The following is a 60948-nucleotide window of genomic DNA, read 5'->3' as shown; positions in this document are numbered from 1 at the left end:
AGATTTGTCCGTCAGACTGCCAGATGGTGAAGCGTGATTCATCACTCCAGAGAACGCGTTTCCACTGCTCCAGAGTCCAATGGCGGCGAGATTTACGCCACTCCAGCCGACGCTTGGCTGGTCACAGATACCTTTAAAGAAATGTGACCACCATTTGCCTCATGCAGCGTGACGCATCTCCTTTGAGTTGATCAGGCTGTTGATTGTGGTCTGTGGAATGTTGTCCCACTCCTCTTCAATGGCTGTGTTGTCCCACTCCTCTTCAAGTTGCTGGATATTGGCGGGAACTGGAACACGCTGTCGTACACGCCGATCCAGAGCATCCCAAACATACTCAATGGGTGACGTGTGGTGAGTATGCAGGCCATGGAAGAACTGGGAAATGTTCAGCTTCCAGGAATTGTGTACAGATCCTTGTGACATGGGGCCATGCATTATCATACTGAAACATGAGGTGATGGTGGCGGATGAATGGCACGACAATGGGCCTCAGGATCTCGTCACGGTATCTCTGTGCATCACATTGCCATCGATAAAATGCAATTGTGTTCATTGCTTATGCTGGCCCATACCATAACCCCACCGCCACCATTGAGCACTCTGTTCACAACTTTGACATCAACAAACCGCTTGCCCACATGACGCCATACACGTGGTCTGCGGTTGTGAGGCCGGTTGGATGTACTGCCAAATTCTTTAAAACAACTTTGGAGGTATCTTATGGTAGAGAAATGAACATTCAATTATCTGGCAACAGTTCTGGTGGACATTCCTGCAGTCAGCATGCCAATTGCACGCTCCCCCAAAACTTGAGACATGTTGTGACAAACTGCACATTTAAGAGTGGCCTTTTATTGTCCCCAGCACAAGGTGCACCTGTGTAATGATCATGCTGTTTAATCAGATTATTGATATGCCACACCTGTCAGGTGGATGGATTATCTTGGCAAAGGAGAAATGCTCACTAACATGGATGTAAACAAATTTGTGCACAAAATTTGAGAAATAAGCTTTTTGTGCGTATGGAGAATGTCTGAGATCTTTTATTTCAGCTCATGAAACATGGGCCCAACACTTCACATGTTGCGTTTATATTTAGAAAGCGTTTGTCATTTCAAGGTTTATTGCCCTACTTTTGTTGAATAGTAAAACATAATTTAATATCTGTACTATGTACACCAGCAATTTATAAAACAATTTACCAGAAAATGGAGTTCCAGACCTAAACCAATGCAGCATTACCAGTTGTTTATGGCCATCTCATGAAAAATTATTACTTTTAGGCATGTCTATTAAGCAGAAATCTACATTTTGCCCTAACATTCAAGAGGTTAAGTCTTTGTGATTACTGGGATTTCCTGTACATCAAAACATAATCCATACTGCCATCTGCAATTGTTATATCAGGCACTACTCTATGCATATGAAATTGCAGTCCAAATAGGCTGTCAGTCATGAAATGGTGAAACAATGCACTCTTGAATAGCTACTAGGGCCACTACCTTAGACCAAACTACATCGTAGGTTGCATTCAGATTCTCTACCAATCTCCAGAAATGTGCACATTTTCACTCCCCCCTCATTCATTTAAAAATCATTGGTTTTTGGTGCATGCATGATTGCATGACATCCTCACAACAGTCCATTCCTTTTGAATTAATGAGGGGAATGTACAGTCGTGGTCAAAAGTTGAGAGAATGACACAAATACTAATTTTCACCAAGTCTGCGGCCTCAGTTTTGATGATGGTAATTTGCATATACTCCAGAATGTCATGAAGAGTGATCAGATGAATTGCAAAGTCCCTCTTTGCCATGAAAATGAACTTAATCCCCCAAAAACATTTCCACTGCATTTCAGCCCTGCCACAAAAGGACCAGCTGCCATCATGTCAATGATTCTCCCGTTAACACAGGTGAGAGTGTTGACGAGGACAAGGTTGGCGATCACTCTGTCATGCTGATTGAGTTAGAATAACAGACTGGAAGCGTTAAAAGGAGGGTAGTGCTTGAAATCATTGTTCTTCCTCTGTTAACCATGGTTACCTGCAAGGAAACACGTGCCGTCATCATTGCTTTGCACAAAAAGGGCTTCACAGGCAAGGATATTGCTGCTAGTAAGATTGCACCTAAATCAACCATTTATCAGATCATCAAGAACTTCAAGGAGAGAGGTTCAATTGTTGTGAAGAAGGCATCAGGGCACCCAAGAAAGTCCAGCAAGTGCCAGGACCGTCTCCTAAAGATTCAGCTGCGGGATCGGGGCACCACCAGTGCAGAGCTTGCTCAGGAATAGCAACAGGCAGGTGTGAGTGCATCTGCACGCACAGTGAGGCGAAGACTTTTGGAGGATGGCCTGGTGTCAAGAAGGGCAGCTAAGATGCCACTTCTCTCCAGGAAAAACATCAGGGACAGACTGATATTCTGCAAAAGGTACAGGGATTGGACTGCTGAGGACTGGGGTAAAGTCATTTTCTCTGATGAATCCCCTTTCCGATTGTTTGGGGCATCCGGAAAACACCTTGTCCGGAGAAGACAACGGGAGTGCTACCATCAGTCCTGTGTCATGCCAACAGTAAAGCATCCTGAGACCATTCATGTGTGGGGTTGCGTCTCAGCCAAGGGAGTGGGCTCACTCACAATTTTGCCTAAGAACACAGCCATGAATAAAGAATGGTACCAACACATCCTCCGAGAGCAACTTCTCCCAACCATCCAAGAACAGTTTGGTGACGACCAATGCCTTTTCCAGCATGATGGAGCACCTTGCCATAAGGCAAAAGTGATAACTAAGTGGCTCGGGGAACGAAACATCAACATTTTGGGTCCATGGCCAGGAAACTCCCCAGACCTTAATCCCATTGAGAACTTGTGGTCGATCCTCAAGAGGTGGGTGGACAAACAAAACCCCACAAATTCTGACAAACTCCAAGCATTGATTATGCAAGAATGGGCTGCCATCAGTCGGGATGTGGCCTAGAATTAATTGACAGCATGCCAGGGTGGATTGCAGAGGTCTTGAAAAAGAAGGGTCAACACTGCAAATAGATCTTTGCATAAACTTAATGTAATTGTCAATAAAAGCCTTTGACACGTATGGAATGCTTGTAATTATACTTCAGTATACCATAGTAACATCTGACAAAAATATCTCAACACTGAAGCAGTGAACTTTGTGAAGACAAAACTTTTGACGACGACTGTACACTTTGGGAGAAAGGTAAAGAATCAGAATGTACCAGAATGAGACATGGTGGTGGTACAGGGAAAGTCAAGCAGTGGGTTTTGAATGACTTGTGGGTCTTCCAATCAAATGAAAGGGTTTTATCTGAAGTGTTTGCAAATTATTTTATTCACGATACAGAGCATTTAGTCCCCTGCACTGTACAAGGCTAGAAAAGGTCACAGCAACGGCACACAAACATACAAAATAGTTTAACAAATTCAGTTTTAAATACATCTTGCCCTACCCTGGTACTATGCCCAACCATAGCAAAAATTGATTCAGTCAAATGTATACAATCTTATTTACAGCAGACCATTTGATCAAAGTGCTTCAGTCTTGATTCTGTTCTTAGGGGAAGAGGGTTTATGTACAATGTTTTACAAATGCTGTAGTAACATCACATTCCTTATAGAACTCATCTTCCCAGCACAGAATCGCACAAAAAAAGCTTTATAAGAATGTGCTTCTGGAGGTAATGTTCATAAGAAACTTGCATCTTTTAAGACAGTACTGCCTAAAATATGCTTTTCATAAATATTCAGAGAAACATGTCAAGTGGGGGACTGAAGGTCAGAACCAGTGTCGCTCCTGCATTGCCTCACTTCACACACAGGAGGACCAGTGTCCTGAACTAAACGCAAGGTTGTACGTAGTAGAATCTTTGAAATGTTTTAGGGCTGAGGGGGAAGGAGTGGGGATATAGAGGCCAAGCCCCAAAACCCATTGCCACTTTGGACACACTTGGTGTGAGTAGGACGCAATTCATACATCATAATCACACATCTAATGACAAAATCCCCCAGAAAACACAACTTATGCACTTCAGAAGGCATCTGGTTGTAGCTCTGTAGCTCTGCTAAAGAAGCAGAGGTCGTTGGCATGGAGACCAAAGGTTGAATAAACCGATGGGGGTCACTTGGCAGGTTGGTTATGACAAGTCATCTTCTGTATTCACCGCTGATATCTGGAAGGAAGACAAACGCACAATGGAAAGTGGTCATTTACAGGCAGAGAATCTAAACGATTTACCGATTAAGGGCTAGAGTGGTCTGGCTCCCAGTAACAATCATGAATGGGATTTCCCCCGCTTAAAATAAGCTGTTTAGTGGACGGTATGCAAGTAAATGTAAGGTGAAGAGTCACAATGCAAAAGGGATTGGAAGTGCACAACTATCATAAGTTCACACAAGCAAGTAGTTATTTACAGAAGTGACCACTCGACGGATTAAGGAGGCTACTTACTGCTGGGTATGTGTGGCCTATATTGGAGGTGTGCCTGCTGATATCAATGTTGAGGTCTTCTTCCGTGGTTTTCAGGTACACTGGATTGTCGAAGTTCATGCTCTTTTTATTCTTCAGCTGCCAGTTACGCCACATCAAGTAACCTCCTGCAGCAGCCATGGCCAGGAACACTGGGGACAGAAGACAGAAGTGGGATCAGCATAAGCAATACTGGAGTAGTTTTAAATGGTTCATATCCAGCTAGCAAGAGCTAAGGTTTCATAGCATCGGTACAATTCAAGGGTTACTTGAATAAATCACAACATTCAATCAATAACTACTACAGCTAGGAAAACCACTGAAGTATTGCTCATCCACCCACTTATCATACAGTTGAGTGTCCTTTAAAGTATGCGTCATAGACAGCTGCAGGAGAGAGGGGGACGGCAGTAACAGTGGTACTTACACACAGGGAGGATAGCCCAGGCAGCTGCAGATCCTCTAGCTGTAGAGTTCGCCTCATGGATGGATGTACTGACGTTGGCTTCTACAATAGAAAATGTTCATCTGAATGAGAGAGTCAGTCCTTTGAGGGACCATGTAATCACAGAAATGTAATATACTGGTTCATGTCTTTCTCTCTGTTAGTCTTTGTATTTAGGGTAAGATCAGTTGTAACCAGTAGTCACATTTTGTACCAAGAATAACCTTGGTACAAATAACTAAAGTACAATAAACTCAACTGGTCATGTGTAAATAATACTTATAGGAAATGGCACATGATGGGTGATATGAGAGTTGGTAGGTACATGACTTGCAAACAAGTGGGTGAATGGAAGGGGGGGAACAAAGAGGACATTAGCTTTTTTTTCCTTCCCTGTCTGTCTGCCAATGGGGTGGCTCTGTGCCCTCTGGCAACCCCCTGGGGGTCAGCTGGGCTCTGGAGCATTATATGGCCACCAGGAGCTGGCAAGGCCAGGCTGACAGACCAGTGTTTTGGCACAATCACAGTCTAAGGAAATCTACCACTTCTTTTCACCAAGGGCTCAATCAGGGAAGGAGAACTGGGGCTTACCAGCAGGGACAGGTTGGGGGACAACTTTTGGCACCGTGGTCACTTTGAACAAAAAAAACACTGGGATCAGCGCAACAAAGGCATCTTGCAAATAATAATTACAAAAAATGCCTAAACAAATTACTTAAAAAGCAGGCTAATCAAATAAATCCACTACAGATAAAATGCAATATTTGTTACTTTAATTATGGTCATTCATTATGCATGCATCCACTGGCTAATTGTAGAAGTCACTTAAAAATCTGCCGTTAAACATTCCTGGGTGGATGGCAATAATAGCTACTTCCAAAATCTACTTAGACATTCCTGTACTGTCAAACACTCCAGGCATCTTTACATGACTGACCAACTTCCCATCACCACACCACCTCACAACCCCCCTAGTAGCAGGCTGCAAGCTTATAGGCTAATCACCATGACGATGGGTAGCACAGGGGAGCCAGACCAGAGTCATTCTAGAGTGAAATTAAATAATTGACATCTGTTAATTAAGAACCCAAAGGCCATGAAACTAGATTACTGGGGTCCTGATTCATGGCTATGGTTGTAGCCAGGACACGCATGCAGCCCCAGCCACACAAGGCAGGCAGGCGGGCGGTTGACATCTTTACCTTGGGGGTCAGTGGGACGTATTAGAGTTTTCCCATCATCCTTTGAGGGAGCTGAAGGTGTCACTGTCATAATAAGAGAACAGAGTATTGTAATGCTTTGGCAAAACTTAAAATCATAGCTTCACATTCTGACTACAGAAATGCTTGTTACCATGCAACATATGGGACTTTTTCATGTTACATGATGTCACAAATTAATTCCTAGCGGAAAAACAGGAAAAGCGAAGCACAGACGCAAAGAAGTGTTTGAAAAAATGTGCAGAAGTGATCCAAAATTACTAGTGGGAAATAACACCTATTTTCTATACTACTGAATAACTAACCAAAAGAGCCTTGTTCAGAGATTCAATGGCCAAAATAATTGGGGAAAAAAGCTGGAAATGTTAGGGCCTATAGTGCTCTATAGTAGTGCCAAAACTGAAGGCGGCTCATGTATGAGTATGAATGGCATGAACAAAATGAAGCAGGAATCATGTGACGCAGGAGAGACCATGATTATATGAGATCAGACAAAATATTAAATCACCATATTTTACTCATAACTGGGCCTAAATCACCCCACAAAAAAAAGTATCTGATTCATGGATAATTTAATACAGATCTTTGAGTAATAAAAGCAGACTACACTCTGCATGACAAGTATAACGGTATTTTAGACGATAGATCTTGCTTAATGTCAGTGGGGTGCACAGCCTGAGAGCCATGCCCCGCTAGTACCCTCACTAAGCAAATTCGGCCCCTTTATCTCACTCAAATGAAAAGCATCAAGCACACTGTCTATAGCCTAGCATTCCATCAATTACCAGGCAAGACAAATTCATTCAGTTAGCTTCTATTTGGTTATAAAACATGTTGCTTTCTGGATGAAACCTAAAAACCTGTATATAAAGCATTCATCAAGTGACAGGGGTCCCTCTTATTGGCCCCTACAATAACCCCCAGTCCCCTCCGCACCCTGGGTGGTTCATTCATTCAAAGGGAGTTTAAAAGCCCGGTGCCATCTCAACTATATTCCCAAACATCAGTGGCTCTGAGGGGGGAAGAAAAGCACATTGGAGACTAAAGCGGAACACAGAGGCTTCAGCAGGGCAGGGGGACGGAGCAGAAAGCAGGCAAACAGAGGCTTCAGCAGGGCAGGGGGAAGGAGCAGAAAGCAGGCAAACAGAGGGACAGACAACCTGGCTACAGCTGTCAGGCTTCACAAGCAACACATCTGAACGTCAACACACACAAAGGGAGGGGAAAGAAATGCTTGGGTGACAGAACGGGAATTAAAGGCCTCTAAAGAGAGAGGGCTCTTAGGAGAAAAAAAAACGCCCACAGCATCAGACAGTTTAACACCTCACTGCCCGATCGGATGTTGTTAACGTTACAGTACTTGCCTGGTCTACAGTAAAGGCCATTTGAAGCGAGCGCCTGGTCTTGCGGACACACGCACGTGTATTTGGGGGAGTATTTGTTGATCTGTGGAGCTGGCAGGCACATGTAAGCACAGCCGCCGTTCTGACCCTTCTCATTGCACCAGTTTGTCCCTGTGTGGAATCAAAATGGAGGGAACCAGTTAGCCACTGCCTGTGCCCCGTACTTCTAGGATACATTACGTAAAGACCTATGATACTTTGCCTCTAAAAAGGCAGATCAACTTAGTCACTCCTACATGACAGCATTTTGATCTCCTAAAATGTCCTAGTCTGTTTTTTAAACAGTGCTCTGGCATTTAGAGGCTAGCCAGTTAGATAGGGAAATGTCAAAAACAAGGATCCTTCCATGCACTGAGGGTTACAGGGGTCAGTGGAGTTGACTTATGAGGGTTACTTAGGAGTGTGGAGCTGTGAATTTCACAGAGGCAGCAAACACAGCCCTCTCTCCCAAGCCACTGTGGTCTAGGCTAACTAATATAGCCCTGTCTCTCCCAAACCCCAGTGATCAGGCTAACATCTGGCAGCCTTACCAGACAGCTGGATTAGCTCGTGGTAAACAATGATGTCCTGTGGCTCGTTTAGATTGCTTGCCAGGGTAATCACGTCAGAGCCTGTGAACTTGTTTGCTCCGTAGATCGCCTCGTTCTCCCCATCTGTCCAAAACACTCGATCCTGAAACAAATCACAGTCACACACTAAACCCCAGAGCAGATGCCAGTAGAAATGGCTTGGGACTAATGCTTCAGAGAAGGAAAGACTTTGAAACTGAACAGCTATTTATTCTAATAGTTTGACAGAATTACTGTCACACGCCACCAGGGGTCAATGCCGTTGATCCCCACACATTTGGAGCAAATCATGGGCTTTACAGTATGCAGAAACCAGTTTTTGTGAAACCAACTGAACAGAGACATAGCAAATTACCAATTATGAATGTCTATAAAAGCATGCGTTTGCTAGGTAGCATTAACAACATGAGAAACAATCAAATTGTAGATGCAAAACAAACTACAAATCAACCATCAATTTACCTGCCAGTATATTAGGCTGGAGTTACACAAAGCAACTTTCACACACTTTTTTATATATATATATATATATACACACTTCACCACCCCTACCGCCCAGCACCTCATCAAGTTCCATAGCCGTACCTCGAACACAGTGACAGCGAAGGGGTGAGCAAGGTAGTCTGGGGACTGCAGCACTTTCCTCCGGTTGTCGCCATTCAGGTCGACGCTAGAGAGCATGTGCAACTTTGAGTCCACCCAGTACAGTCTGCTCTTGATCAGGTCTAAGAGAAGGAAATTAATATACATGTTTATCACACCCTGTAGCCGTGAAAGCAATTGAACCTGTTCAAAGGGTAAATGCACATTAGGTATAATGCAGTGACAGGACAATCAAACCAGCTTTACCCACCCAGGGTGATTCCATTGGGCCACTGAATATCAGTCTCGACCAGGACCTGCCTGTCAACCCCATTCATGCCAGACTTTTCAATCTTTGCTGGTTCACCCCAATCTGACCAGTACAGGAATCTAGAACACCAGCAGAGAGGAGATCCAATCATTATGAGGGTTCAAAAAGGTGGAAGCATTCAGAAACTGTTCAAGAGAAATGTGGACCCCAGAAAACTTTACCCAGAGAGTGGATCCACAGCGATGGACGCAGGCTCTTTCAAACCACTGTCGAAGAGAACTTTTCGCTTGGTGCCGCTGAAGTTGGCCACTGCTATGGTCTTTGTGCCGAGGTCGGACCAGTAGATGTTCTTATAGATCCAGTCTACTGCGATCCCCACTGGTGTCTGGACGTTGTCTATCACCTTCACATGACTTCCTACGTCTCCTCGCTTATCCAACACCGTGCTGGAAAGATATGGGGGTGAGAAACATTTTGGTATTCGGTTTGAGTTGACTCATATTGACCCAAAAACGTAGGTTGTAGGGTTGAATGGTTTATTGCTGGGAAGTATAGCAAACATATGCTCAGTGAACTTTGGCCCTGATTACCATGTACAAATGCTTTCATACGTCTGTCAGAAACCAGTGATAACAGGTCAAGGTTGAGGTGAACACAGACTCCCTCATGATAATAGACCATCTATGGGCTTAGACTTGTGGGTGTGATGGGACATGTTTTGACCGGAAGATGAGACCTGTAGCTACCTGAAGATGGCCCTCTGGCTCAGGTCAGCCCAGAAGAGCCTCTGCTGGGTGAAGTCTGCATCTAGTGCCACTGTGTTCCGCAGCTGCTCCACGATCTGTGTGTACTCCCTCCTCTCCAGACCCAGCTTCCGGATGTCCCTCCGGTTAGTGAAGATCAGACAGGGCTCCGTGCCTTGAGGGGGAGAGGGAGCCACAGACACTCATTCATAATGACAATACAATGGAGCCTTTTAAGTCTGTCCTCGTGTTAGAACAACACTAATCATGAGTCACTGAGTCAGAGACAGCACCAAAACATCCCAGCTGGACTTCTCAGATCAAGGTTGTTGTAAACGATATCATTGCTATTCTATTTGAACTTGGATTCCATTATAGGTGTTTTGTAAAATATATATTTGAAGCAGCTTGAGAATTAAAATGCATTGATCAGGACAGAGCGACATGGAAGAGTACAGAGTCCGTTGGATCGGATACAAAACTGCACCCATTAGTGATGCTGCTTCCCTCTAGCGCGCCAACATCTGCTTACGCATCCCTCTACCGTGTGCTCCTGGTGGTACAGTATGGCGTATACTTGACAGGGTGAGCCAACTTACCCACAGCCTTGCAAACTCCTGTGGTGGGGTCCATCTGGTAACTGTTGTGGCACTCACACTTATACCCTCCCTTCAGGTTGATACAGATCTGACTACAGATCCCAGGATTCATACACTCATTGATGTCTGAAGGAAGGGAAAAACAGGAAGAGTCACCCACAGAGTAGGAGGTCAATTAATTTAGTTGTGAATAGTAAGTCAAATGTAAAAGAGATCAGGGTGGATCTTAAAATGTAGTAAGTCTCAATACCCCATTACAAATATCAACTGAAAATGCCTTTCTTTCGTATGAGAGTTAATATCAAATAGTGTATGGGTTAATCATTGGATATGGCACCTACCCCCACAGGTCTTGCGGTCTATGAGCTGCAGTCCAGGGGTGCAGTCACACTCGTAGCCAATCACCATGTCCCTGCAGATGTGGGAGCAGCCTCCATTGTTCAGCAGACACTCATTCAGGTCTGAAACGTGAACAGAAGAACGGTGGTTACTAATGCCCTTCGTTCACAAACAAAGGCCTGCCTGAAATCAATGACATCAGTGGACTGGCTTTGGCTGGCTGAATGATAGTGAACTAATGGGATTGCTGTAGTGTAGGATGAGTTGGACAAGGATAATATGAGGTAGCCTCCATGGGACAGGTCAAAGATGTATAGTATTTTACACACCAATAGCCAAAATACTTGTATCAATCCCATAATGTTCAGCAGCCTACAACCAGCGCATTATTGCAACTTGCAAGGCAAGCTAACCCACTTTAGTGAATGCACTCATGGTTCTTCATCGTGAATAAACAAAATCACAAGACAACATACTAACTGAACTCAACCGCTCATCACTTCTACTGCTTAATAAAACATGTTTGGTTCCTCTCATCCACTTACTGCACTCTTTGATGGGCTCGTCACTCCAGTCAGGACAGTCCCGGGCCTTGTTGCACACTTTACTCATCTCTATACACTCTCCACTCCGACACTTGAACCTGTCAGGGCCGTTGCACTGCGTCACTGGGTCGTGAAAGAGAAAGTGACATTACAAACTGGTGATACTGGAATGTTACACAAAGAGGTACAGGTGGTATAATGGAAGTGGGTGTAGGAGTTTGAGACTCAACCATCTGCAAATGTTGTGCATGTCCCCCATAGGAACACGGAGGTGTGCTTAATTGCAGGTGCAACCAAAGCAATTAATTTGAGGGTTTAAAGTCAATACTTCGATAACCACATTACTGTAGTCTGAATATAAAATTATAGTATTTATTGAGCATCTTTTAATCCAATTCATACAGGAATAACTGAACACTGAAGCAAAAATTACCTTGTTTAGGAAATGTTCTGTAGTGTAGCAACAATTATTTATTTTTTAAGTACATTCATTTGGAATGACATTACTTCTGGTTGAACACTCACAGTTTTTACAGTTGACTTCATCGGTGCCATCTGCACAATCACGGAAGCCGTTGCACTGTCTGCTGCCGTGGACACAATTGCCGTCCTCACACTTGAACTGGTCTGGCCTGCAGGTACGAACAGCTGGAGAGGAGAGGACACACAGAACTGTTAGTTAGACCATTAACCCTTACTCACTCACATTTCAGCCCATATACGCCAACCACCATCATTACTCTATTTGCACTATCATAATGCCTACACCACAGTCATAACCATGAAAAACAGATAAACTCTTGACAGCTGCTATGAACACTGAGTATAGAGACAAGGATGCATTTTACGACCAGATCCTTTTATTGCAATATAGTATAATTGCAATAGAAGGCTCCATTTATGACTATATGAAACCAGTGCAATCTGACATGTGCAGCAGAAAAACAGAAGTAACCAAAAACAATGTACATCGGCTGGCCTGCTGGAACATGCAGGTGGTCTGATTAAGTCTCTCCACACTTACGACAGTTGGCTTCGTCACTGCCGTCCTTGCAGTCGGGGTCCCCGTCACAACGCCACTTGCGGTGGATGCACTCCCCAGACCCACACTGCATCTCGCTGGGTGAACATTTAGCCGGTGGCGTGGGGTGGCGACCACAGCGCTGAGGGGATTCGTCCGATTGGTCCTGGCAATCCACGTCATCGTCGCACACCCAGCTGCCAGGGATACAGGTGGCGTTGCCACACTGAAACTCGCTGGGGCCGCAGGACGACGGGGCACACTCCTGCTCGTCACTCCCGTCACCACAGTCGTCCTCGCCGTTACACACAAAGTTACGAGAGATGCAGCGGCCGCTTGCACAGGTAAATTCCAGCGAGGCACACGTGATGTTACCTGTGTGAGTGAACGGAGTACTCAGTACTGTGATGCTAATGTAGGAATCAACAACCATGTACTCCTAAATTAACGTGTTGCTTGGATTCATTCCAAAACACAGTAAGGAAATACATCTAGTGGTTTGTGAGGGACACCGCTCTTCCTATGGCTACATGGAAAATCAACTCACCACAGTTAATTTCATCCTCTCCGTTATCGCAGTCCTTCTCTCCATCACACTTCCAGAAGACTGGGATGCATTGGGTGGACCCCGCCCCACAGCTAAACTCATTCACACGGCAGGTCCTGGTGTCTGCAGAGCATGTGGATGGAGAGGGAGTTAATTTATAGACCTTTAGTCCTTTCCCAAGTGCTTTGGATACCCATGTCAATTGATCTCGATATGTTCAACAAGATTAGATTGATGATCAGTGTGTACACTCCATCACTCTTTACAGGGTCTGTACTATATAGATCTGATTACTAATGCTTCCTTAACTAGGCTATTGGAGTCCAGAGCATGTCTTCGAGCCCATTGAAAACATTTACAAGCCTCTATCTAGAGTGGCTATTGACAATGCCTGATGGTTAGGGATCAAACCTGGAGGAATTTAATACTTTAAATCACAGATTTCAATCCATCAGGAACTGATCTACTAATCATACCATTGAAGCAGAGGAGAAACACAACAGACGATTAATACGTAACTTGGACATGGAAAGGTCTGGTAAGAGTGCTTGCTACCAAATCAATGATACTCAATTTCTCTGAGGAATGCACATGAAAGCATGCTGGGCTGTATCAGTCAGCAGAGCTTGTGAAGCATTAGATCCACATCAGAGAAGCCAACCCATACTGCTCCTAATGTAACATCACATACACTGGGCTCAGACAGAGTAATGTATGATGGCAGATGAAAGGACAGACATGCTGCGTCGGAAATATTCTTAACGTCTCATCTAACCTAATGCACTTCTGGGAGGGAATTGCTCAATAGCCAACTGCTTCTAAGAAAACGAAATAAAATTCGGAAGACTTAAGAGTTCCTCTAGTATGGTGTATTTAAGTGTGGTGAGTGGTGACTCACATTCTCACACAAACATTTCCATGCGTACTGACAGACAGCTTTCCAACAGCTGGTCAAACAAACCAGTGATATGACGTCTTGACCTGCACGTACACACGAACCACCCCAAATATGACTGACACCCTGCTCATTGTGTACTTCAGTGGAATACATTGCTGCTGCCTACATCATTGGGAACAATCCCATTTGGAACATTAAATTAAGGTTCTTAATGTGGCCACCTGGTGTCTCTATGCAAGTCGAACTATGTGAAGTGTGAGAGGGTGAATGGAGGACATGCACTTAAAGCAGTATTGTGGAAAGAGCCAGAGTAACCTGATCCAATCTTGATCCAAAGCCATATCCACAAACTGACACAGCTGTTGCATTGGCTGACAGTGGGAAGCACATGGTGAAACTGTGATTAAATGCCTCCGAGTGAGATTGACAACCTGATCCATTTATTATGGAAGAGGCCATTTAACCCAGCTCTTCCTCATACTGCAAGTGAAGGCAAAAAGTTTAAACATTTCTTTTAGACAGGCATACAATTCTCAATATAACAAACTGAATATGACGATCTGAAGGAAAAGGAGCCCCAATCTGGGACTGGCTGGTTCCAGATGACTTACGGCACACTTCTACGCTCTCGTCAGAGCCATCCTCGCAGTCTGGCTCACCGTCGCAGTGCCATCTCTTGGGGACGCATTGGCCATTGCGACAGACAAAGTCCACCTCCGCACAGGTCTTCCGAACTGCAAAGGCATCGAGTGCGTTAGATACAGTATGCTAGCTTCAGAATGGAAAACCAACAGTAAGTGAAACATCTTCGTCTTTCAGTGTGAGGCCAAAATCAGCTCCCAAGTTAGATTCCTGCCAACCATGTACCACAAATAAGAGCCAGAAGATCCAGACTGAACCAATATAAAGGACTGACAATGTGCCCTTTAAATCCTAGTCACTATAGTGTATATTTAGTATAGTGGTCTATTGCAGGGTTTTCCAAACACGGCAGGGTTTTCCAAACACAGTCTGGGCCCCCCCCACCCCCCAGGTGCACGTTTTGGTTTGTGCCCCATCACTACACAGCTGATTCAAATAATCAAAGCTTGATGATGAATTGGTTATTTGAATCAGCCGTGTAGTGCTAGGGCAAAAACCAAAACGTGAACCATGGGGGGCCCAAGGACCAAGTTTGGGAAACCATGGTCTATTGCACTGAGCATAATATTATTTGGCAAACAGACCTCTACAATGGCAAGCCACTCACCCTCCCACTTACCCCACCCTATTTTCAGTCACTTCATGTCCACTGTGTTAAAGGGCCTCCTCACAGGTCATTCCTCCCTGTGATTAGAATGGCAATAAGTGGCAGAGGCCCATCTTACTATTATGGAAGTCACATCAACATTAATGTCACCACGGCTGTGTTGGTAATGTATACAGTCCAAAGAGGGAGCCAGGGCAGAGAGAGACAAAGGAAACAGATGGGCAGGTAATCCATAGTAACCCAAACACTGAGACGGTTATGTCAGCACAGATTTAATTGAGAGACCGCACCACACATCCCTTTCTATGGCAACCTCTTCTTTCCCTCAATCACTCGCAGTCTCATCCACCATGACCCAGATATCACAGAGAATCAAGGAGAAACTCAGTTTGCCCAGATGGGGCTCGTTTGTGCGTCTCCGTCACTGCCATTTTTAGCTCTCCAGAACCGCTGCCACTTAGACCAGGTCATGTTAACCCTGGTGGACTCAGTCACAGCACCAATGGGGCCAAGATAACGAGGGAAGTTTTCTAACACAGTAGGCTATGCCACTGATTTGATGAAATTGTGCGAAATGCGGTTTGTGTGTGTCTCACCACAGGTGTGCTCGTCACTCCCGTCGGAGCAGTCCTCATCCCCGTCACACTGCCAGACAGACGGGATGCAGCGGCCGTTCCCACACTGGAACTGACTGGGCTCACATTCTGTCTTTGATCCTGGAAGGAACAAGGAAACAAGGAAATAAAGATTACACAACAAAACCATCATGTAGAACTAGCGTACACGGCTCCAGGCCTCAAGGACTACAATGTTCCATCTTGTTTGTCACTAAATTGAAAGTCCTCTGACCTGCGTTGTGTTTGTAGGACACAGAAAACAAAATAAGCCATTACTATATGGACACATGGTTAAGCCATGACTGAAATTCTAAATGACTGTCTATGGGTTAATATTGATAGGGAGTTCATTTGACATCACCAATGACCCAATGTGCTGTAGGTACCAGCCAGCTACAGTAAAACATGGTATATGGCTCCTGTATGACAGAGTGGCTGTTGCCAGCTAGCCACGAGCCTGTGCAGAGAGGAGAAAGTACAGCCATACCATGTCTAATAACCCCCTGCTCCTCAGAGTGTGCCTGAGTGATCATTTGCTCAGCATGGGATACTTCTGCAGCAGGGAGCTAACAGACCTGTGTGATGGGAGGCCAATAGCACCAGCACAAAAGTCTGCCTGGGACTGAGTAGTAATTGTCCTGGGCAGTGGCCATAGGATGTGTCCGAAATGGAATCCTATTCCCTAAATAGTGCACCCTCTTTTGAACAGAGGCGCTAGTCAAAGGTAGTGCCCTAAATAAGCAATAGGGTGCCATTTTCAGACACAGCCATTTTCTAAACAAGCCAGCAGATCAGGCTCTTGAAGGGTAGAATGCCAAAGAATGATCAAGAGGGTTATATAAAGCAGAGCGCTTGCAGTGTGGACATTAGCATAAGTCTCAGGGGCACTACCAAACAAGAGACTGATATGGGTCCACATACACTCAGGCCTACACATAGTATAGAGATTACATTAATCAGTGCCACTCATGCCCAAACCTTCCAATGATAGTTCAAGGCTGAAGGCAAGGACTGGTGCACAGCAGCAGTGCTACTGGAGTGGATTACACTACAGCTAAACCCATAACCCCCAAACCGCCACCAGAATAATAAGGCTGGTCCTGAGTGGCAGGGCATCAACAAAATGATGTCCCAAGCCAAAACAAATGGAGACTTGCATAATCACACACTATGGAGGCTTAATCATGTGAATATTAGTCAACTGTATAGGTCCTACTGCTCATCTGTTATATGGAGCAAGGACAGTTCACAGCAGGAGTAAACTCATCAGATGAGTCTCTGCTATTGTACCACATTTTGTGCTGCGGTTGCTTCACTGAAAAGTGAACGTGTCAGCGAGCCTGGGGCAGCGGGTCTGTGCTTACTGAATGTTGATTATTTTTTTTACTATCATGGTGATAGTAGGCAATAACTTGGAGGTATACTGAACAAAAATATAAACGCAACAAGATTTTACTGAGTTACAGTTCATATAAGGAAATCAGTCATTTGAAATAAATTCATAAGCCCCTAATCTATGGATTTCACATGACTGGGAATACAGATATGCATCTGTTGGTCACAGATACCTTTAAAAAAAATGGGCCTCAGGGTCTCGTCACGGTATCGCTGTGCGTTCAAATTGCCATAGATAAAATGCAATTTGCAATGTGTTCGTTGTCTGTATGCCTGCCCATACCATAACCCCACCGCCACACTGGGGCACTCTGTTCACAACGTTAACATCAGTAAACCACTTGCCCACACAGTCTGCGATTGTGAGGCCAGTTGGACACTGCCAAATGTTCTAAAACAACATTGGAGACTGCTTATGGTAGAGAAATTAACATTCAATTCTCTGGCAACAGCTCTGGTGGACATTCCTGCAGTCACCATGCCAATTGCACGCTCCCTAATAATAATAATATAAATAATATGCCATTTAGCAGACGCTTTTATCCAAAGCGACTTACAGTCATGCGTGCATACATTTTTTTTTTTTTTTTTTGTGTATGGGTGGTCCCGGGGATCGAACCCACTACCTTGGCGTTACAAGCGCCGTGCTCTACCAGCTGAGCTACAGAGGACCTCCCTCAAGTTGAGACATTTTTGACGTACCGATTCCATGGCATAGTGTTTATGAACTGATACGCAAAACGACGCCGGATTCAAAACTTTGAATTTATATGGGGGATTCCATCTTCCCAGCTCTGCAGATTTGGCTGCGAAGAGACAGAATCATTAGATCATTTGTTTTGGTACTGTCCATTTGTGGCTTATTTTTGGTCACAGGTCCAAGAATGGCTGAAGGATTGTAATATTTACCCTGCAGATAGCACTACTGGGTGATCTGAAATGTCAGTCAATCGATCAATAACATAATAATACTTTTAGCAAAAATGTTTATTTTCAATTTACAATCTGTAGAAACAATGAGAATAGAAGGTTTCAGAACTTTTGTGAAACATCACAGTACAGTTTAAAAATATATGGCAAATATAAATCCAATATGGATGTGTTAAGAGACAGATGGGAGGTGTTGAATGGAGCTGAAGGATTGGACTAATAACTAAAAACGAATAACAGCCAGATAACTAACGTAGGGCATGCTGTGTCCATAATAAGTATATAGGTTCGTTTTTTAAAAGTAGGCCTACTGACGCCAATTGGCATCTTGCTGATCATCGGTCTCATTCTTCACCAGTTTCAAATGAATTGTAGACTTCTCATCAAGTGTTTGCAATTGTGCAAATCATTAATAGCAGAGAGTCTGAGAAACACTCCATGAAATACGTAATTTGTGTTAGACCAATGTTATTGTGAAATGTATGGTTAATACTCAACTAACCCGTTTCATAATTAAAGCTAGAGCGCAAACATTAACATTAAAACTGGTGTAGGTAGGCCTAGGCTACTTTTATATTTAATTTTAGACCACTTTTAATTGAGTAAGAAAATTGACATTTCAAAAATGTGCATCTCTTTCATTTAGGCCTATTGTCTAATTTGATTGAAAATAAGTTAATTTCCAGTCGCCACTTACTTTGGCCGTCTGTAGTCCCCGTCCCCTGTGGTAGCCTACAGTGACGACAACGCGCCTTTGAGCACTATTGGTCTCAGTATCACAACCAAAATAGAGAATAAAGCCTAGGTCCTAGGATACAGCTCCATTTTAATTAGGTCAACGAGAATCTAAATTTGCGTACAGTCACACTCAATTCACGAAGTAAAACAATCTGTGAGATGCAACAACAAAAGCCCCTCAGCTGACACTAACAAATGTCATTTTCACGCTGTGGCAAAACATTTCCCTTCATGCTCAATGACAAATCTAAACACACTTCATAGATGGCCTACATACCGGTAGGGTAGGCTAATATAGACTAGCGCTTAATCGTCAATGCCATGCACCGCAATCTAGCAGGAGTCCGCAAATAATCACCGTCATCTGTTCTTTATAAATTACACCCCCCACCCCTAGTGGAGAATGCGGTGTTGCTACGTTGTCCCACTGCCTAGTGTTTCACACACACCATATCAATCCATTGAAGGCTCGCCCCAATCTTCAGGAATAAATAAATAAATTATCACCGGTGGAAAATTCTGTAGCCTACAGAGCGCGAATGTTAAAGAGAAGAGTCCAAATAAACAATGTTCCTACATTAATATATCAATTTCAGGTTCATTGTAACCAAACCAATTACCCAAACTGAACATTTTTAAAAGAATATGCTATATTTTTCCAAGTATAACGACGGCGTAGCCTACATAAACACAGGCAAAGGCCTTTTGCCTGACCGCATTTAAATGACCGACTCCTCCAGACTGAAAGCAATTATTAAGAGTTTTTCAATCAAACCTTGGCATTTTATTGGAAACTGCAAATGTTGGAATAAAACAATACGCTGAGGGCACTATGAAAACCCGTCTGCCCGTGTGTACGTCTTGGGCCATATTCATAGAACGAAAGCAAGATTGAGTATTATAATTGCCGCTGTCATTCCTGTGTAAATAAAGCATAGGCAGGTGTAATGGGCATAACCAACCCGGTGTTGTACGGTCACATTGAGATACACCACGATTAATAACCACAAAACGTTTTGCAATCTAAAATTAGGCTACTTACCGTGTACAAAACCACACTGCTGAAGACATATTGGTAGGATAAGGAGCCCCAGAATAGACGTGACCATTTCGCGGTGTAGCCGGGCAGTGTGAGCTGGCCTCGTCGTTCTGCGCGGATATTCACACTGCTAAGGATAAGACGCCTATCTGGAGCAAACGGAAACCAGCGCCAACCACGCGCTTTTTTTTTATCTCATTTAGGCAACACCGTTCAGGCTCTCCCTCCTCTCAAGCTGGTCATCGAGCTGCAAGCCATGTCCTAATTTACTGATAACGTCAACCTGCACCAAACAACCGCGCCAGCAGAGCTGTGTGTGAGCTTTTTCCCCCTTAAAAATTCCATTTTACAAAAAAGTAACCCTTTCCCTGCCCACGAGTGATGTTAGGCTTTGTGTAATGCTATTCTGATGGAAATTGTTTTGATTCATATGATATTACATTTAATAACTGTAGCCTAGATGAAAATGTCTGTATGATTGTCAAGCGTCAATTGTGGTTAGCTGAGTGATTGATTCTGCTAATTGGTTAATTGATTGATTACCAGGCAATTTAGTGTGAGTGGGACATATCACTGGCCAGACTTCATGGGACTGTTGATATAAAATCAATTATCTAACCAATAATGGGACATAATTGCAGTAATTGCAGTCAATTTACAGATCAATTGAACATACTGTATGAAAAGTGAAAGGGTGCAATGAAAGCCAGCCACTACAGGGGTCAATGTGGACCAGCTTTTGTGTTTAGCCTAGAAGTTGCAGATATCTCCTTCTTGTTATCCATCCACTTGTTTTTTATCATGAAGACTATTGGCCTGCTGATGAATCTCCCTGCAACTTGCCTGTTCTGTAATAGTAGTGGTGTACCGGTAACACTGCTGGAGGCACTTTCTGTCCTAGATTCTTCAGGCAGCCCAAAACAAAACTGTAATACTGTGCATCATCATGGGATCTCTCTCTTTCCTTCTCTCTTTCTTTCTCTCACTCTCTCTCGCTCTCCATAATTACAAATCCATAATTTAGTGCTGTTTGAAAACATAAACCCAAGATTTAGTGTTATTTGAAAACATAAACCCAAGATTTAGTGTTATTTGCTAACATAAACCCAATATTTAGTGTTATTTGCAAACATAAACCCAAGATTTAGTGTTGTTTTGCAAACATAAACTCAAGATTTAGTGTTATTTGAAAACATAAACCCAAGATTTAGTGTTATTTGCAGACTTTGATGTTCAGATACTGTACCATCGACACATACACTGAGTGTACAAAACATTAAGAACATCTGCTCTTTCCATGACATAGACTGACCAGGTGAAGCTATGATCCCTAATTCATGTCACTTGTTGAATCCACTTCAATCAGTGTATTAAACCTTGAGACAACTGAGACGTATTGTTTATGTGTGCCATTCAGAGGGTGAATGGGCAAGACAAAATATTTAATTGCCTTTGAACAGGGTATGGTAGCAGGTGCCAGGCACACCGGTTTGAGTATAGGAAGAACTGCAATGCTGCTGGGTTTTTAACGCTCAACAGTTTCCTGTGTGTATCAAGAATGGTCCACCACCCAAAGGACATCCAGCCAACTTGACACAACTGTGGGAAGCATTGGAGTCAACATGGGCTAGCATCCCTGTGTCATGCCTTTGACACCCGAATGGCGCAGTGGTCTAAGGCAGTGCATCTCAGTGCTTGAGGCATCACTACAGAACCCCTGGTTTGATTCCAGGCTGTATCACAACCGGCTGTGATTGGGAGTCCCATAGGGCGGCGCACAATTGGCCCAGCGTCGTCCGGGTTTGGCCGTTGTAGGCCGTCATTGTAAATAAGAATTTGTTCTTAACTGACTTGCCTATTTAAATAAAGGTAAAATAGAAATAAAATAAAAAAAACACCTTGTAGAGAACTCAATATTAAGAAGGTGTACCTAATGTTTTGTACACTCAGTGTACATTTCCAGTGTAGCAAACAAGTAAACTCAGGTTAAATAGTATGGATTGGAAAAGTTGTGCTATCTTAGATTGAAGGTGAAATGGTGTGTGTGCACAATTCTGAATCAAGTTAATACTCCCCTAACTCCAGTGATATAACATTTTCTACAAGAATTACGAGACATGCCTCCCGAATGGCGCAGCGATTTAAGGCACTGCATCGCAGTGCGTCATTACAGCCCTGGGTTCGATCCAAGGCTGTGTCACAGCCGGCCGTGACCGGGAGACCCATGAGGCGGTGCACAATTGGCCCAGCGTCATCCAGGTTAGGGGAGGGTTTGGCTGGACGGGATGTCCTTGTCACATCGCGCTCTAGCGACTCCTTGTGGTGGGCCGGGCACCTGCAAACTGACTTCGGTCGCCAGTAGTACGGTGATTGGTGCGGCTGGCTTCCGGGTTAAGCGAGCAGTGTGTCAGGAAGCAGTGCGGCTTGGCAGGGTCTTGTTTCAGAGGACGCATGGCTCTCGACTTTCGCCTCTCCCGAGTCCATATGGGACTTGCAGCGATTGAACAAGACTGTAACTACAAATTTGGGAGAAAAAGGGGTAAAAGTTATTTTTTTAAATTGCGAGACATAACCAAAAGATCTGTAGTTTTAACATCAAATATAATTTAATGGCGTCAATTTCCACTGCCAACTAGCTTTTAAAATGTTCAATTTAATGGATTTTGACATATTGGATGCTATCATTCTTGCAGTGTTGTCTGTAGGCGCCCAATATTCTCTGTTAATTAATTCACAGCGCCCAATATTCTCTGTTAATTAATTCACAGCGATGGATTCTCGTAATCCTGCCTTCATAAATTCTCATTTGCATTAGTGTTCGTTCTCACTGAATCCCATTTAATGAACCAGTTTAAGAACAGTGCACTAATATCCTGTGCTGATAATGTGGTGATGCTAGTGGTGATGTGGCTGTGGCAGAGTAGAGGAGGGAGGGGGAGAGGAGAAGGAGAGAATATACAACAGACAGAGATAAGAAGTGATTTAGCTAGAGTGTTGATTCTTCTGGCTTCCTTCCCTGTCAAGGTCTGATAGAGACATTGTTATATAATTATCCTCTCTGAGTAAGATGTGGAAATATTGAATATTAATCACGATACCATTATAATTATTTATTTATTATGTATGTTTAATGAACCAGCTTCTCTGCTGCTTGTGTTGCTGCTGTATCAAGCATTCCTTTGGTAGGCTTTTATCCGAACCAGTGTCTGCACATCACTATCAGTGAGTGATCTCTGTGTGATTTTGCTGCACGTGGAGTACAACACACACGACACAAGATTACGACATAGGAATATATAAATCAAATTAAATCCAATTGTATTTGTTACATGCGCCGAATACAACAGGTGTAGACCTTACCGTGAAATGCTTACTTACAAGCCCTTAACCAACAATACAGTTTTAAGAAAAATAAGAGTTTAGAAAAAGATTGACTAAATAAACTTCAGTAAAAAATAAAAGAGCAACAATAAAATAACAATAACGAGACTATATACAGGGGGTACCGGTATCGAGTCAATATGCGGGGGGTACAGGTTATTCGAGGTAATTGAGATAATATGTACATATAGGTAGGTGTAAAGTGATAGGAGCTATGATTTCACCTTAAATACTTTCTACTGAAAAAGTCTACTTGTAATTATGTGGATGTCACTTCAGTTCATTATTGTCTGTGACTCAACATAAATTGAGTCATACCCTGACAATCTTTTCATAATTTTTTATAACTGTAGTCGACAGTAGGGTCTATGTAGGGGCATGGTTACATGGTACGGCATTAAACAGCGCCACCCAATGGAATCTTCACCTGTCCTCTGCTGTTATCCAGTTACACATAAAAAAACTAACTCAATATAATCAGAAATAATATATTATCACAAATAGACAATTCTGTACAGTGCAATAGAACTTGTGGACAGTTGAATTCTAAGTGTGATAGCACTGATTTTGTGCACCATATTTCACAGCTATCATTATGTAAGCATCTAGAAATATAACTTTCTTTTCTGAAAAATATATTTCATCAACTTTATGGAATAAATAAGTGATTTACAGATAATTGGTCCTCAATGCATAATGCAAACCAGTGCTTAATATTCTGAAATTAATGTACAGTCAACCAGCAAATCTTCACATTTGCTTGTATTCTGAACAACACCACAGCAGTTCAACTGCTGCTATGCAGTATAATGACAGACCTTTACAGTACTAGTCCTGCAGTAGTCCTCACATAATAGAACAGTAGGTTTTGACTGTAGTTCATGATTGTGGCAGAACCATAATAGACGGCCAAATGGAGAGTGTCCGTATGAGCGGATGAGAAATGGCCTCAGGCAGAGTCAGGACGGGGTCATCTTGGCATGATGCAACCATATGGCTGCTGCAGACACAGAGAGTCGTGATTGGGTAGAGGGTGGCTATGGTAGTGCTCCACTAGGGCTGACAGGGTGGCAAATGTCAGCTCTGACTCCAGGAACAACTGGGAGTCCTAAACCATAAACACAATGAAATTCACATCAAACAAGACAGATATGGTACTGGAATCCTTCATTGTAATATTGATTTAGTCAGACAATCGACATGGTAGACACGGCCGTAACCAGGGTTTGAGTTTTAGTGAGGTCCGGAAGCTTAATTTGTATACAATTAAAAAACGTTAAAATGCTATTTGGAGGACAGCAAAAGCTAGCAAAAATGACCCCAGCCATTATCACCTTGGCTGCTGTAGGTTCATTCACCTCAGTCAATCTACAAACACATAGCATAGCCTATTAGCTATTATAATGTTTTCCCCTGAAAGAGAGGAAATATGAGAAATTATTCACACTTACACGTAGCATCAGCGACGTATTACATTTTTAGAACTGTATTGTTTGCATTTTAATGTAGGCCTATAGGGAAGATAGGCCATGTGAAGATGTTCATATTATTTTTTCAAGTTCCTAACTTGTTTCATAAGATTAGTACCGATTTTCTCAGGGGACCCCACAATGGGCCCCGAACCCAAGTTTAGGAACTACTGTACTAACCTCTCTGCTCCTCTCCCTCTCTGTCTCCTTTGCAAGCATTGCAGCCTGCCTCGGCCTCACCACATCACTGTCTGTCTCAGTAGCCTACTCTCTGTAAAGCAAAGTTATTATGATAACTTTGTAGGCTAGCGTATGTTTTGCTCCTGTAGGCTCCGTTTAACGTTAGCTCCTTAATTAATCCTTCTAGCTGGCTAAGTAATACTAGCCAGAGCTTTTCAACGTTACTGCAATCGAAGTGTCTGCCGGCAGTTAGCCACCTGATGACTGACATCTACGAGTGACTATTTACCAGGTGTGCACTCATTCCCCGAGAGTCGTTTTTTGTTTGTTTGGGGGATGTCTGTAGACACGGAAGGAGACACGGGATGCTTTTAAAATGCGGGATGGTTTAATTTTTTTTAATTTTTTGTATCTCGCAAACACGCTTTCTGCAGCGTCTTTAGTGGCCTACTTGAGTGGACTCCGACCTGGGGTAGTTCGTTTCACGTCTCAGGCTGTTTGAGAGAGTGGTGAATGTGCTGCTAAAAAAGGCGTATCCGGGAAGCAAATCCAGGGGACACAGGCGAACATAACGAGCTTTGGTCAACGTCCTGAGCTTTGATCAACGCTGGGGCAATATTTAGATGTTGACCCGTAATTTATTTTCTTTATTGTGTACAAAATATAGTTTTTTATTATCATATTTTTTTTTCAAATGATAGAAAATTACCGGACCTCGGTGTCCTTGTATGTAGTTACGGGCATGGGGTAGACAGAGAAAGTAAAGAGAGTGGTTCTGACCTCCTCAAAGAGCCTGTAGTTTCTGGCCTTGCACAGATTCACATCCCACACCACCAGCACCTGATTCAATGAGAACAAATTTACATTATTTACTAAACCAGTTTCTTTTCAATATTCATTGTATGATGTGTGGTGAATCCCAAGATGTTTATGCTTCACAGCATGCACATTTTGTACCTTTGATGTCTTTGTTCCTGAGTTCCTGAAGCAGTAGAGACCATCCTGCGGTGTTCTGGAGCATTCCATAAATAACCTGCAATTAAAGCACATTAATAATGTATTTCAGTAAGACTGCATTCAGACGTGTCCTGCTCTTCTTTCAAGAGAAAACAGAGACATAATTTTCAGAAAGAGATTCCCTGATTCAACATTAGTGGGCGCTAAAGACCATTAAACAAAAAGAAACAAGGAGGATTTAACAAATGTTCAATACAGAAATAATTTATTGTCTTACTTTTCAACACTGCTTGTTTCTGTTATGTCCACAAACACAGAATCTGGTAATTGAACCTGAGGTCAGAAACATGTGCGAAAAGAAAACAGCAACAACAGACATAAAGAGGTTAGACTTGCGTCAGCAGGCCAAGACTAATCTGTAGTACACTGAACATGATTGTGCGATGAGATTATGGAATTTGTAGTGAAACAAGGGCATGCACGCACCACTGAGTAAAGACACTAAACACAAAACATAACAGAGGTGTTTTTCTCATAGCATGTGTACACAAGATTGATAGTTGATGGAGAATATGGCTGCTTACACTCTCATAGTCTTCATCAGAGTCATCGTTGATGTCCTTGGATGGATCCCTGTTGTTTCTTAAAGAGGTAGGCACCTCGTCCACTGAGGTTTGGAAGATTTGTCCATCTGGAGATGATCTTCTGAGAAGAAGTGGGTGTTTTAACCTTAATCTTAAACGGTGCTGTATATTTGTGTGCTGTACATGAATACAATATAACAATCTTGAAATCAAATGAACGTTTTCAGAGCAAAAGGTAAAGTCTTTGCAGACACTTACTGTGCTGACCGTCTTGGTGGTTTGTACGGTCCAGGCGTGTGGTTCAGTGCTGGCAAGGCCTGTGGTGGGAGATCTGGTGCTGGCCTAGTACTATGGCAGTAGTTTGGCACGCTTGGGATGTGACTGGGTGTGTTGCCATGGCAACCACGTGGACTAGGATTCAGCCCCATCTGCCTGTCCAGGTCGATGCAGATGGGCAGGGTGGCGGGAGACTTGAGGGACACTGGAACAGGGGGCTTCATGGCTCTGTGGTCCCCCCCAGGTATGGTGGAGATGGACATCTTCCCCATCATCATCTGCTTCTTTAGGCTGGCCATGGGAAGGGGAGGAGGGGCAGGGCTCTTAGGGCCCCTCACACTCCTCTCTGAGCTCTCCCAGTTTGGGATGTCCTTGTGTCCATGGTGGTTGTGGCCGATCTCACCCAGCTTGGGTCGAGGTAAGAGCGGGGGCATTTTCTTTGGAAGGGGACTGATGGGGATCCTGTTGGGGGCAGGTTCGGGGAGACCTTTGCAGAATCCTGACATTGATTCTTGTCTAAACTGGCATGGGAGTGGAGGAGGTGGATATGATGGTGGTGAGACAGTTGGTCTTCCTTCAATAGTAACAAAATAAGAGATTCAGTGATAGGTACTAGAAACAATAGGAAACATGTATTTCAAAAATTGCTGACAATTTTGTTGAGAGACAATATTGTTTCAGTGGTAGTTACAGTTGAAGTCAGAAGTTTACATACACCTTAGCCAAATACATTTAAACTCAGTTTTTCACAATTCCTGACATTTAATCCTAGTAAAAAATCCCTGTCTTAGGTCAGTTAGGATCACCACTTTATTTAAAGAATGTGAAATGTCAGAATAATAGTAGAGAGAATGATTTATTTCAGCTTTTATTTCATTTACATTTACATTTACATTTACGTCATTTAGCAGACGCTCTTATCCAGAGCGACTTACAAATTGGTGCATTCACCTTATAGCCAGTGGGATAACCACTTTACAATGTGTTTTTTTTTATTGATTTTTTTTTTTTTGGGGGGGGGGGTTGGGGTAAGGGAGGGGTAGAAGGATTACTTTATCCTATCCCAGGTATTCCTTAAAGAGGTGGGGTTTCAAAAGTCTCCGGAAGGTGGTGAGTGACTCCGCTGTCCTGGCGTCGTGAGGGAGCTTGTTCCACCATTGGGGTGCCAGAGCAGCGAACAGTTTTGACTGGGCTGAGCGGGAACTATGCTTCCGCAGAGGAAGGGGAGCCAGCAGGCCAGAGGTGGATGAACGCAATGCCCTCGTTTGGGTGTAGGGACTGATCAGAGCCTGAAGGTACGGAGGTGCCGTTCCCCTCACAGCTCCATAGGCAAGCACCATGGTCTTGTAACAGATGCGAGCTTCAACTGGAAGCCAGTGGAGTGTGCGGAGGAGGGGGGTGACGTGAGAGAACTTGGGAAGGTTGAACACCAGACGGGCTGCGGCATTCTGGATGAGTTGTAGGGGTTTAATGGCACAGGCAGGGAGCCCAGCCAACAGCGAGTTGCAGTAATCCAGACGGGAGATGACAAGTGCCTGGATTAGGACCTGTGCCGCTTCCTGTGTAAGGCAGGGTCGTACTCTCCGAATGTTGTAGAGCATGAACCAACAGGATCGGGTCACCGCCTTGATGTTAGCGGAGAACGACAGGGTGTTGTCCAGGGTCACGCCAAGGCTCTTCGCACTCTGGGAGGAGGACACAACGGAGTTGTCAACCGTGATGGCGAGATCATGGAACAGGCAGATCACATTCCCAGTGGGTCAGCAATTTACATACACTCAATTAGTATTTTGTAGCATTGCCTTTAAATTGTTTAACTTGGGTCAAACGTTTTGGGTAGCCTTCCACAAGCTTCCCACAATAAGTTGGGTGAATTTTGGCCCATTCCTCCTGACAGAGCTGGTGTAACTGAGTCAGGTTTGTAGGCCTCCTTGCTCGCACACGCTTTTTCAGTTCTGCCCACACATTTTCTATAGGATTAAGGTCAGGGCTTTGTGATGGCCACTCGAATACCTTGACTTTGTTGTCCTTAAGCCATTTTGCCACAACTTTGGAAGTATGCTTGGGGTCATTGTCCATTTGGAAGACCCATTTGCGACCAAGCTTTAACTTCCTGACTGATGTCTTGAGATGTTGCTTCAATATTTCCACATAATTTTCCTTCCTCATGATGCTATCTATTTTGTGAAGTGCACCAGTCCCTCCTGCAGCAAAGCACCCCCACAGCATAATGCTGCCACCCCCATGCTTCACGGTTGGGATGGTGTTCTTTGGCTTGCACAACCCCCTTTTTCCTCCAAACATAACGATGGTCATTATGGACAAACAGTTCTATTTTTGTTTCATCAGATCAGAGGACATTTCTCCAAAAAGTACGATCTTTGTCCCCATGTGCAGTTGCAAACCGTAGTCTGGCTTTTTTATGGCGGTTCTGGAGCAGTGGCTTCTTCCTTGCTGAGCGGCCTTTCAGGTTATGTCGATATAGGACTCGTTTTACCTGTGGGTATATATACTTTTGTACCTGTTTCCTCCAGCATCTTCACAAGGTCCTTTGCTGTTGTTCTGGGATTGATTTGCACTTTTCGCACGAAAGTACATTCATCTCTAGGAGACAGAACGCGTCTTCTTCCTGAGCGATATGACAGCTGCGTGGTCCCATGGTGTTTATACTTGCGTACTATTGTTTGTACAGATGAACGTGGTACCTTCAGGCATTTGGAAATTGCTCCCAAGGATGAACCAGACTTGGGGAGGTCTACCATTTTTTTCTGAGGTCTTGACTGATTTCTTTTGATTTTCCCATGATGTCAAGCAAAGAGGGACTGAGTTTGAAGGTAGGCCTTGAAATATATCCACAGGTACACCTCCAATTGACTCAAATTATGTTAATTAGCCTATCAGAAGCTTCTAAAGCCATGACAACATTTCCTGGAATGTTCTAAGTTGTTTAAAGGCACAGTCAACTTAGTGTATGTAAAGTTATGACCCACTGGAATTGTGATACAGTGAATTATGAGTGAAATAATCTGTCTGTAAACAATTGTTGGAAAAATTCCTTGTGTCATGCACAAAGTAGATGCCAAAACTATAGTTTGTTAACAAGAAATATGTGGAGTGGTTGAATAACGAGCTTTAATGACTCCAACCTAAGTGTATGTAAACTTCCGACTTCAACTGTATCATTTAGCTACAGTTCAAGTTGGAAGTTTACATACACTTAGGTTGGAGTCATTAAAACTCGTATCTCTGACTGGCCAATAAAAAGAAAAGATGAAGATGGGCAGCCTGAGATATGGCTTTTTCTTTGCAACTCTGCCTAGAAGGTCAGCATCCCGGAGTCGCTTCTTCACTGTTGACGTTGAGACTGGTGTTTTGCGGGTACTATTTAATGAAGCTGCCAGTTGAGGACCTGTGAGGCACCTGTTTCTCAAACTAGACACTCTAATGTATTTGTCCTCTTGCTCAGTTGTGCACCGGGGCCTCCCACTCCTCTTTCTATTCTGGTTAGAGCCAGTTTGCGCTGTTCTGTGAAGGGAGTAGTACACAGCGTTGTACGAGATCTTCAGTTTCTTGGCAATTTCTCGCATGGAATAGCCTTCATTTCTCAGAACAAGAATAGACTGACGAGTTTCAGAAGAAAGTTATTTGTTTCTGGCCATTTTGAGCCTGTAATCAAACCCACAATTGCTGATGCTCCAGATACTCAACTAGTCTCAAGAAGGCCCGTTTTATTGCTTCTTTAATCAGCACAACAGTTTCCAGCTGTGCTAACATAATTGCAAAATGGTTTTTTAATGATCAATTAGCCTTTTCAAATGATAAACTTGGATTAGCAAACACAATGTGCCATTGGAACACAGGACTGATGGTTGCTGATAATGGGCCTCTGTACGCCTATGTAGATATTCCATAAAAAATCAGACGTTTCCAGCAACAATAGCCATTTACAACATTATCAATGTCTACACTGTATTTCTGATCAATTTGATGTTATTTGAATGGACAAAAAAAATGATTTTCTTTCGAAAACAAGGACATTTCTAAGTGACCCCAAACTTTTGAATGGTAGTGTATACCTGTCAAAAGTTTTAGAACACCTACTCATTCAAGGGTTTTTCTTTATTTGTACTATTTTCTACATTGTAGATTATTAATGAAGACATCAAAACTATAAAATAACCAAAAAAGTGTTAAACAAATCAAAATATATTTTATATTTGAGATTCTTCAAATAGCCACCCTTTGCCTTGATGACAGCTTTGCACACTCTTGGCATTCTCTCAACCAGCTTCATGAGGTAGTCACCTAGAATGCATTTCAATTAACAGGTGTGCCTTCTTAAAAGTTAATTTGTGGAATTTCTTTCCTTCTTAACCTCTACTTGATCGGTGTCCCGTATACGGGACGGTTGAGCTAACGTGCGCTCAATGTGATTAGCATGACTGTTGTAAGTAACAGCAAACTTTCCAGGACATAGACATGTCTTATATGGGCAGAAAGGTTACATTCTTGGTAATCTAACTGCACTGTCCAATTTACAGTAGCTATTACAGTAAAAAAAGACCATGCTATTGTTTGAGGAGAGTGCACAACAACAAAAAACGTATCACGGCAACTGGTTTGAAACATTCACCTCTGAAGGTAAGAATGTACTTACATTCAGTAATCTTGCTCTGATTTGTCATCCTGAGGGTCCCAGAGATAAAATGTAGCATAGTTTTGTTTAATAAAATCCATTTTAATATTCAAATGTAGGAACTGGGTTCTACAGTTTGAACACTTGCTGTCTCTGGCTCCACACCCACCTCGCCCGGCCATCTAGATGTGTGAAAGTTAGTGTATAAGCTAATGATCCATCAGGTATGACATTCCTGGGAGTGTGTAAACTTACATTTTGTATTACCATATCATTTTTGTATGTTCCCTATAGTTATGCACTTGAAAATGTATAAATTGATCAATTCGGCATATTTGGGCAGACTTGATACAAAATAGTCCAGTATTGCAATGCTTCACTGGATCAATGTGAAACTTTGCACACACACTGCTTCCATCTAGTGGCCAAAATCTAAATTGTGCCTAAACAGCAATATTATATTGTGGCCTTTCTTTTCCATTTCAAAGATGATGGAACAAAAATAAATAAATAAACACCAGATCTAATGTGTTCTAATGTGTTATATTCTCCTACATTAATTTCACATTTCCACAAACTTCAAAATGTTTCCTTTCAAATGGTATCAAGAATATGCATATCCTTGCTTCAGGTCCTGAGCTACAGGCAGTTAGATTTGGGTATGTCATTTTAGGCGAAAATTGAAAAAAATGGTCAGATCCTTAAGAGGTTAATGCGTTTGAGCCAATCAGTTGTGTTGTGACAAGGTAGGGGTGGTATACAGAAGATAGCCCTATTTGGTAAAAGACCAAGTCCATATTATGGCAAGAACAGCTCAAATAAGTAAAGAGAAATGACAGTCCATCATTACTTGAAGACATGAAGATCAATCAATACGGAAGATTTCAAGAACTTTGAACGTTTCCTCAAGTGCAGTCGAAAAAACCATCAAGCGCTCTGATGAAACTGGCTCTCATGATGAGCGCCACAGGAATGGAAGACCCAGAGTTACCTCTGCTGCAGAGGATAAGTTCATTAGAGTTACCAGCCTCAAAAATTGCAGCCCAAATAAATGCTTCACAGAGTTCAAGTAACAGACACATCTCAACATCAACTGTTCAGAGGAGACTGTGTGAATCAGGCCTTCATGGTCGAATTGCTGAAAAGAAACCACTACTAAAGGACACCAATAATAAGAAGAGACTTGCTTGGGCCAAGAAACACGAGCAATGGACATTAGACCGGTGGAAATGTGTCCTTTGGTCTGGAGTCCAAATTGTAGATTTTCGGTTCCAACCGCCGTGTCTTTGTGAGATGCGGTGTGGATGAACGGATGATCTCTGCATGTGTATTTCCCACCGTAAAGCATGGAGGAGGAGGTATTATGGTGTGGGGGTGCTTTGCTGGTGACACTGTCTGTGATTTATTTAGAATTCAAGGCACACTTAACCAACATGGCTACCACAGCATGCTGCAGCGATACGCCATCCCATCTGGTTTGTGCTTAGTGGGACTATAATTTCTTTTTAAACAGCACAATGACCCAACACACCTCCAGGCTGTGTAAGGGCTATTTGACCAAGAAGTTGAGTGATGGAGTTCTGCATCAGATGACCTGGCCTCCACAATCCCCCGACCTCAACCAAATTGAGAAGGTTTGGGATGAGTCGGACCGCAGAGTGAAGGAAAAGCAGCCAACAAGTGCTCAGCATCTGTGGGAACTTCTTCAAGACTGTTGGAAAAGCATTCCAGGTGAAGCTGGTTGAGAGAATGCCACGAGTGTGCAAAGCTGTCATCAAGGCAAAGGGTGGCTATTTGAAGAATCTCAAATATAAAATATATGTTGATTTGTTTAACACTTTTTTGGTTACTACATGATTCAATATGTGTTATTTCATAGTTTTGATGTCTTTACTATTATTCTACAATGTAGAAAATAGTACAAATAAAGAAAAACCCTTGAATGAGTAGGTGTTCTAAAACCTTTGACCGGTACTGTATATATATACACTGCTCAAAAACATAAAGGGAACACTTAAACAACACAATGTAACTCCAAGTCAATCACACTTCTGTGAAATCAAACTGTCCACTTAGGAAGCAACACTGATTGACAATAAATGTCAAATGCTGTTGTGCAAATGGAATAGACAACAGGTGGAAATTATAAGCAATTAGCAATAAAGAAGTGGTTCTGCAGGTGGTGACCACAGACCACTTCTCAGTTCCTATGCTTCCTGGCTGACGTTTTGGTCACTTTTGAATGCTGGCGGTGCTTTCACTCTAGTGATAGCATGAGACGGAGTCTACAACCCACACAAGTGGCTCAGGTAGTGCAGCTCATCCAGGATGGCACATCAATGCGAGCTGTGGCAAGAAGGTTTGCTGTGTCTGTCAGCGTAGTGTCCAGAGCATGGAGGCGCTACCAGGAGACAGGCCAGTACATCAGGAGACGTGGAGGAGGCCGTAGGAGGGCAACAACCCAGCAGCAGGACCGCTACCTCCGCCTTTTTGCAAGGAGGAGCAGGAGGAGCACTGCCAGAACCCTGCAAAATGACCTCCACCAGGCCACAAATGTGCATGTGTCTGCTCAAACGGTCAGAAACAGACTCCATGAGGGTGGTATGAGGGCCCGACGTCCACAGGTGGGGGTTGTGCTTACAGCCCAACACCGTGCAGGATGTTTGGCATTTGCCAGAGAACACCAAGATTGGCAAATTCGCCACTGGCGCCCTGTGCTCTTCACAGATGAAAGCAGGTTCACACTGAGCACATGTGACAGACGTGACAGAGTCTGGAGACGCCGTGGAGAACGTTCTGCTGCCTGCAACATCCTACAGCATGACCGGTTTGGCGGTGGGTCAGTCATGGTGTGGGGTGGCATTTCTTTGGGGGGCCGCACAGCCCTCCATGTGCTCGCCAGAGGTAGCCTGACTGCCATTAGGTACCGAGATGAGATCCTCAGACCCCTTGTGAGACCATATGCTGGTGCGGTTGGCCCTGGGTTCCTCCTAATGCAAGACAATGCTAGACCTCATGTGGCTGGAGTGTGTCAGCAGTTCCTGCAAGAGGAAGGCATTGATGCTATGGACTGGCCCGCCCGTTCCCCAGACCTGAATCCAATTGAGCACATCTGGGACATCATGTCTCGCTCCATCCACCAACGCCACGTTGCACCACAGACTGTCCAGGAGTTGGCGGATGCTTTAGTCCAGGTCTGGGAGGAGATCCCTCAGGAGACCATCCACCACCTCATCAGGAGCATGCCCAGGCATTGTAGGGATGTCATACAGGCACGTGGAGGCCACACACACTACTGAGCCTCATTTTGACTTGTTTTAAGGACATTACATCAAAGTTGGATCAGCCTGTAGTGTGGTTTTCCACTTTAATTTTGAGGGTGACTAAATTTGATTTCCATTGATAATTTTTGTGTGATTTTGTTGTCAGCACATTCAACTATGTAAAGAAAAAAGTATTTAATAAGATTATTTCATTCATTCAGATCTAGGATGTGTTGTTTAAGTGTTCCCTTTATTTTTTTGAGCAGTGTATATAAGGTTTACGGTCTCAAATGGAGCCAAATTGGGATCATTAGCTTGAATAGTGATGACATGCCAGTCCCATCAATGGTCTATCACAGTTATAGAACCTTTCAGCACCAAACTCAAATATATTTATTTTTGAGTACCTGTAGAAGTTGGTGGGCTATCTGGTTTTTCATAGTCATCTTCATCATCATCATCTTCTTCATCCTCTAACATGTAATCTAGGCAAGAAAACGCAAAACAAATTGTTCGTTAATTGTATGAAACAATGTTATGAAACTGAGACATATTGCTTCAGAAGTGAGTGCTGTCACTTACTGCCTCCTGGGTCATCATGGGCATGGGTTATGTCCATGGGGCACTCGATCGGGCCATAGAAACTGTCCGCATCACATTCAGAGTCACTATATCAACAGAGAGAGGACCACATCAATCACCTTCCATTGAATTGATTCACTGATCTGTCACGCCCTGGCTCTGGGACTCTGTTATGTTGAGCCAGGGTGTGTGGTTTCTATGTGTTTTGTGTGCTAGGGTGATTGGCTAGTTCGTTTGTTTCTATGTTGGCCGGTGTGGTTCTCAATCAGAGGCAACGTGAATCAGCTGTTGCTTGTTGTCTCTGATTGGGAACCATATTTAGGTAGCCTGTTTTTCCACAGTGTTTGTGGGATCTTGTTTCCGTATGGTTTGTATTGTAACCAAGGACTTCACGTTTCGTATCGTTTGTTGTTTTGGTCGTGTGATCATTCAAATTAAAAGTATGTTCGCATTCCACGCTGCGCCTTGGTCCTCTGTGTATGACGAGCGTGACAGAAGATCCCACCATAACTGGACCAAGCAGCGTGTCCAGGAGCCAACGCCAGAGGTGACTCTGAAGGATCTCAACCTCGACTGGATCAAGCCGCGGGAGGAGGACTTTGGAGCAGAGGAGCAAGAGTCTGGTGAGAGCCATGGAGGCCTGGCCCACGGGGAGGAGAGACGCCCAGACATTTTTTAGGGGGGGGCTCACGCCGTGGACGACGGGGCAGCAGGAGGCCGGGATAGAGTGGTTCAGCTGGTTGGCAAAGGAGGCCGCCAGGTTACGGGAGTCACTGGTCACCAGGGGGAAGGAGAATGTAGAGGCACGGCGAGAGGTACTGGGGTGTGTTGCCAGTCCGGTCCGGCCCGTTCCTGATCCCCGCGTAGGGCCAGTGGTGTGTGTCCCCAGTACGGTCCGGCTTGTTCCTGTCCCTCGCACCGAGCCTGTGGTGCGCGTCGCCAGCCCGGTCCGGCATGTTCCTGCCCCTCGCACCGAGCCTGTGGTGCGCGTCGCCAGCCCGGTCCGGCATGTTCCTGCCCCTCGCACCAAGCCTGTGGTGCGCGTCGTCAGCCCGGTCCGGCCTGTTCCTGCTCCCCGCACCAAGCCAGTGGTGCGCTTCGTCAGCCCGGTCCGGCCTGTTCCTGCTCCCCGCACCAAGCCAGTGGTGCGCTTCGTCAGCCCGGTTCGGCCCGTCCCTGCTCCCCGCACCAAGCCAATGGTGCGCGTCGTCAGCCCGGTCCGGCCTGTTCCTGCTCCCTGCACCAAGACAGTGGTGTGCTTCGTCAGCCCGGTTCGGCCCGTCCCTGCTCCCCGCACCAAGCCAATGGTGCGCGTCGTCAGCCCGGTCCGGCCCGTCCCTGCTCCCCGCACCGAGCCTGTGGTGCGCGTCGTCAGTCCGGCACAGCCCGTGCCTGTTCCACCGGTGCCTGGTCCAGCACCGGTCAGCTGCTCCACTCCGGAGCTAGAGCAATCCGCTCCACCAGTGTTCAGTCCAGCTCCGGCAAGCAGGGCCAGACCGGACCAGGGGCGCTTTGGGGGGTTGGTTGGAGGGTGGGGGTCAAGCCCGGAGCCGGAACCGCCTCCGAGGAGGAATGCCCACCCGGCCCTCCCCTGTTCGGTTTATGTTTGGCGCGGTCGCAGTCCGCGCCTTTGTTGAGCCAGGGTGTGTGGTTTCTATGTGTTTTGTGTGCTAGGGTGATTGGCTAGTTCGTTTGTTTCTATGTTGGCCGGTGTGGTTCTCAATCAGAGGCAACGTGAATCAGCTGTTGCTTGTTGTCTCTGATTGGGAACCATATTTAGGTAGCCTGTTTTTCCACAGTGTTTGTGGGATCTTGTTCCGTATGGTTTGTATTGTAACCAAGGACTTCACGTTTCGTATCGTTTGTTGTTTTGGTCGTGTGATCATTCAAATTAAAAGTATGTTCGCATTCCACGCTGCGCCTTGGTCCTCTGTGTATGACGAGCGTGACATGATCATGCATTCACTGACTCCCATTCATACTTTTTGTAACACACACAGCAAGAGATATCCTAGGAGATAAAACCTGCAGGCTCAGAAAGTTAATCAGAGCATGCAGCCAAACTGTCTACCATTTATCGGAAAGAGCAAGTGACCACAGATTATATGTTTGTGTGAAGGGATGTGCTGACTTACTTTGGAATATGTGAATCCCTTCTGTCATTATAGTGATCAATTTCTTTTCGCAGGTTTCGCATCCATTTCTGTTAGTAGACAAAAATAATTGGGATTACATTATGTGATTAAAACATTATCTATGTATTGCTGTAATGTTACTAGGAATGTGAGAGGTTCTGTACGCATCGGCCCTCACCCTTCTCTCATCCTCATTGGCTGCTGAGAAGCAATAGGTCCGGTGCTTCTTACTGAAGTGGACGATTTTGAAGGGAAACACGTTACTGGAGGTGGTCTCTTCTACTGCCCTCATCACCCTGGCAACGAGAGGAATAGAAACTGAAACCACACCTTGGAGAACACCACATATCTATACATACAGTATAATAGATACACAGGCATAGGAAAATACAGTGCAGTAAGCCTCCTCACTCTGACCAATCCGATTTCACATTTTGTGGGTAAAACCATCTGGCAGCTGTATCATTAGTTCATTCATTTATTACTATTACTATCACAATATTGCTATAACAACATGTAATGCTGTCTATGTCATATTGTGTGCTGTTGGAGCTGTATGGGCCTGCTGGTCTGGCCATGTTTCAGTGTGCCAGACTGCTCAGCTGTACAGTCGTGGTCAAAAGTTTTGAGAATGACACAAATATTAATTTTCACAAAGTCTGCTGCCTCAGTTTTTATGATGGCAATTTGCATATACTCCAGAATGTTATGAAGAGTGATCAGATGAATTGCAATTAATTGCAAAGTCCCTCTTTGCCATGAAAATTAACTTAATCCCCAAAAAACATTTCCACTGCATTTCAGCCCTGCCACAAAAGGACCAGCTGACATCATGTCAGTGATTCTCTCGTTAACACAGGTGAGAGTGTTGACGAGGACAAGGCTGGAGATCACTCTGTCATGATGATTGAGTTAGAATAACAGACTGGAAGCTTTAAAATGAGGGTGGTGCTTGAAATCATTGTTCTTCCTCTATTAACCATGGTTACCTGCAAGGAAACACGTGCCGTCATCATTGCTTTGCACAAAAGGGCTTCACAGGCAAGGATATTGCTGCTAGTAAGATTGTGAAGATGTTTATATGATTGTGGTTATGTTCGATGGACGCACAACACTTCAAGATAGAAAACCAGAATCTGAGAGTCCATCACTACACAACTTGCATCTTCTCGAGACGGCAGGTGAACATGCTCTGACATGAGGTGCGCGGGGGGATCCCTGGAGTACGTCCAAGCGCCCTGATTGGTTGGAATTGAGATAGGTGACTGACAGGTCTGAAGGCCAGTCAGGTTAAGAGGGCCGGCCTTTTTTACAATGTTGCATGTTCAGGTAACATGTTTATGTTTACATATATATATATATATATATATATATAGTCATTTTCTATACAGTCCTTTGTTTAATTGATTATTCTCTCTACTTGAGCTATTGTGGTCATTACTTTGCACTGTTGCACTGTTTATATCCATGTTATTACATGTATAGTTTTTTCATTATTTCTCTTTCTCTGTACCTTTCAGACCATTTCCATGTCCATACCCCTATTTGGCAATAAAGTTCCCTGCGTATGTTAACTCTCTGTGAGGTTGCTTTATTCCTTTGACTGGGAAAGGTTTTCAATGAGTCACAGACCAATCAAATAGGAGGCTAATCCCTCACAACAGCTATATTAAAGCTCTATTTATGCCAGGCCAAAGCAGATAGAGGAGACTCCAGATGTGTAATTACACAGTTATAACGTTACCCCCATGGTACTGCAGCATGCACCTTTAGGGAAGCAGTAGAAGGAGGAACTCAATGGAAACACCACAGGCTAGGATACTTCAGTATCCACTTTCACTTTTCCAAATGTCAAACAAATATGGAAAAGAGATGGTTTAACAGTGCCGTCTCTATTACTGACTTGTCACCTATGTAGGAATTAATATGACAAGTCCCCCATGTTAGGTATTCGTAAGCGAAAACTCAAGCTCTTTATAGAGATGATCTCATTTAGCAGGAAGTGGCACACCAACACTTAAGAAATGCATTCATTGTCAGCAGACTTTCTCATTTCTCAGCATAACAACTGATTGCAACGGACAATGCCAGCTGTATTTCAAACATTGATAATCATATGTAGGCCTATCTGAGAATGCCAACATGTTTTGTCTATTCAAATTCATGTGCAAATGACAGCTGCATGACAATAGTGGACACTTACCTGTTGTAGCCATTGAGAGAGAAAGCTCCTTGCGGTGTGGGACTGGTACTGCTCTTGAAGTAATACACACATCCCCTGTGGATGATTATGTAGCGAAGGGGCCCTGTCAGATAGCAGAAAGAAAGATAACATAAGGAAAGGACTCACACATACAGTAACCTAGGTATAATAGCAAATATGAAGAGTTTCATTCTAAAATGCTATATATCCATTTTCAGACATGTTGGTAAATTTAGCTTTTATTGTTTAAAGAAATCAGGAATGAGATTGGTGTGTTTTTTTTCTTCACTATCCAATCATGGCATGGGGTTGTTCAATGAGAGACATGTATTTGATTAAAATCTATCACTTGATGATTTCATTTCAGAGACAAATAATCTAGTTTTTTTTGCAAAATGCTATATATCCGAAAAAATAAGTAGTACTGCTAGGTTTTATACAGTCAAATGTAACAAATAACTACATCATAAAAAATGTACAAATTATACATTTGTGACATCAATATTTAAAAAATGTTTAAATAAATTAAATACAGTAATATGAGATCTGTATGTAAAACATTTATATTTGACATTTTAGTCATTTAGCAGACGCTCTTATCCAGAGCAACTTACAGTAATTATGTACATTCATCTTAAGATAGCTAGGTGAGACAACCACATATCACAGTCAAAAATACAGGATACGAACATTCCATTCCAGATAAAAAATGAATATATATCTAAAATCTATTAATAAAATATCTGAGAACAGTAATATTTTACACACACATGAAGGTACCCATAAGCAATCATTTCTGATGAAAAAACACAAATGTGAAAAATAGGTGGATATAGCGTTTTGGAAATAAACTCTTCATATATTCTTCCTAATTTTATGAATCTCCAACCCCGCTCAAGGGCTGATAAACTAAACATTGGGATGAGATGAATGTATGCAGTGCAACTCATCTTAGACCTTTGTCAGAATCCTTTGGTACAGTACACATTAATGTGCCATGAAAGGTATGTACTGTATGTAATGTAATGTTATGTACTGTAAGGCTACTCACACTTCATAAGGCTGAATTGGCTCCTTCCCTTCTTGTGCAGGTACCCAGAGTGGCACACTCCTCCTGGCATGGTGAGCAGGTTCTGGGCCCCGATGGCCCTCATCGGGATGGGCCAGGAGATCTCTGCTGAAGCCATGTTTCTGAGGAGGACAGGGAGAGAGAGAAATAACACATCTAATACCACATTACACATCACAGAGCTGGCAGTGGGCTCTTATTTACAATGGAAGACTGCATGAACAGAATGGTCCCTTTGTGTGAAGGATAGTTTGCATAATGCCAAACGCATTGCAGTTAATAGTATCTGATCTATAATAGGGAAGAGAAATGCATTATCAGAGCTATGGTTTCTTACAACATTCTGATTTTTCTGATATCAGTAATAATCAACAAAACAAACCTTATTAAAGGGAATCTACAAGGAAAATACATTGGAGTTGCAAAAAGTCATCAAGGGTAACATTTCAACCACATAATTATGTTATCATGGTAACCAATTTTCAACAAGACAAACCTTTATAAAATATGTTGAATTTCCACCTTTGAAACGTGTTCAACGTTCTATCCACTATCAGAAAAAATAACAGTAAGCTGGACAGCACCTCCTACTGGAGAGTTGATCTATCTACAGCTATCCATTTGGTTTCACAGCCAGGGTTTTAACCAAACCCAGCCCTGCTTAGCTTTGTTATTTGTCACTGACTACTACCAATGTGCTATCATGAGAATGATTTTTGAGAGATCTCTTAATATCTAAATAGATTTACTGTTGCTATCGAAGTCATTCCAAAGAGTAGGTTTAACAAAGCAAACGAAATGTAACCATACTTTATAAGTCATATATCATCAATGATACATGGCCTATTTAGCATTTACAAAGTCATTAACAGCTATTGTTTAAATTCAACCCAGGATTCAATTAAAAATAGACAACACATACAGTTGAAGTCGGAAGTACATACACTTAGGTTGGAGTTATTAAAACTCGTTTTTCAACCACTCCACACATTTCTTGTTAACAAACTATAGTTTTGGCAAGTCGGTTAGGACATCTACTTTGTGCATGATGTAGTGTCGAGACAACGATGCTGATATGCTGTGATGACAAGAAATCCGCTGACACTGTCCTTGATTATAATGTTTTATTACATCAAAGATAACAGTATCAATTTACAGATTTCTGCAGACATCTGGAGAACAACTGACCCAATCTCTAATATGTTATTTCTCCCCGTCCTTTGTTCCAACCATGGTATTTATAATATGTACCATAATATGGGTGGTTTTTTATAGACCAATCCCTGGCCTTCACATAACAGACTCTCCTCTGTTTTAGGGGGCCCCTATAGTAATGTTTTCCAGATGTTTCCGCAAGCAGAGCCAAGTTCTGGAATGTTCAGATACTACAATGACACAAGGAATTTTTCCAACAATTGTTTACAGACAGATTATTTCACTTATAATTCACTGTATCACAATTCCAGTGGGTCATAAGTTTACATACACTAAGTTGACTGTGCCTTTAAACAGCTTGGAAAATTCCAGAAAATGATGTCATGGCTTTAGAAGCTTCTGATAGGCTAATTGACATCATTTGAGTCAATTGGTCCTCTGGTCCTCTGTAGCTCAGCTGGTAGAGCACGGCGCTTGTAACGCCAAGGTAGTGGGTTCGATCCCCGGGACCACCCATACACAAAAAAAAATGTATGCACGCATGACTGTAAGTCGCTTTGGATAAAAGCGTCTGCTAAATGGCATATTATTATTATTATTAATTGGAGGTGTACCTGTGGATGTATTTCAAGGCCTACCTTCAAACTCAGTGCCTCTTTGCTTGACATCATGGGATAATCAAAAGAAATCAGCCAAGACCTCAGAAAATAAATTGTAGACCTCCACAAGTCTGGTTCATCCTTGGGAGCAATTTCCAAACGCCTGAAGGTACCACGTTCATCTGTACAAACAATAGTATGCAAGTATAAACACCATGGGACCACGCAGCCATCATACCGCTCAGGAAGGAGACGCGTTTTGTCTCCTAGAGATGAACGTACTTTGGTGCGAAAAGTGCAAATCAATCCCAGAACGACAGCAAAGGACCTTGTGAGGTGCCAGGATAACAACCTCTCCCTCAACGTGACCAAGACAAAGGAGATGATTGTGGACTACAGGAAAAAAAAGAGGACTGAGCACGCCCCCATTCTCATCGACGGGGCTGTAGTGGAACAGGTTGAGAGCTTCAAGTTCCTTGGTGTCCATCACCAACGAACTATCATGGTCCAAACACACCAAGACAGTCGTGAAGAGGGCACGACAAAGCCTATTCCCCCTCAGGAGACTGAAAAGATTTGGCATGGGTCCTCAGATCCTCAAAAAATTCTACAGCTGCACCATCGAGAGCATCCTGACTGGTTGCATCACCGCCTGGTATGGCAACTGCTTGGCCTCCGACCGCAAGGCACTACAGAGGGTAGTGTGTACGGCCCAGTACATCACTGGGGCCAAGCTTCCTGCCATCCAGGACCTCTATACCAGGCGGTGTCAGAGGAAGGCCCTCAAAATTGTCAAAGACTCCAGCCACCCTAGTCATAGACTGTTCTCTCTGCTACCGCACGGTAAGCGGTACCGGAGTGCCAAGTCTAGGTCCAAAAGACTTATCAACAGCTTCTACCCCCAAGCCATAAGACTCCTGAACAGCTAATCATGGCTACCCGGACTATTTGCACTGCCCCCCCACCCCATCTTTTTACGCTGCTGCTACTCTGTTCATTATTTATGCATAGTCACTTTAATTCTACCCACATGTACATATTACTTCAACTACCTCAACTAGCCGGTGCCCCCGCACATTGACTCTGCACCGGTACCCCCCTGTATATATAGCCTCCCTACTGTTATTTTATTTTACTTCTGCTCTTTTTTTGTCAACACTTTTTTGTTGTTGTTTTATTTTACTTTTTTATAAAAAATAAATGCACTGTTGGTTAAGGGCTGTAAGTAAGCATTTCACTGTAATGTCTGCACCTGTTGTATTCGGCGCATGTGGCCAATAAAATTTGATTTGATTTGATTTGAAGATGCTGGAGGAACTAGGTACAAAAGTATCTATATCCACAGTAAATCGAGTCCTATATCGACATAACCTGAAAGGCCGCTCAGCAAGGAAGAAGCCACTGCTCCAAAACCGCCATAAAAAAGCCAGACTACGGTTTGCAACTGCACATGGGGACAAAGATCGTACTTTTTTGGGAAATGTCCTCTGGTCTGATGAAACAAAAATAGAACTGTTTGGTCATAATGACCATCGTTATGTTTGGAGGAAAAAGGGGAACGCTTGCAAGCCGAAGAACACCATCCCAACCTTGAAGCACGGGGGTGGCAGCATCATACTGTGGGGGTGCTTTGCTGCAGGAGGGACTGGTGCACTTCCCAAAATAGATGGCATCATGAGGAGGGAAAATTATGTGGATATATTGAAGCAACATCTCAAGACATCAGTCAGGAAGTTAAAGCTTGGTCGCAAATGGGTCTTCCAAATGGACAATGACCCCAAGCGTACTTCCAAAGTTGTGGCAAAATAGCTTAAGGACAACAAAGTCAAGGTATTGGAGTAGCCATCACAAAGCCCTGACCTCAATCCTATAGAAAATGTGTGGGCGAGCAAGGAGGCCTACAAACCAAAAGCCAAAAGTCACCCAACTTATTGTGGGAAGCTTGTGGAAGGCTACCCAAAATCTTTGACCCAAGTTAAACAATTTAAAGGCAATGCTCCCAAATACTAATTGAGTGTTTGTAAACTTCTTACCCACTGGGAATGTGATGAAAGAAATAAAAGCTTAAATAAATCATTCTCTCTACTATTATTCTGACATTTCATGTTCTTAAAATAAAGTGGTGATCCTAACTGACCTAAAGCAGGACATTTTTACTAGGATTAAATGTCGGGAATTGTGAAAAACTGAGTTTACATGTATTTGGCTAAGGTGTATGTAAACTTCGACTTCAACTGTATAGGCCTAGGGTTTCAAGCTTTGGTTGATTTCAAATGTCATCTTAAAGTTAATAATTAAATTCACGTCACCATCTCAATCAAAATAAGTGCATTTAAAGTTTGATTTGATTTAGTCATATTCTTTAACTTTGACTTTTGGTTGACATGGAGACGTGAATCCAACATATCAATTATTAATTTGTAGATGAACTGGATATTGAATTATGTTTGGTTGTCAATGCAACCTAACATCAACATTTGAAGGAGATATATCTTCTGCTTGCATATTTCCATCTGTGACACTATCTGGTTTGAATTCCAGTTTGTCTTCAAATTAATAATTGATATGTTGGATTCATGTCTCCATCTCAACCAAAAATCAAAATAATAGGACTAAATCAAATCTAAGTTTAAATGCACTTTAAATTAAGTTTGATTTGATTTAGTCCTACTCTTTAAAGGCACAGTGCCATCAAAAACGTGATTTTCCTGTGTTTTATATATATTTTCACACTATGAGGTTGGAATAATACTGTGAAATTGTGAAAATTCTAGTGTAAGAACTGTTTTAAAAGTGCCTGAAATTTCAGCCTGTTTTGGTAGGATGGCGTTTTGGCCTGCCTGGTGACATCACCAGCCTTTAAATTAGATAATAGACCAATAAGAAAGAGAGTTCCAAACCTCTCAGATAGTATTCCCCTCCCCACTCAGACCACTCCCATACAATCCTAGCAAAATTCTTGCTTAAGAAATTGCTCTTTGCTAAGAAGCTATTTTTGTTTCTTTTTTTTACCATTTTAATTTAAAACAATCACAGTAAGGTACTTAATTGTTACCCAGAAATGATTTTATATTGAGATAAAAACAGCTGCATTGGACCTTTAAATGTTGATATTTGGTTGAGTTGTCAACCAATAATACAGTAAATAGCCTAAAGTTAAGGTTATCTTGCAAACTAATGTAACAGTATTTATTCAACCTTAAAATGAGTAACACATCCATGGCCACATTTTGAGGTTACTGTAACTATAAATGTCTTCTTATGTAGTCATAGAAAGCATGCATGTTCAAGATAGCATGCAAAGGTCACCGGTCTGCCCTCTGTGGAGATCTTCACAACTGCTATAATAATCTGCACAGAATCTCGAACAGCATTGATCACTTGCACTATGTAATTTTAATGTAATCTCAACTGCAATCCAGGTCAGTTGGTTGTACTATTAGAAGAACCACTTTAGTAACACATTAAATTGTTGTTTAAATACAAATATCTGACATTGTTTTTCCATTGGAATTTGGTTGTGCTTTTCTGATGGTTGAAAGCATAGTGATAACACATTGAGAATTCAACAATCTTCTGGCTGTCTTTTTGAGTGGGTAAATAAAGGTTGAAATCTCATTGATCAACATCTCAACCAAATATTACCTACATTTCCACGTTGAAATTACGGTTCGAAATGCTTTAACCTCACTGCATAGTAGTGAGACAGAGATGCTAATCAGGAATGGAGAATTCCTTTTAGCCAGGAATTGAAATGTTAACAGGAGTGGCAAGTATAACATACCAGGTTATTATTCAAACCTACTTCCTACTGCTGCCACGAACAATCCACAGGCACACTACTCAACACTATTTCACAAAAGTACAATGAGACACATTCTCTGAATGACAACTCATAACAGGTACAGCGAGCAAAAGATCTGTATCATATCCTTTGACGTACATTTTCCAGCCACAGTGTTGTCAAATTCAACTTTATGAGTATATCTCTGGTTTTGCAGATGTCTTCCCAGCTGTTGGTGAACAATAACGAAATGCAGGTGGATCCACCACTGTCATATGAAGAATGTTGAAGAGCATAGTCTCACAGGTGTACAACACTCACAGATGAAAATTCCACTCAAAAACGATCTTTTGGTATTTGTTTCATTAGTGTACTGTTGATACAGTCCCAAAATGTTACATGTCAGCAATCAAGTTTTCAAGATATAGAACTTTCAAAATACAGAAAGTGTCACAGAATGTTACATTGTGGGACTGTATTAACAGTGGACTAATGAAACAAATACCAAAATATAGTTTTTGAGTGTTATTTTCCTTTAAGGTGTAGGCCTACTCCACAGGCCATACAGGGGAACGTGATGAGTTTCTGTTTAAAAAATAGAAGAATTCACAGGTGAATGGGTTTCTGTTTCCCTGGTCAACCAAATTTCCGACAACACATAGTACTTGCATTTCTTTCAGCCTTCAATCATGGCAGTCCACGCCGTAGCAGCAACAACTTTTGTGGGGAGCTTGGCTTGCTCCCGCATCACTTCCTGTCTCTTAATATGAGCATGGGCTCTCACTCTGATTACAGACCCCACGCAGTTTCATAAAACAAGGAAAAAGAGGGAGGCAGTGTGTGCCCAGAATAACAAATACTGTAAAAAATATTTTTTTTAAAATACAGCAACAGGACAAAACAAGAACCAGCTCCTCTCATTGGAGATTCAGGACTAAGAGCTTTAGTTTAGGGTATGTGTCTCTTTTACTTTCCTGAACATGCGAATCACAATCAGAGAGTAAGAAAGTGATAAAGTGAAAGTACACGTTCCTATATAGGAGTGCCCAGTGCTTTATTTACACCTCTCCGTTTCGTTCCGGAACCTCTCGTTGTATGAAAACTAATTGTCACTTTTTGCAATGTAAAACTTATAATAAACGCGATCAAAGTTCATTCGAGTTGCCTCTTCAGTAATCCCCCCCCCCCTCCCCCCAAATTGCAAAAGTTGCCAAAGTTATAGAGTTACTGCTGTCTGTTCAGAAATAAATGAAAAAATTCAGAATAGCCTATTACACCATGAGAAAGACAAACATTGTACCACAAAGGATTAATAGCTTATTTAAAAAATTGCCTAGTGGAGTGTAGATCAATAACAACGCATAATCTACAGTCGGGAATGCTCCTGCTGAAAAGAGAAGACTCTAATATGTCAGCTGTAGGCTAACAAAATATTTGATAAACTTCCAAATATTGTTTTACAAAGTAAAACAAGAGAGGGAGGCTTTTGGCACGAGCGCATAGGCCATCACCAGCTAGTGAGCTGCACATCATTGGGAGAGTCAGTGAAACTATAAAGTATTTTTAGGACTATAATTTCCTCATTATATTGTAGCATACAATATGTGTCTCCACACACCTAGGCCTAGGCTATTGATCATCAATCTCAAATTCTCAGTTTGTCAGTGTCAAAGTAGCCTGTCATTTCGATCATTTGTGCGGTATTATGGTGCTTTCAAGATAACTGGGAACTCGAAAAAAACCGAGGTTGAATCATGACATCAATGATCTTCAGGTTGGAAAGTCGGGGCTCTAGAAAGAGTCCAGAGTTCCCCACTTTGAATTCTGAGTTGGATGACCGTTCAAAACTAATTTTCTCCCGATTTCCCAGTTGTCTTGAACACACTGAAGCCGGAAGTCGGAGATTTCCCAGCTCCGAGTTCCCAGTTGTTTTGAACGCGACATTTAAAAAAAAGATTACGCCAAAGTCTCCAGTCATGTAAAAGGACGTAGAATTGCATGAAATACGTTTATAAAAGGGCAAACATTTCCCGGACCCTGGGCCACAAATTTTTTTGACAATGTGTGCAACTTCTGTAAGTGCCACTTCGCAAATGTGATGATATTCATGCAATGCTTTATTATAAAGGTGATTTTTTTTCTCATGCGTTCCGGTACCTCAGAGCTCCCTAGGTCACCCCCCCCCCCCCCCCCTCACGCTCAGTTTTTGTTCCGGCACCTTCCGATTTACAAATTAAGCACTGGGAGTGCCTGTGAGAATGTGATCTTGTTTCGTGTAAACAGGACTCAATATGACTAGCACACCATTTGTTGGATGTGAACAGTTGAACACACAAAATAACGCTTTATAACTCCCAATAAACTCCCAATAAAATAAGCTGTCCAGCAGTTAAATTGATGACATATCAGTGTGTTTGTTGCCCATCATAAAGTCATTGTTGGGAGAGGTTGATAGCTGAAACAATCATAGCCATCCTCTTCCACACCAGTAGGGGTACTTGTCATCAATGCCAGGAGCTGGAGATCAACCTGACCTCAACGACACCTGACTTCAAGTCTTTCTCTTTCACTGTATCACCAAATACTCAAAAACTGAGTAGGTAGGAAAGTAGGTAGGAAAGTAGGTTGTAAAGTCTGTAAGAAAGTAGGTAGGAAAGTCAGAAAGACTAACACCACTTACATGCTATCCCATTCCCAACGCATTCTCACGCTGGGCTCGCTTGCAAGGAGAAACAACTTATTTATTCTTACTGACACATCCATTGGCGGTGCAGGGCACTCCTCGCTACCATGTTATCTCTGACAGGTCGAGGAGACAGACGGAAGACAGGGACAGACGGACAGACCGCCAGAGTGTGCTGCCGTACAGATATATAGATGCTCCTGATAGAGCCTGGAGTGGCAGTCTGTCTGTGGTCTGAGGAACTGCCTGCCTGCTGAGACGCATCAACTAATTTCCAGAGGGCCTCGTCTCAGGGCCCACGCTCCACATTGGCCGACGTACCTGAGCAGCTACTTCCCACTCTCGGAGGCGGAGTGGCTGATTGGACAACACCCTCATGCATTTAGCCCCTCACCCAACAGGGCCACAGTGCTGAGTGTTGGAGGGATTTTCCACCTCCAGCACCATGGAACAATGAAATGGGTCACACCGTCGCAGACACAAACAAAATATCCTGAGTGCCACTATGACCTATAGGCAGAACACCATTTGTCCTGTATTCTACAGTGTGCATCCATATCACGTGCATTGGAGAGTAATACAGTATATCAACCATAAAATATATACATATTACACAGTAAGAACACTAACTACTTTCTTACTTTCTAGTGTCGTTTGATCAACATCCTGTGTAGACCCAAGACCAATAGCCTAATAAAAGACATACAGTGGGGGAAAAAAGTATTTAGTCAGCCACCAATTGTGCAAGTTCTCCCACTTAAAAAGATGAGAGAGGCCTGTAATTTTCATCATAGGTACACGTCAACTATGACAGACAAAATGAGAAAAAAAATCCAGAAAATCACATTGTAGGATTTTTCATGAATTTATTTGCAAATTATGGTGGAAAATAAGTATTTGGTCAATAACAAAAGTTTCTCAATACTTTGTTATATACCCTTTGTTGGCAATGACACAGGTCAAACGTTTTCTGTAAGTCTTCACAAGGTTTTCACACACTGTTGCTGGTATTTTGGCCCATTCCTCCATGCAGATCTCCTCTAGAGCAGTGATGTTTTGGGGCTGTCGCTGGGCAACACGGACTTTCAACTCCCTCCAAAGATTTTCTATGGGGTTGAGATCTGGAGACTGGCTAGGCCACTCCAGGACCTTGAAATGCTTCTTACGAAGCCACTCCTTCGTTGCCCGGGCGGTGTGTTTGGGATCATTGTCATGCTGAAAGACCAAGCCACGTTTCATCTTCAATGCCCTTGCTGATGGAAGGAGGTTTTCACTCAAAATCTCACGATACATGGCCCCATTCATTCTTTCCTTTACACGGATCAGTTGTCCTGGTCCCTTTTCAGAAAAACAGCCCCAAAGCATGATGTTTCCACCCCCATGCTTCACAGTAGGTATGGTGTTCTTTGGATGCAACTCAGCATTCTTTGTCCTCCAAACACGACGAGTTGAGTTTTTACCAAAAAGTTCTATTTTGGTTTCATCTGACCATATGACATTTTCCCAATCCTCTTCTGGATCATCCAAATGCACTCTAGCAAACTTCAGACGGGCCTGGACATGTACTGGCTTAAGCAGGGGGACACGTCTGGCACTGCAGGATTTGAGTCCCTGGCGGCGTAGTGTGTTACTGATAGTAGGCTTTGTTACTTTGGTCCCAGTTCTCTGCAGATCATTCACTAGGTCCCCCCGTGTGGTTCTGGGATTTTTGCTCACCGTTCTTGTGATCATTTTGACCCCACAGGGTGAGATCTTGCGTGGAGCCCCAGATCGAGGGAGATTATCAGTGGTCTTGTATGTCTTCCATTTCCTAATAATTGCTCCCACAGTTGATTTCTTCAAACCAAGCTGCTTACCTATTGCAGATTCAGTCTTCCCAGCCTGGTGCAGGTCTACAATTTTGTTTCTGGTGTCCTTTGACAGCTCTTTGGTCTTGGCCATAGTGGAGTTTGGAGTTTGACTGTTTGAGGTTGTGGACAGGTGTCTTTTATACTGATAACAAGTTCAAACAGGTGCCATTAATACAGGTAACGAGTGGAGGACAGAGGAGCCTCTTAAAGAAGAAGTTACAGGTCTGTGAGAGCCAGAAATCTTGCTTGTTTGTAGGTGACCAAATACTTATTTTCCACCATAATTTGAAAATAAATTCATTAAAAATCCTACAATGTGATTTTCTGGATTTCTTTCCTCAATTTGTCTGTCATAGTTGACGTGTACCTATGATGAAAATTACAGGCCTCTCTCATCTTTTTAAGTGGGAGAACTTGCACAATTGGTGGCTGACTAAATACTTTTTCCCCCACTGTAGCTGGTAGCACAGGAGGTTAGCTTATGGTATTAGCATGGCCTCTGAGTTTCCAAGGAAATACTTAAGCAATAACAGTTTATAGATTTTAAAGGAAAAACACTGTTCCATAGATATTTCCATAAAACAGACTATTAACATAATCAGCTGCTAAATTCTGTTTATTTGACATGAATATGGTGCTTACCCATTGAGACCTGCAGAAGAAGACCGCTCTCTTTTCTTAACATCAGTGGTTTGCAGTGAACACAAGGCCACTTCCTGCACGCCTTTAGTGCCATAAAGTGCAGTGACACCCTCCCATTTAGAACTCAAAGGCTAAGTATGTGCACACTCAGAACACTAAGAACAACTTGTCACGCCCATGTCTTTAGACCATTTACTAAATGGCATTTAGTCCAAGCTGCATGTGCCATTGAAGAGAAATATGCACTGCCCCACATTTGGATAGATTTGCTTCAAAATAATACAATGGTGTGATAAGCCTATACTGTATATAATGAAGTTCATTTAGCGTGGTTGTTCCATTGTCAGTAAACTAAACTTCACAAACAACTATGACCTTTGAAGTCGAAAGTCTAATTTGATACAGTAACAAAGCCATTGGAATAGTAAAATACTTTATGGACCCATGTTATCTATGCACTTCTTTCATATTAGAGAAAATATACAGTAAGTAAGTACTCCGAATGCAATCAAAACTAAAGGCAACCTGAACAACAGAATAAAGACCCCAGTCAGTTGTCCCCATACTGTATATGGCAGTAGCCTAACTGTTACTATCAAATCAAATCAAATCCAATTGTATTGGTCACATGCGCCGAATACAACAGGTGCAGACATTACAGTGAAATGCTTACTTACAGCCCTTAACCAACAGTGCATTTATTTTTAACAAAAAAAAAGTAAAAATAAAACAACAACAAAAAAAGTGTTGAGAAAAAAAAGAGCAGAAGTAAAATAAAATAACAGTAGGGAGGCTATATATACAGGGGGGTACCGGTGCAGAGTCAATGTGCGGGGGCACCGGCTAGTTGAGGTAGTTGAAGTAATATGTACATGTGGGTAGAGTTAAAGTGACTATGCATAAATAATTAACAGAGTAGCAGCAGCGTAAAAAGGATGGGGTGTGGGGGGGGGGCAGTGCAAATAGTCCGGGTAGCCATGATTAGCTGTTCAGGAGTCTTATGGCTTGGGGGTAGAAGCTGTTGAGAAGTCTTTTGGACCTAGACTTGGCGCTCCGGTACCGCTTGCCGTGCGGTAGCAGAGAGAACAGTCTATGACTAGTGTGGCTGGAGTCTTTGACAATTTTGAGGGCCTTCCTCTGACACCGCCTGGTATAGAGGTCCTGGATGGCAGGAAGCTTGGCCCCAGTGATGTACTGGGCCATACGCACTACCCTCTGTAGTGCCTTGCGGTCGGAGGCCAAGCAGTTGCCATACCAGGCGGTGATGCAACCAGTCAGGATGCTCTCGATGGTGCAGCTGTATAATTTTTTGAGGATCTGAGGACCCATGCCAAATCTTTTCAGTCTCCTGAGGGGGAATAGGCTTTGTCGTGCCCTCTTCACGACTGTCTTGGTGTGTTTGGACCATGATAGTTCGTTGGTGATGGACACCAAGGAACTTGAAGCTCTCAACCTGTTCCACTACAGCCCCGTCGATGAGAATGGGGGCGTGCTCAGTCCTCTTTTTTGTCTGTGTGTCTGTGTGTGGGCACTGTATGCCTACTATGGTATTTAAAGAGCAGGTTTAAGTTGGTAATGTAGTCAACTGGAACATCAAAGGACTGTAGAGAGTGCAGAGGTGGTGGCCCAAAATAACAAGTTTCAGCCTCTAAGCAGCTCATTTGCATAAGTATCTCAAGCATGGTCTTAAAGTAATATCTGAGAATAGAATTCTCAATTTAAGTTGTTAAGTTATGACAAAATAATTTGATCTGTTCATCAAACAAACACCCACAATATCACTAATGTATTAAGTTATGCAATCTGTTTTCACCTAAATACTAAGGCTATTATAAGCACAATATGGCCCAACTTAATTGTGTTTCATTTTATTGTGAGTTTTTACAATAATACCTTCCCTTCTAGTATTGTTATTCCATTAGCTTTAATTCATTTTGATTGCCCTTCCTGAGGATGACACGAGATGAGAGAAGAGTTTGCTTTTCTGGCCGTCATTCCACTCAGCCACTTTACCTCTGTTAAAAGCTTTGTTTTTATGACACACTGTGAGAGTTATGCTGGTGAATTATTATCTATTTTTATACTGAATTAGACTGAATGAAGGTTCTTCTGGTAAGTGGGGTATGTCACACAGACAAACATAATTCCACCTGGGCAGATGGGACACAGACACTCACCCTTTACACTTATTTTAATACATACTGTGACCCTGAGCCAAAGCATGCTGGTGTCTTTAGGGTAATGTACCCAGTGGTTAGTTTGTGCATGCAAACATATAGGCGCTGGCACATTGTGCAAGTAAAGGTCAAATTCAAGCTTTCAAGATGTATAGGTTTTTCTTAAGAATTGCTAACACAAACTATTCATTATGAACAAGTCACAAACTGTTAGGAAAATATTTGAGCCACTACAGCAGGGTTCTTCAATTCCGTTCCTGGAGGGCCGAAACACTTCTGTTTTTTATTTCTACCTGGTAGTTAATTGCACTCACCTGGTGTCCCAGGTCTGAATTAGCCCCTGATTAGAAGGAGAGGATGAAAAACAGAGGTGTTTCGGCCCTTCAGGACCGGATTTGAAGAACCCTGCACTACAGGATGTGGGTTGCCACTGGGCCATATCTCTGCTGTTACATTGTATGTACTATAAGTTATACTAACCACTATGGTTAAGTGAGAGCCAAGAAACTAAACAGAAGTCTAGCTACTGGCAAACCTGTGATGACTAATTCATGACCAGACCATGCAAAAATGGGATAACTGCTCAAGATGCTCCGTACTACAATATTCTGTCTACTGTACTTCCAATTGTCTTGAAATACATAGATAGCTACATATGCCTAAAGCAGGTGTCTCTATGGTCTATTTCATTTCGCTAGTTGCTTGAGTACACAACAGCAACAGCTCTACAATAGTTCAGTCTCAAAGATGATCTTGAGTTGATATAAAATACCACGTCAGCTATACAGTGGGGGGGAAAAGTATTTAGTTATCCACCAATTGTGCAAGTTCTCCCACTTTAAAAGATGAGAGAGGCCTGTAATTTTCATCATAGGTACACGTCAACTATGACAGACAAATTAAGAAAAAATAATTCAGAAAATCACATTGTAGGATTTTTAATGAATTTATTTGCAAATTATGGTGGAAAATAAGTATTTGGTCACCTACAAACAAGCAAGATTTCTGGCTCTCACAGACCTGTAACTTCTTCTTTAAGAGGCTCCTCTGTCCTCCACTCGTTACCTGTATTAATGGCACCTGTTTGAACTTGTTATCAGTATAAAAGACACCTGTCCACAACCTCAAACAGTCACACTCCAAACTCCACTATGGCCAAGACCAAAGAGCTGTCAAAGGACACCAGAAACAAAATTGTAGACCTGCACCAGGCTGGGAAGACTGAATCTGCAATAGGTAAGCAGCTTGGTTTGAAGAAATCAACTGTGGGAGCAATTATTAGGAAATGGAAGACATACAAGACCACTGATAATCTCCCTCGATCTGGGGCTCCACGCAAGATCTCACCCCGTGGGGTCAAAATGATCACAAGAACGGTGAGCAAAAATCCCAGAACCACACGGGGGGATCTAGTGAATGACCTGCAGAGAGCTGGGACCAAAGTAACAAAGCCTACCATCAGTAACACACTACGCCGCCAGGGACTCAAATCCTGCAGTGCCAGACGTGTCCCCCTGCTTAAGCCAGTACATGTCCAGGCCTGTCTGAAGTTTGCTAGAGTGCATTTGGATGATCCAGAAGAGGATTGGGAGAATGTCATATGGTCAGATGAAACCAAAATAGAACTTTTTGGTAAAAACTCAACTCGTCGTGTTTGGAGGACAAAGAATGCTGAGTTGCATCCAAAGAACACCATACCTACTGTGCAGCATGGGGGTGGAAACATCATGCTTTGGGGCTGTTTTTCTGCAAAGGGACAAGGACGACTGATCCGTGTAAAGGAAAGAATGAATGGGGCCATGTATCGTGAGATTTTGAGTGAAAACCTCCTTCCATCAGCAAGGGCGTGGCTGGGTCTTTCAGCATGACAATGATCCCAAACACACCGCCCGGGCAACGAAGGAGTGGCTTCGTAAGAAGCATTTCAAGGTCCTGGAGTGGCCTAGCCAGTCTCCAGATCTCAACCCCATAGAAAATCTTTGGAGGGAGTTGAAAGTCCGTGTTGCCCAGCGACAGCCCCAAAACATCACTGCTCTAGAGGAGATCTGCATGGAGGAATGGGCCAAAATACCAGCAACAGTGTGTGAAAACCTTGTGAAGACTTACAGAAAACGTTTGACCTGTGTCATTGCCAACAAAGGGTATATAACAAAGTATTGAGAAACGTTTGTTATTGACCAAATACTTATTTTCCACCATCATTTGCAAATAAATTCATGAAAAATCCTACAATGTGATTTTCTGAATTATTTTTTCTCATTTTGTCTGTCATAGTTGACGTGTACCTATGATGAAAATTACAGGCCTCTCTCATCTTTTTAAGTGGGAGAACTTGCACAATTGGTGGCTGACTAAATACTTTTTTTCCCCACTGTATGCAGTGGTCTGTCAATGTTTACTTCAACACATTAAGACCAACATATCGCATGTATCTTTCTAAGAATAGCACTGCTGGAAATTACATTTACATTTACATTTTAGTCATTTAGTCTTATCCAGAGCGAGTTACAGTTAGTGAGTGCATACATTTTTCATACTATAAATTACTCTTTGACCATGTTCCTTCTTGTTGCTTTGCAACTTTTTTTTTGCATTTCTAATTGAAATTACTGCAGTTAAAACATGCTCAACTTATCAAGCTTTACAGAAAGTTTAGCTATATTTACATTAGAAATAAGAATTTGTGTGGAATGTGGAGGGGATGTGATGCTTTCCTAACAGTGAAACACTTGAAGAAAGAGAAAATTAGGGATATATGTATAATTATTTAACTATAGGTACTGTAGATATGAGCGAAATAGCTGTAAGTAGCAGAAAAAGTATAGAGAAAAAAAAACATAAAAATAAGGGGGATTAGAAATGATGCAAACAATTAAATTGATAGAACCTATCCCCCCCACATGCTGTGATGGCAACTCTGACTCTGCTTCGTTCTGCCCCCGCATCTCAGAGAGCAGAGCCTATAATTACACATAGGGCGGAAGCCACACTGCTACGGAGACTTTACTCACTCTCTCAGAGCTACTGTATGGCTGACACAGCACCGTCCTCAGTGAGCATTTGGTGTGAAAGTAACAAAGAGTGGGGAAATGCAACTACAGCTACCATGAAAAAGCCACACTGAAATTTGCATCATACAAGACAACAAAATGACCAAAGATTGTAAAAAAACTGAAAATAGAATCTCTCCAACAGCAATTTATAACCTGCTTAGCAATTTGTATCCATGAGTCCTGTTGGTGTGCGCTGGGCAAGCACATATCATATCTACCCACAGATGAGGCTATGTGATCAGTCTGGAATATGATTACCTCTGAGGCAGTCAAGCAGATAAGAGGGCTACAAGGGCAGTGGTGAAGGTTACAGGACAATGAGGCCCACAACATGGACAAACACTGCTCTCTATTGGGGCTAAACAATCCCAAGGCACACATGGTTGAATACTGTCCTCTGGTGGTACTACATCCCTACGGCACCCGGCCTTATTAGTATACAGTCTGCTGTGCACATTGTAGGCAACAGGGAAGAACATTGACATCTGGTGGTACAGGACCAGCAATTGCTAAAATCCATGTCTAAGCTTGCTATCAGCATGTATAGATTAGGAAGCTACTGTGACCCCTGACCCGTCCCCATATAGATACAGACCATGTCCAATGTTCTATCATCCTTTTGCTTGGTGATACTGTATTATCAATATCATTTATATGGTTGTTTGGGGACAGTGTATGACATAACCTTCAGAAAAAAAACACATTAAAGAGGGTAATGGTGGCCAGGGGCTTGCAACATTTGATTGAGTTTTTGGCCTGTGATAAAGAATCACCAGGACCCTCGGTCTACCGTATATAAAAAAACAAGATGGAGTGTATTGAATAGGGAATTAAGCTATATTGTAGCTTTCCTCCCACTCTCAACTTTAATAAATGCTCTGAAACAGACGTTTTATGAGATCCGCAAACTTGTCAGGAAATGGAAAAAACACTGTTAGAAACCAGTGCCATTGAAAAGAGTCACTTTGTGAAACAAGTATAGCATCAAATAAAATCTAAAACCCTTTAAAATCAAAAGAAAGGACAGAGGTTCCTATACTTAAACTTTAACATGCTAAGTTTACTCTTTATTACTGGAACAGCACGCCAAAAAACATATCTGTGAATTGCAAATTGTATTTATTAGGATCTTCGTTCTCCAAAGTCTTGCAATGCTTTGGGTCATGACTTTAGGATGACAAGATATTATTAGAATTAAATAATGTACTCATAAAACAGTAATGTACATGTAACAATATGCAATTTAATGAAAAATGAATCAATAAGACGAATAAAGGCGCACAAATATATCAATGAAAATATTACAGCTGAAACATTGGTACGTTTTATTCGAAATCATATCAGTTATCATGGTCAAATGTAATATTCCCTATGTTACATTTTTGGGGATATATTCACATATCAAATATTATTTCCAAAGACTCTGTATGGAGTACTATATGACTACACAAGTCAGAAAGCTGAAATCAAGTCCAATCAAATCACTTGTTTACATGCAAATAAAATATCTCTGCCAACTACACCATTTTAGCATTTAAACTTTCAAAATGTTATGGTTGGCAGTTAAACTAAGTTATGTGGGTTTGGCATTTTCTATAACTGAAACACTTTTGGACGTTTGAAGGGATAATTTGAAAACAAGTTTGGTGGGGAGGAAAACAGTCGGGTGAGAGTCACGTACTCTGGCACAGTAGGGTATACAGACAGACAGATATAGCTGACTACGTGGCAAGGGCTTAAAGCATGTTCAACTTCTGGGATCTATTCAAACATGACATTTAGCTGTCGCTATTTAGTGACTCACTCAGTTAACAGCCATAATGTACAGTAGCCTACTATCAAAAGACATTAGGCAGTGGGTAAGAGGAAAACAAAGATATGGAAAAGTATCGCACAGATACACTACTGCTCACTACAGTCTGCAGTAAAGGGCAAAACATGCTCAAGGAGGAAGCACTGAAATAGACAGAATTGCTGTCCAGGACAAGACTCGAAACAACATGTTTCGAAAAGGAAAATACACAACAGCATCAACATTTCCCCCCACATTTTTCTGCCATTCCTAGGTTGGGACAGGTCACTGTTATGGGCGTTCTCCAGGGTTGCCCATGTAAGGGCATTTCCTTGTTCCTCCTCTCCAGGGTGAGGGCCTCTGTGCTGGGCTTGGCTGCTTTGAGGCTCAGCCTCCTCTGGGACTCACCCCTGTAATTGCTCCTGTGGGGGCAGAGGCACAGAGCACCGGTGCTAACAAGGACATGCCACACACACCAGAACCACATGGAACTGCCTGCCTGGACCTCCTTTCTGCCTCTCAGACCTGGGACAAATACTGAACATAGTCAGTGTATGCCAAATACTGTATTCAATGTGTGCTTGATTTAGCTTGGAGTTTGCTCTTTCGGGGAAGATCCATTGATTTTATTGTACCAGGCAAAATATTTGACATATTAAAGTATTCAACATTATGTATTTGACCCATGTCTGCTGCCCATAATGCAGCACTGGAAGGGAGAGGACAACATGGACCACAGTGCGGGGTTTCAGAATCATTGTGTTACAGTTACAGTAAGCTTTTGGCAGTCAGCACATACTTCCCGTCAGCAGTTCAGGGTCAGGGACACCACAGACAAGTTACAGTATCATTGATAAGTGGTTCAAATGCAGTCTCATCTGCAGTCTCATCAGGGTCTGTGGTGAAGGAGCCGAGGTCATGCATCTCACCACTCCCACATTGGTCAATCCCTCTCCAGTGACAATGCAGATCCGGACCACAGGTTAAGGGAGAGGAGAATGCAACAAAGTAAAAACAGTAGCCTAAGCTAAATGGCCACATCCTGTAGATAGGTTACTGACTTCCTTGTTTACATTTCAGCAGACTTGCTTGTCCCTGTCTTCTCATTTGTGTTTGAGATGCTTAAGACCAACCCACTTCATCAATGTTAACCTAATGATAGAAACCTTTTGGTTTTATTTCAACTACACACTCTGGTTTCCTCCGTTTCTTAAACTTTTTTAAAATTCTGTTTTGGACACTTAGTGTTTCACAATACTGGATCTCAATGACATTCTGTCTTGTTGCAATAGCTCTCACCTAAGCTTCAAAAGCTACATGTAAAACGGATTATGGAAATCCTACTGTATTGAGATAAACATTAAGACATGCATGCCTTCACGCACACATGCACACGTCACCCATTCATTTTGACTTAAACTGTTCTTTATGTCTTCCCGTCAAAATACATCTCAGTATTTAAACATTTACATAGACTAAAAGCAATCCCAGCCCTGGAGACTCTCTATAAAAGGATGGTGTAGTTGTAGTCTTGTGGCAGTGGTTGGGCAGAGACAGCAGTGGCCACATGGCATGCCACACACATAAATATAAATCTTCTTCAGCCATGAGGAATTATTATTAAAGATACATGCAAACCCTCCCAGATGTGTCCCATCTGTTCAGTATTAAGGGAAGAGCTTTGAGAAGAATGTCGGGGATAGCTTATTGTGGACATGCAAAATGGTACAGCATAGTAGCTGTGTATGTTTTTTTATTGCCGCAGTCTAGCGATGTTGAGCTTTTATGTAATACACACATGCATGCATGCATGCATGCACACACAAACACATAAACAACATAATGTATGCACTACTTTCACATAAACCTCAAATACTAATTTGAGACAGCTAAATTGCTTTATAGTTCATCTTCTTACACCCCAGGCCTTGAACACATTAGAGTTTCTCCTCCTTCTCCCCTGGTCTCAGTAAACATTTCCAGAGCCAGCAGCAGAGTGGAGCCCTTGGTGGAGTTAGCTACAGTAGGTCTCTATGGAGTTGGCTACCAGTGGAGATCACAGGAGGTTGGTGGCACCTAAATTGGGGAGGACGGGCTCATGGTAATGGCTGGAGCGGAATGGGTGGAATGGTATCAAATACATCAAACACATGATGTTTCAATGTGTTTGACGCCATTCCATTTGCTCCGTTCCAGCCATTATTATGAGCCGTCCTCCCCTCAGCATCATCCACTGATGTGGAGATGTGGTTTTACTGCACATGGCTGCTGCAGACTTTCCCTGATGAACAACCCTCTGAAGCCCACTCCCCAACCCACTCATCCAGACTCTGTCTGAGCTTCACAGACCACTGTGATTCCAGCACTGCACAGTGCACACACACTGGTCCTAACCCTACAACCCCTGGAGACTATAGTGATGCAGCCAGGGCTCTACATATAAACATTTTTAATTGGTATCACTGGTGCTCCCAAATTTAAAAAGGTATGAGCACCAAACAGTCTTTAGCACTAGAAAAATAGATTGATTACATTTGATTTAGCTATAGCCTACATTAGTTCTATATTATTCCTACTTTTGGAGGCATTTGTGGCACAAATCCCATTCAAGTCATGGAACCGATATTAGCATTTTTCATGCTTCATGTTCAAATCATCTATAATTGACTTTGTTGAGCTTCACAATCAATTTTAGATACTTTAGAGTTTTGGGGAAATAATGCCAGAAAATTACTAATATTGGTACCATGACTTGAATGGGATTTGTACCACAAATGCCGAAATGTTAGCATTTAGAAACAGTGCCAGGGAAGTGAAACCAAGGCATGGATTGCTATCATACC

At 42.7% G+C, this 60948-nt stretch overlaps 2 protein-coding genes across 2 annotated transcripts; both read right to left on the bottom strand.

The window, feature by feature from the left end:
- Positions 1–3333: 3333 nt before the first annotated feature.
- LOC311128222 (very low-density lipoprotein receptor-like) lies at positions 3334–19935 on the bottom strand. Its single transcript, XM_084160256.1, has 20 exons — positions 19639–19935; positions 15513–15632; positions 14279–14401; positions 12770–12892; positions 12226–12597; positions 11727–11849; positions 11202–11324; positions 10659–10778; positions 10318–10443; positions 9722–9893; positions 9197–9421; positions 8976–9094; positions 8708–8847; positions 8084–8225; positions 7515–7664; positions 6133–6195; positions 5522–5563; positions 4913–4993; positions 4468–4637; positions 3334–4189 (listed from the first exon to the last, which is right to left on the bottom strand). Exons 1-20 carry the CDS (start codon positions 19703–19705, stop codon positions 4154–4156), a joined length of 2637 nt encoding a protein of 878 aa, XP_084016382.1. The 5' UTR covers positions 19706–19935; the 3' UTR covers positions 3334–4153.
- Positions 19936–23490: 3555 nt separating this feature from the next.
- Positions 23491–40488, bottom strand: LOC311127574 (SH3 domain-binding protein 2-like; the record flags this gene model as incomplete). The annotated part of the gene is made up of 12 exons (XM_084159392.1): positions 23491–24124; positions 25446–25505; positions 25623–25698; positions 25900–25955; positions 26207–26327; positions 26465–27056; positions 34789–34866; positions 34964–35049; positions 37099–37166; positions 37277–37394; positions 39302–39404; positions 40353–40488. The coding sequence occupies 12 exons, from the start codon at positions 40486–40488 to the stop codon at positions 23987–23989; spliced, it is 1632 nt and encodes a 543-aa protein (XP_084015518.1). The 3' UTR covers positions 23491–23986.
- Positions 40489–60948: the final 20460 nt, after the last annotated feature.

Source organism: Coregonus lavaretus, assembly GCF_964263955.1.
Source record: "Coregonus lavaretus genome assembly, chromosome: 4".
NCBI classification, from domain to species: Eukaryota; Metazoa; Chordata; class Actinopteri; order Salmoniformes; family Salmonidae; genus Coregonus; species Coregonus lavaretus.
The sequence above is the reverse complement of the archived record's forward strand: the minus strand, read 5'-3'. Positions and strand labels throughout refer to the sequence as shown.

What these genes read in the sequence shown, in the direction of transcription:
- LOC311128222 (XM_084160256.1), bottom strand. Translation starts at nt 19,705, where the DNA reads ATGGTCACGTCTATTCTGGGGCTCCTTATCCTACCAATATGTCTTCAG. An exon ending in AGAGGATGAAATTAACTGTG is followed by an intron (nt 12,598 to 12,769) that starts GTGAGTTGATTT and finishes TCACTCACACAG; the next exon opens with GTAACATCACGTGTGCCTCG. An exon ending in ACGTCCCACTGACCCCCAAG is followed by an intron (nt 5,564 to 6,132) that starts GTAAAGATGTCA and finishes TTTTGTTCAAAG; the next exon opens with TGACCACGGTGCCAAAAGTT.